The 72089-nt window shown below is 41.0% G+C and overlaps 2 long non-coding RNA genes across 2 annotated transcripts; one reads left to right on the forward strand and one right to left on the reverse strand.

Annotated features, from left to right (window-relative positions):
- The first annotated feature begins 41159 nt into the window (after window positions 1-41159).
- On the forward strand, window positions 41160-47527 carry LOC119727456. Its single transcript, XR_005270951.1, has 2 exons — window positions 41160-44322; window positions 45671-47527. It is a non-coding gene; the product is annotated as an uncharacterized LOC119727456 (long non-coding RNA).
- A 1610-nt stretch (window positions 47528-49137) lies between these two features.
- Window positions 49138-53353, reverse strand: LOC119729303. Its single transcript, XR_005271215.1, has 2 exons — window positions 50282-53353; window positions 49138-50190 (listed from the first exon to the last, which is right to left on the reverse strand). It is a non-coding gene; the product is annotated as an uncharacterized LOC119729303 (long non-coding RNA).
- Window positions 53354-72089: the final 18736 nt, after the last annotated feature.

The raw sequence follows: 72089 nt of genomic DNA on the forward strand, positions 1-72089 counted from the left end.
AGCAGACTTTCCTTTATATGCCCAACCAAAACGAACTTGAAGCCATGATGTAAACACTAAGTACAAGAAAACACAATGTTTGATTGTCTCAGGGATCCTGCCCCCCCCCCCCCCCCCAAAAATGTAGACTTAACCCTAATGGGGCCGGGGGCGGAATCCCCCACCCCCAACTTTTTCCGCGATAGCCTCAACAAACAAAATAGCGACCCGAGCTGTTCTGACTTTTTAGCCTCGAGCCTTGCACGAAATTTAATTTCCCCATATACATAGTGTATTACCATTTGTGCATATGAATAATTAATTAATTAGCCATAATTCCAAAACCCTTCGACCTACAGACATGAAATGTCCTGGGTATATTTATGATAAGTTGTTCTATGCATGTACCGAGAATCAACAATTTTCGTCACTCGATGGCCGAGATCTTAAGGGGGGAATACCCCCCCCCCGGCTGAGAGATGGTCAAAATAACCCAGCCCTTTTAGCCATAACCTATAAAAAGATTGAAGGCAGATGTGGATGTATTCAATCACAAGTAAAATTCGATTAATTTATGCAGCAATAAGCATGAGGTTCTGCACTTGTTTATTTATCCCATGCAAACAGTTTAAAACTGGTTTCAACTTTGGACTTCGATGCCAAAGGGGGGGGGGGGGCAAAGAAGGAGCGTTCTCGTCGCGGTCCCTGTCAGGTTTACACCTGCAAATCCTTCTACCGCGCTACACCTACACTTACTACTCACTTGAACTTGAACATGTCCAACCCAACCCAAGATGCTTGAGTGCCACAATGTCACAAGCCAGAGTCCTTCTTAAGACCGGCATTGACAGTCATTTCAGCCAACATAGCAGCCAAGCAACATCTTTTGGCTGATATTTGTTGAAGAAATAATTGTGATATACTCTGTCTGCAAGAAACACATCGAGGATTTGCAAGTATCCGCCCAAGGATCCCGGGTATGACTCTTGTAACTGAAAGACCACACGGAAAGTATGGAAGTGCAATCTTTGTCCGCAGTGGAGTAACTGTCGACAAGTCCACGATATTATCAGACCTTCACAACATAGAAGTCCTTAACATCCAGCTTATGGGGATTTCCATACTGGACGGTGTAAAGCCCTCATGCAGAAGCCGGGGGTACAATCATGATGGATTTTACCAATTGTGACTGCGGGGAGGCACCCCAAACTATGGAGAACCTCCTAAACTGCCCCCTCCTACCAAAGCCCTACAAACCAGAGGATCTCAAGGACCTCAACCCGTGTACCAGAACCTGTGTCATGCAGTGGCTAGGAAAAGTGTGGCGACACAAGACGACGACAAATTGGGACCTGTGGGTAGATTGCGAATTATTAATGATGTTAAGCAAAGTAAAACTCATCAGTCAGTGAAACATACAACAAACATTAATTAATATTTATATAAACATGTATTTCATAAATACTTACTCCCTGGGGACTTGTCCCCAGGAGCGGGGGACAAGTCCAACTGTGGGAACTACCGCGGCATCTCTCTTCTGGCTGTCGCTGGGAAGATTCTGGCCCTGGTTATGCTCTCCCGTCTCCTTTCCTCTGTCTCCAACGTTGTCCTCCCTGAATCACAGTGTGGCTTCCGTAAGGACATCACCACAGATATGTTATTCGTGGATTGTGAGCTGCAAGGGAAGTGCAGGGAGCAACACCGCGAATTCTATGCCGCCTATGACACCATCAACAGGAGCCTTCTCTGGACTATCCTCACCAAGTGTGGCTGTCCCCCAAGGTTTGTCAGGATCCTTCAGGAGTTCCACACAGGGATGTTAAATAGCATGCCTGTGTGGTGGTTGGGGGCCTGGAGTCTGAGCCCTTTGAGGTCAAAGCTGGAGTGAAGCAGGGCTGTGTCCTTGCGCCGGCCCTCTTCAACATATACCTAGTGGCCGTGTCTCTTCTTTCCAGACACCAGCTCCATCTGGATGACGGCATAAAATTTCGGTATCGGCTCGATGGCAGCTTCTTCAATTTGCGACGACTGCAAGCCAAGACTAAGACCAGGAATAAGACTATCTTCGATCTGCAGTATGCTGATGACGCCGCCTTTGTCAGCCATTCGGCAGCGGGCCTCCAAAGGATCCTCGACACCCTGGCCGACACCTACACCAGCGCCGGACTCGTCATCAACGCCAGGAAGACAGAAGTACTCCACCAGCGTATCCTACGATGACCAGCCTTCTGATTTGCCCTTTCATGTCGGGATGGAGGTCATCAGTCAAGTTCATAGCTTCGTCTACCTGGGCAGCATCCTGAGTATGTCCTGCAATGTCGACGAGGAGGTCCAAAATAGGATACGGAAAGCCTCCAGCGCCTTTGGCTGGCTGTCACACCGTGTGTTTTTCAACCGGGACATCTCTTTCTCCACTAAGGTCGCCGTCTATAAGGTCATCTGTATCTCCACCCTGCTGTATGGTTGTGAGGCCTGGACCATTTTAAGAGCCCATATTAGAAGCCTTGAGGCTTTCCACAATTGTGCCCCTCGCATGGAAAACTGGCCTTTAAAAATAATGGTGCCCCTCCTCATCACGCGAATAACATGGTCACTGAGCTGGCCATCAAAAGCAGCAGTGCCCATCTCGCGATAAAAACAAATGGTATCTCTTTATGCATGGGCAGACCCAGAGGGGCGGAGGGTGCATTGTGTGGTGTGCCGAAGTCCCGAGGGCAGATCCGGGGGGGGGGGGGGGGGCAACGGGGCCATCTCCCAGGCGAAAAAGTTACAAAATAGGCAGCCACTACACCACCATGCATCTTTTCTGTAAAAAGGTTAACATTGCCTCAGATCGCACCACACAGAGCATCAAGAGTCCATTTTCGGGCTCCTACTAGGTGGGCCCCGAAACCCACGCCGTGAATTTGTGGACCACCTTTTCGAGGACCCCCCCCCCCGCCGAAACGAATTGTGTTCTGGATCCGCCATTATGGAGGCCGAAGGACTTTTACATTCACATCGACGAGAGATACCCCTTATTCTGGATATGTGCCCCTTTTTGGTGCCCCCACCCTCAGATTGAAAAGCGTTCCGCCGCCCCTAGCCCTGGGCCATTTTTTTCCAGGAAAAGCTGGTGGTGTGTACGTAGTGGCTGCCTTTTCGTGAACTTTTTCGGGGGAGGCATGGCCCCGTTGCCCCCCCCCCCCGGAACCGCCCCCGGCAGTACCTCTCTGAAGTCTGCCGTGAATATGTAAAGCGACTATATTTTCTTTCTATCGCGAGAGTGGCACTACATGTAGTTGCTTTTGATGGCCAGCTCCGTGATATGACCATGTTATTCGCGTGAGGAGGAGAACTATGTTTAAAGGCCAGTTTCGTTGTCCATGCGAGGGGGAATTTTAATGTTGCGAGCGGGGCACTATAATCAAATTGAGCTTTTGAGGGGCAGTTTCACATCCTGAGAAGTCATCGCGAGAGGAGCACTTTTGTTCTTGGATGGCCCGATTTCCATTTCGAGCCTAAGGGCACAATTTTGTACTTTCGAGCAGTAGTTTTCTATCTGGAGAAGGTGCATAATCTTAATAATACGAGAGGGTATTTGCGTTTTTAGGGGCAGTTTTGCATTACATGTTCAAGAGAGGAGACAATTTTATTTGAAGTGCGATCATCATGTGCGCTTTATAGGGCAGTTTTGTTTTCATTTCGAGGGAGGCACAAGTTTTATAACCGCGAGGGGGCACTTAAATTTTTGGGCCTGGGAAAATATGTGGTGTGCAAGAGCCCCCCCCCCCCCCCCCACCTGGTGCCGCCACTTCCTGCCGCGTGGCCGCCCCTGCATCAGAGTCTATGATATAATATAATGATGAAGTTTCAGGTGGAATCTTCAATCTAATTTGCTCAACTTTATCAACGAAGAAGAACAAAAAGTATATATATTAGGGGGGGGGGTAAAGTCCAATGTCAAAATATGAAGACGCCCATCTGGGAAATGGTTAACACCATCAATACAAGACTTTTGACGTCAAAACTAATGCTGTAACTGTTAAATAACCCCCCACCTCTTGAAATTCAAAATTAACCCCAAAATAGCCTTTTTTTTCTGGCTATTTGAGTATTCTGCTGATCATACCCTGACTAGTCATGTTGTAGTAATGATGAATAAAGACGTATTATTTCAGAGGCCCCCCCCAACAATTGTTAAAGTGGGTGGGGATATCATATGTCCCCCCTACGTATACGTGGTACTTTTTTCGTCCCCGTATGAAAATTGTAGCCTCAAAAAGGCTCAGAAAGTAAGCTCAGAAAGGCTGATTCAATTACTTCAAACTCGAACAAATAATGTTTAAAAGATGACCTTTTGCTCACAAAAAAATTGTTTAAATTGTCAAAAATGCCTAAGATCGCAACACAGATCGTCTAGAATTCAAAAAGTTTCCCGGACCCCACACCGTTAGGGCTTCGCACTTTGCGATCGCATTCTGATCAAGGTATGTCCCCCCCCCCCCCCCACTTTTGAGAAGCGATTGGTGAGACATGGGAGCTAGGTGGATTTCAAAGCAGGTCTTTTGCACTTTTTTTAATTTTTTTATATAACATTCCTGTATTATTCGTGATTGCACTGATAAATAAGTAAGCTGATTCAGTGGATATATATGAAATTACTATGCCATCTTTAACCCTAAAGGGGCCGGGGGGCGGAATCCGCCCCCCTCAACATTTTCCGTGATAGCCTCTAAAAAAAAATTTTTCGCGACCCGAGCTGTTATGACTTTTTAGCCTCGAGCTTTGCACATCTTTTGATACCAAAAACATAAAAATCGGACCACGGGTTGCCGCGAAGCGAAAAATTTTCCGGCGCTATGCGCCGTGAAAACTGAATTTTCGCATATACGTCGTGTACACAGAGCAGAATTGCCATTCGTACATACAGTGACATATGAATAATTAATTAGCCATAATTCCAAAACCCTTTGACCTATAGTCATGAAATTTCTTGGGTATGTTTAGGAAGAGTTGCTCTATGCATGTGCCGAGTTTCAAAATTTTTTGTTACTCGATGGCCGAGATCTTAGGGGGGCGGGATCCGCCCCCCCCCCGGCTGAGAGATGGTCAAAATAACCCGGCCCCTTTAGGGTTAAGATGAAAAGACGGACATGGATGGACATTCTTAAATCATACTACTTTCATTCTTATGATTAATCCAGCTCTTGTTCCATTATTCAATGTAGAAATGGTATCATTCAACACTAAAGCAACCTATTTTATTGATGAAATTGAGATGCGACTTGATACATGTTCATAACAAGGACACAAATTTGTGATAAATTTCTGTTCCTGATATGAAAATGCATGAAGTCTTGAAGATGTACATCCCTGTAGTTCAAAAATACCTACCGGTATAGGTTTAATGTAAGATTGGCCAGTGGCAATCCATCAATGGATAGCTTTACTTTAGGAACAAATCTGGGATAATTCATTTCATTTATGTGCTCATCTATGAAAGTCTTACTGACTTCAGTGATGTGTTCAATATAAACTATGTCAAAGCGATTAAAATGGGGGGGGGGGGGGAGGCATTCATTTCGCAATAATACTCACTGTCCACTGTGCATGCAATGCATATTTAGTTTTTTTTGGGTGGGGTGTGTGTTTTTTTCATGCTAGATACCCACTTCCTATACAAAATATCCCCAAAATGACCCAATGAAGTGGGCGCAATCATATTCAAAAATTTAGATTTTCATCCCAATTATCAACCCCCGCTATATATATGTGCAAGTTTGGTTTCAGAGTCACAAACAATGGGGAGTCAGGTTGGCGTAGCTGTACTTTCCTCGCCTTCCACCGCTGTGACCCGGGCTCGAATCCCGCCCGGGCCAATATGTGCATTGAGTGTTCAGTCCCTACCTGACTCCGTGGGTTTCCTTGTCCTCTGGGCTTTTCCCCCACCTCTAAAACTATAATTTATTCGCATTGTCTTCTCTCTGCAGGGTTCGAGATGCCCACTCCCCGAGATGCTCTCTCCCTGATTGATTCCTGAAGCATGGGGAGTGAGCATCTGAGAACGTTTTGCTCTGCCAAGCGTCTATCAACCTCTCAGACGTGGAAATTGCTGAGAATTTTCCCGTCTTGTTCAGGGTGAATCAAAGAAAGCGGAACCCAAACCCCCCAAAAATATATTTCACATTTAAATAAAATATATAGCACCAACAATAATAATAAATGGGAAGGCCATTTCATAGGCTGCTTCGATGAACAAAAAAAATACTAACAACTGGGAAAGCAATTTCATAAGCTACTTCGATGAACAAAACAAAATACTGTAATCGCTCAATCCGTTCAAACAATATCACCATTGCGTTTAAATGGTGATACTCTTTGAACGGATTGGGCAATTTCAGCAGTTTTTTTCATCTAAAAGTAGCTCATGAAATTGGCTTTCCAGTCATTATTACTTTTGGTGCTACATATTTTTTTTTAAATATAAAATATATTGTTAGGGATTTGGGTTCCGCTTTTTATTTTGGCTCACCCTGTATTACTACTACTACGGCATCACTGATCCATCTGGACATTTTTGTTTGCACGTAATGTTCTCTCCTAAGGCGCTCACATACACCGTCGTGTGTATTTCCAGCAATGTGAAATTATTTGGGTGCAAGTACTCCTCCCCTAAAACCAAGACAAGTTGCTCTTTGGCGCCTGTAGTTACCTTTACTATTGGACGCGACGTGTTCTCTTTTCAGGTGCTGAATCCGACTGGGTTCCTAGGGCTCTGTCATTGGACCAGTTTTAGTCACTTGAATTTGTATACTGCCGAACTGCCGAACATAATCAAATCTCCGCTTCCTCAGTATGCAGACGATACTGTTTTGTGCCGACTTATTAGATGTGCAGACGACTGATTTTTACAGACGAGTTTCATTTTACAAGATGATCTTAATACTATTTCCACATGGTGCGACGTGAACAGAACGTTATGCCACTCAACCTTCAAATATGTAAAGACATGCATGTCACACGATCCAGGAAAGTCATCCCGACTTTTTAACCGTCTCCAAGATGCAGAACCCTTAGAAGTTGTAGAGGCATATAAGTACCTTGGTGTTATCTTATCGAAGGATTTACCTTGGTCCAAACACATTCAAATGGTTTGCTGGAAATTTTCTCGTTTATCTGGTTTCATCAGCCGTACAGTCATTCCCAACAATCCAGAAATCTCCGTGAATTTATCCTGTTCTGTCTGTATCTGCAGGCCAGTTCTTGAGTATGGTGCTCCCGTTTGGCTTCCCCATCAGAAAAACCATATCGAGAGCACTGAAGCCATAAAAAGACGTTTCACAATAAAGATCGTGTTTACTCATATATAACGTCTCTCTGAACTTCACTTACCCCTTCCCGACCGGCCTGAATGTCTGACATCCAGCTTCATTGCCAAATGTATTTACAGATTGAACATCATACATTCCTCCTCACTTCCAGTACCAAACTCTAGGAAAAATGACTCCCTTGTGTTTAGACATCAATACATGTGTAGAAGAACTAACTGTCTCAAATTCTGGTGGTTTATCCTAGCTTTCCCTACAGATTCTGGGACACGTTGCCCATACCTGAGTGCATTGCGTGACGTTATGTTCGCTCAAGATCCAGTATCTCACGCTTATTTTTTTTTTATAATACTCTTTTATTTATTTGCTTGATTAACGATTTCATTTTATACTCTTCTTATTGTCATATTTTGTCTGTAGAACTTTTACTTATGTATTTTATGTTTAAATCAAAATACACTCCAGTGGTCGAGAAACAGACGGTTATTCCGTGCTTTTACAGATGTCAGTTTCATTTGGCCCTTGTGCTCATAGCGGCAGTCAAACATCAGTCACGGTGGACAAAATAAAAAAGCCGCATTTTTTGAGTTGGCCTTGATGAACTCAAGAAATATTTTTCCCTTTGAAGGATTTTTTCGTAGTTTAACAGCTAAGGGAATTGATTTGTCAAGTATTTATGTAAGCTGTGAAACTACGACCAACTACTGCAGACAAGTTTGTCAATCATGTGCACATGTAACGGCTTCTGGTAAAAGGTTGAGGCTCTTGGTCGAGTGGTGGCGCTGTTCATGCTGTTAAACAAGATGGGCGTGCAGCATCCGGCCACAGACGTTCACGTACTCGTAGTTGCAAAAAGCTTGTTGTAAACTTCGGAATTATGTGGAATCTGAAATTGTGCAAAGAGTATTATATTTCTGGTTCATCAACAACAGGCATGCACACTCGTAGATATGTGTTGTTCGTAGATCGGCAGATACGTGCCACGGCAGGATTATGATACGCCTACGGCGCAGTGACATGGATGAAGAACACAAGCTATATACTGTTGTGTGCCTGTGTAAATGCTGCGTGCCGTTGATCAACGTATCGTGTATGTATACGACCGGTAGTAGGCCTACATTCATGACATTGTATTCGTCGCTTTGTTTGGCACATGCATCATGCATGCTCAGCCAAATCGGAAATACATGTACAACTTCCTGCTACACCCTGTGCTCCAGTTCAGTTTAAACTTTAAGTCTGAAACGTACGTTGGACAAATGTGGGACTCTGTGGTCCCACCATGGAGGAATAAGAACATGGTCCCACAGTCACAGTACACTAATATGACTAATGATGTAGATCAGTATTTTAGACATCTTACAATTGAATGAAGGTAGACCTAAGTTTTTGTAATTTTTTTGGCAGATAAATCTGAAAACTAGGCCTAGGCTAGTCCGAGTAACTTGGACCCAACTTATCGCCTTTTTTAACATTTGGACATGGTCTGGCAATAGTCGGGTCCAAGCTAATAGGCCTACCGCGACCTGGACAACACCGTCATTGACCATCCCAAAAACCAACATTTTCCAACAAAAAACATCAGATTTCACCTTCAAAACGGCCTCCAGATTACTAGATATGCCACCTGAGGTACAAGTAGACATCGATAATTAAGCTGGTTGTACTGAAGTTTACCTACGATCCGGAAAAAAAGTGAAATTTTCCGTTCATTTCGGAGAGCTCCCCTCGCGATCTTGAACTCGTTAAATTTCCGATCGTGTTTAATGTTTGAACGACGCGATTTCTTCTACATGCCCAGCGTACATTCGATGGTCCCTGTATCCCGAGAGCGATTCCGTTACCGAGCGCGCGCGATGCATCGATTATGATAATGAGTAGACTGGATCACGTTTGTAAACACATGTGCATTTCAAACGATAATAGGGAGTCGGGAACTAGCGCAGCTTTTATGGCGGATACCAGTTCAAGCTGGTTCCTGATTCCCTTTTACAGTTCGAAATGCACATGTATCAGGCATGCAACTTTTCCTCGGATCAGCTGATTTCCTCTTTTTTTCATTTCCCATGTGTGCCATTGAAAATAGAAAAACACTGTACAAAGTCTTGGAAAGATTTGAATTTCCTCTTTTTTTTGTGACTTTCCAGTTGCATGCCTGATGTATGCGTTTACAAACGTGACTCATTATCATAATCGATGCATCGCGCTCGCTCGGTAACGGAATCGCACTCGGGATACGGGGACCATCGAATGTACGCTGGGCATGCAGAAGAAATCGCGTCGTTCAAACATTAAACACGATCGGAAATTTAACGTGTTCAAGATCGCGAGGGGAGCTCTCCGAAATGAACGGAAAATTCCACTTTTTCCCGGATCGTAAGTAAACTTCAGAACAACCATCTTAATCATCGATGTCTACTTGTACCTCAGGTGGCATATCTAGTAATTTGGAGGCCGTTTTGAAGGTGAAATCTGATGTTTTTTGTTGGAAAATGTTGGTTTTTGGGACGGTGTTGACCAGCTCGCGGTATTAGCTTAGACCTTACTATTGCCAGACCATGTCCAAATGTTAAAAAAGGCGATAAGTTGGGTCCAAATTATTTGGACTAGATATGAGTCATTATGCTCATAGGCAGATAACCCCGCTAAACTGTTTGCTATACAACACACCTAAGTACAAAAACGTCCATCCCAACCATGGAGGAATAAGAACATTATTCCTCCATGTCCCAACCAAGCTTTTTCCGACCGAACCGCTGCACAGTTTGCTCCTATTAACTCCGTACAATACCTCATGACTAGCCCCACTAGTGCCGCGGTATGCTGCGCTGAACCTCTGGCCACACACCGTGGTACCGCACACTACTGAGGGCGTTTACATAAAAATTGCGGTCGTTTCTTACATACGGTTGTATTCTATGATGTCTCATCTATCACTTCTGAGATGCTTAGGTGTAATGATGTTCAATTTTCGAGATATTCTTGAATCTTTCTGGAGCCCATGCACTCGTGAAACGTCTGGTGATGGCAGCCATTTTGAATGTGACGAGAGATGACCTCAAGCTGTGACGTCGCGTTTATGCAAATTGCTTGTCGAGCGAGGGCGCGAGTTGCAAATGCGACGGCTGTTTCCTGTACTATGCATTTATCGTCCGGGGGCCACGTGCACTGATCTCTATTCAGGATCCACGGCACAGGAAACAGCCATCGCATTTGCAACTTGCGCCCTTGCTCGACAAGCAATTGCATTGCTTGACGCGACGTCACAGCTTGAGGTCATCTCTCGTCTCATTCAAAATGGCTGCCATCACCAGACTCACGAGTGCATATGGGCTCCAGAAAGATTCAAGAATATCTCGGAAAATTGAACATCATTACACCTAAGCATCTCAGAAGTGATAGATGAGACATCATAGAATACAACCATATGTAAGAAACGGACCGCAATTTTTATGAAAACGCCCTCAGTAGTGTGCGGTACCATGGTGTGTGGCCAGAGGTTCAGCGCAGCATACCGCGGCCACACTAGTGGGGCTACCTCATGACATACTCACGTTATGTGCACCTCACGTTATGTGCACGTTATGTGGATTCTGTCGGTTTTTCGGCAAAAATTTCCGCACTGAGCCAACCTGACACTTGAAACGTGCACGCGTGCAGAATGATCGCAGTCGTTTTCGGTTCGATCGCTCGGAGCGCGCCGCGGGGGGCATGGTATGTAGGAGCGGAACGATAATATGCGCATGCGTACAAGTGCAAGTACTTACCCCCCCACGGTGCGCTCCGAGCGATCGAACCGAAAATGACTGCGATCATTTTAACTAGAACTATGAGGCTCCACTACGCGGAGCCTCATAGTTCTAGGAGTAGCCTAGGCCTACATGTACATGAAAATTTGGTAGCAAACTTTTTGGCAATCTTGAAGTAGGGCCCCTGTTTTGATCAAAGGCGAAGAAAAAAAATAAACATGTTTCTCGTCCCTGCCCGCTTCCTTTTTGGAGGCCACCCGGATTTTTTTTATTATTTTTTATTTTGAAAAATGCAGTTACAAAAACTCGAAAAAGTCCACAAATTCATCGGAAAATAAATACTTGCGAAAAACAACCAGTACAACTCTATGTGTATATGACACTGTAAATATGTTAAGTTCTCTTGTCCAACTTGTCTGTACCGGTATCATAAAAAAAAGTGTCTATGAACAGTGAAAACACCAACAGCTGCAGGAAATTTCAAAATGGCCATCTAGAAGAATATAAAAAATAAAAAGCCCCTCTTCCTCCTTTTTTCCCGAAAACCTGGACGAGAAACATGTTTTTTTTTTATTCGGCCTTAAAAGTCAAAAATGTTTTTTATTGCTCAAGAATCACCTTTAATTGTACAGGTGATTTTTGAGCAAAAAAACCCTGCATTTTTGCACCACAACTTCAAGACAATGGTGCTCCATGACGCTTGACCCTGGAATGTAACCTAAGGTATCATTAAAAAGCGCACAGCTTCAGCTTTAAGATGATACCATGCTTCTTGCTTGTAAACAGATAGTCTGGCCATAGTAACCCTTTCAAGTTAAGTTACCTTTTTTTGAGACACCCTGTATATGTTTCATAGTGTTGTAGAACATTATTATTTTAACCCTTACTCTCTGAGGGTAGTTTACTGCATGTCAGTTGGTTATGCCAATGCCCTCCAGCTGCAGTTAATTGGAGGATAAACTATCTTGACTGTGAAGGCTCCAATTGGCAGGAGTTGGAGGCCCTGGAGGGTGCCTGATACTGACCAGCTGGGGGCACTCACTTTGTTATCAGAGGACTCTCATTGTTCTCTGTGGCATGTATTGGAGTGCCTGTCCAGTTACCCTTGAAATGACATGGCAGATATTGGAGGGCCATGCAAAAAACATAGGAGATTTTCTTGAGGCACATATTGGCATGCGTTGGAGGGTCTAGTAGGGTAAGGGTTAATGAATGATTATTATACTTTCTTGTAACAGATCAGGATCACGTGAAGAACAGTCATTGCTTCATGTTGCTGTATCCAAGTTTCTATTACTTCAATTGGTTCCTGTCGTCGCCAGTTCCCATCACTCTCAAGTTCCTGTGCCTATCCAGTTCCTGTGCCTGTCCAGTTCCTGTGCCTCACCAGTTCCGGTTCTGATATCTCCAGCCCATGCCTCTGTCTAGGTTTGACACATGTACCTCAATGTGCTCTGTGTTTCCTTTCTTTGCTTTAACTAAGGTAAGGTGTTTTTGTTTTCTCTGTCAACTTATTTACAGCATTTGACATACTTTTCGCCATCAAATTCTGAAAGATTTCTTCATTTTACGCTTCAGTTCCCAATATTTCCGACGGTCCTTTCTCCCTTTGTCTTGTTCATTCTCAGTTATACCTGACAATGTTCAAGTCCACTCTTTTTTCGCTTTTTGAGACAGTTGTTTCAATAGTGATCTTCACTGTACATTTTTCCTATGCTACATGAACGTGTACATTTGTACCTTCAAGGAAAATCTGCATTTGACTTAGCCCCATCAATATGGCCAATTTACTAGACTGCCCCTGTAAAAGGCCACACTTGGATCATGTACCGGAACATGAAGAACTTTGTCAAGTTTTTAGTCCCCCCTTTTTCAGACGTCTATGTTTGATGTAACTTCCAGGTTCGTTTGCATATGTTAGCATATAAAAACTCCAAAATGAAACTACACGAAAAACAGACGTCTAAAGGGGGGGGGGGAGGACTAATTTTCTATCACTATAAAGAGGGTGAGTGTGTTTCTAAAGCATAAATAAACTACAAAGTACAAACAAACTCAATTTGTGAAAATAAGATCTTGACAGAGTTCGGGTACATGATCCAAGTGTGGCAGCCTGTATTTACGGAGGTACATGTAGTCTAGTAAATTGGCCACATTTATGGGCTACATTTGACTTGGAAAGTCTTTTTACCCTTTAGATTTATTATTATTGCTGGGAATATTTTTCTTTACAGGTATCTCTTCAGGCAACTACAGTTTTAAGTGTATGGTGCATTATTCAGTTGCATTGTATTGAACAATACAACTGCAATACAACCACAAACCAGGTCAAGTGCATACTTTAGGAGAAACACTTGCATTGACTTTTAAGTTATAAAAACTCATGTTGACTTGGGCAATGCGAGCTGTGATGTGATGGGGAAACTTGATAGTTCACGATTCATGGCTGCTGTGATGAACAGGATATTAATATGGCTGGAAATACCACAGCCATGGCAAACAATCATGTATCTGATTACCAACATGTTCAGGGAAACCCCAGAAAACTTGGGAAATGGGCAGGATTCTTGCTTGTGTCCATTTTAAGCCTCGGCAACTCTCAGTCCTACAATTTGTCAAATATATTTAGAATCCTTTCGTCTAGTAACACAGCACCTTTTGTAGTAAAATTGAAAGAAATTCCTAAAAGCTTTCTGTCAAACCTTTAGCAATTGTTGTGTCTTGATATTTTGTCCAACATGTCCAAAGGTCAAAAATGGTAGTATCCAGTAATTGGGCACAAAATCAGCCGAGTGTTCCCCAATGTGGTGCAATTTTACAAATGGCAGATCCTTTGCTTGCCTTACAAATTATGCACTCTGCATCTGATGAATTTATTTTTGGCAAAATTGGTTTTTAACCTCTCCACTAGGTAATGATCCCGAGCGGACTATTTTTTTCAAATAGAGCAACCAATTTTTTTTTCTTTGGCCTTTTTAAAATATTTTCTTTTTACATTACATGTTCATGTACCGGTACCGGTATGTATCTTGTAATTTCCTTTTCCTCTCTTGTTTCCTTTGATGTACAAATGTATGGATGGAGTAACTGACTTGGTTAAATGAAATGGAAAGGCCATGTTGTCATTAACCAGTGCAAACCAAACCTTAACTTTCCTCACAGGTGAATATCTCTATCCCATGTTCAGGCATTTTCACGTTGGATTCTGCCAAGCAAAGGATTCCATTAGTTTTGGCAAACTTGTCATGTGCTCACCCGAATTGTCCATCAGTAGTTGAATTGCACTGATGGTGGCGTGCACAAATGTATCTACTTGAGTAAAGTGAACATACGTACAGGATGGATGCACTGTGCACTCAGTTTTATATGCGGAATTATGAAGGTAGGTTCTTAACTGAAAAATATCAGAGAAGGTCTTGTCGGGTGTGGAAGGACATCACTGATCATTATCAATGTTTCCACAAATTTGAAGGACTTCATAAAAGCTAGTATTCCTACTGCTTTGGGGTCATCTTCAGCTGCTTCATCTTCCATGCTGGTAAAGAGTGACAATAAACATCGTGTGACACTGTCTACCAGAGCAAAGTAAACATCAGCTTTCTTGAAGAGAGAAAAAAACACCTAATTTAAGAGGTTTAAAACATAAACAAATGGGATGGATGCACAGTAGTGCCCTCTGCTTTATATGCAGAAACAAAATCAGAGTAAATCTTGTCAGGTGCAGAAGGACGTCACTGAAGATTATCAATGTTGCCACAAATTTGAAAGACTTAATATCAGCGAGTATCCCTACTGCTTTTGGGTCAGGTACCGTACATGGTACATGTACGGTATCAGCAGCCTTCTTAACAGTGGATGAGCTTTCGAGAATGAAACATGATCTGCCCTTGTTACTCTACCTCTGAGTAATATGATCAGACCGATGACTACTTGAAAAACTTAGTTAGAATATGCATTTTATTTTTTTCTAAAAAAAGTTAAGGGTAGGTAGCATTGAAGTAATTGCAGGTATTTCGTGGTGAGTTTGTGAAGGTCTCTGAGTGTTTTTGCCAAAGTTGTTTAAATTTTACAATTTAGTTTCAACCAAGTGTTGAAGTTTGGTGAAATTACCTTCCCCCTTTTCTTGTCAAAGGTTTGAAATGATATTTCCAACCAGTGTCCAAAATTAACTGTATTTCTGAGAGCCTCTTTTTCAGTCATGTTATAAATTTTAGTATATGATTTTATACACCCCTCCAAATCGGATAAACTCCTTCCTATATCAACTGGGGTTCGCTAGGGATAACCCTATCATTACCTCGCTGTTGCCTTTTATAATTTTCTTTAATTTCATAATAAATTTCTTGTGGATCAACAGCCGTTTTTACTGTGTTGGGTTGATCCGCCTCCATCTCGTCTTTGTCATCGGTATACATTTTTAAAAGGTAATGGAGGCAGATTGACTAAATCGGGCTTATGTGATAAAACCTGTTTAAGTTCATCAAGCCGTCCAGTATCCAAAAGTGCCTCTGCATTCTCCAATTGCTGAGTCAGCTCTCCTAATTTGACCACGATCCATTCACCCACAAGGGCGGATCCAGAACACAATTTTTGGGGGGCCAAAAAAAAATTTGTTCCCCCCAAAAAGGGGGTCCAAAAAATTACGGCGTGGGGTTCGGGGCCCGCTTAAGGGCCCCGAAATTTTTTTTTGGATTCTAGATGCTCTGTGGGGCGATCTGAGGCAATTTCTGACCACTTTAACCAATGTTTTTTGAGGAAAAGATGGTGGTGTCCTCATTGCCTGCCTTTATTGCGATGTCACATTAAAAAAAAAAAATTGGTTTCGTTTTGGGGGGGGGGGGGGGCCATGGCCCCCTTTGGCCCCCCCCTGGATCGGCCCTTGTTCACCCACAGTGTTGATCAAGCTGTTTGCCAAGCTGACAGAATCTTGCCCGTATGTGACGTCTACAACATGAAATGGGAAGTTCATCTGAAGAAAAAAATTGGAAAATAGGCCAAAATAAGTACATTTTTGTTACACATCATACAGTATTGCATTGGGTACCTGATGTATAAAAAAAAGTACATGTAAAAAGCGTATTACCTCTGAAAGTTGGGTTTAGGATCACCCTCCAGCTCCCCGTTGCTTGCATGTACGTCCAACACGTCTGCCTCCCCCATGTCGACCATGCCCACAAGGACTCCCTGACAAAAGCGGTGGTGCCTCTCCCGTACATGTCGCGTCTGTAGAAACGAAAGCCGCATCCCTTGTCACATGGGTATGGACGGTCTGGATGGGGTACCTCGCAGGCCGTCCGTAGATGTCTTTTTAGGTGGCTTTTTCTGCCGAAAGTGTTCCCGCAGTTGCTTTGCCTCATAACTTTTTAAGATGTATTTTTCATTTCGGATCTTGTGTTAAAATATCTGTATAAATACGACTCGTACAAGTCTACTTCAACCTTGACTTGCAAAAATATGAAGTGAATTGACCAACCGACCTTGCGCGTAAAAAATACTCTACCTCTGAAAAGGTAGAGAGCTATTTTTATGCCCCGCGGCGAAGCCGAAGGGGCATACTGTTTCCGCCTTGTCCTTCCGTGGGTGGGTGGGTGGGTGGGTGGGTGGGTGTGTGGGTGGGTGGGTGGGTGTGTGGGTGGGTGTGTCCGGATAAATCGTGTCAGCGCGATAACTTGAGAAATACTTAACATATGAACTTCAAATTTGGTTTGTGGATTGTTCTTGGTAATCCTTAGAAGCCTATTGCATTTGGGGCCGAAAGGTCAAGGGTCAAGTTCACAGTGGCTAAAACAATAGAAATCTTGTCAGCGCGATAACTTGAGAAATACTTAACATATGAACTTCAAATTTGGTTTGTGGATTGTTCTTGGTAATCCTAAGAAGCCTATTGCATTTGGGGCCGAAAGGTCAAGGGTCAAGTTCACAGTGGCTAAAACAATAGAAATCTTGTCAGCGCGATAACTTGAGAAATACTTAACATATGAACTTCAAATTTGGTTTGTGGATTCCTCTTGGTAATCCTAAGAAGCCTATTGCATTTGGGGCCAAAAGGTCAAGGGTCAAGTTCACAGTGGCTAAAACAAAAGAAATTTTGTCAGCGCAATTACTTGAGAAATACTTTACATATGAACTTCAAATTTGGTTTGTGTATTGTTCTTGGTAATCCTAAGAAGCCTATTGCATTTGGGGCAGAAAGGTCAAGGGTCAAGGTCACCGTGGCTGAAACAATAGAAATTTTGTCAGCGTGATAACTTGAGATATACTTTACATATGAACTTCAAATTTGGTTTGTGGATTGTCCTTGGCAGTCCTAAGAAGCCTATTGCATTTGGGGCCGAAAGGTCAAGGGTCAAGGTCACAGTGGCTAAAACAATAGAAATCTTGTATTTATTCTGAGATCATAGGGATTAGGGATTAATTCATATAAAACCTACAGAAGACACTAATGCTGTCAATTAATGAACGTTCCATGTGACCAAGGTACATGTAAGTTGATGTTAAAAGGTGTTATGGGTTAGGTGTTATGTCATGGGAACAGTCACGGTTGCGGGGCATTTGTGTTTGTAAACACACCTGACTTGTTTTTATAATAAATGGAGAGTAATATGATCAGACCGATGACTACTTGAAAAACTTAGTTAGAATATGCATTTTATTTTTTTCTAAAAAAAGTTAAGGGTAGGTAGCATTAAAGTAATTGCAGGTATTTCGTGGTGAGTTTGTGAAGGTGTCTGAGTGTTTTTGCTAAAGTTTTTTAAATTTTACAATTGAGTTTCAACCAAGTGTTGAAGTTTGGTGAAATTACCTTCCCCCTTTTCTTATCAAAGGTTTGAAATGATATTTCCAACCAGTGTCCAAAATTAACTGTATTTCTGAGAGCCTCATTTTCAGTCATGTTATAAATTTTAGTATATGATTTTACACACCCCTCCAAATCGGATAAACTCCTTCCTATATCAACTGGGGTTCGCTAGGGATAACCCTATCATTACCTCGCTGTTGCCTTTTATAATTTTCTTTAATTTCATAATAAATTTCTTGTGGATCAACAGCCGTTTTTACTGTGTTGGGTTGATCCGCCTCCATCTCGTCTTTGTCATTGGTATCCATTTTTAAAATAGGTAATGGAGGCAGATTGACTAAATCGGGCTTATGTGATAAAACCTGTTTAAGTTCATCAAGCCGTCCAGTATCCAAAAGTGCCTCTGCATTCTCCAATTGCTGAGTCAGCTCTCCTAATTTGACCACGATCCATTCACCCACAGTGTTGATCAAGCTGTTTGCCAAGCTGACAGAATCTTGCCTGTATGTGACGTCTACAACATGAAATGGGAAGTTCATCTGAAGAAAAAAATTGGAAAATAGGCCAAAATAAGTACATTTTTGTTACACACATATCATACAGTATTGCATTGGGTACGTGATGTATAAAAAAAAGTACACGTAAAAAGCGTATTACCTCTGAAAGTTGGGTTTAGGATCACCCTCCAGCTCCCCGTCGCTTGCATGTACGTCCAGCACGTCTGCCTCCCCCATGTCAACCATGCCCACAAGGACTCCCTGACAAAAGCGGTGGTGCCTCTCCCGTACATGTCGCGTCTGTAGAAACGAACGCCGCATCCCTTGTCACATGGGTATGGACGGTCTGGATGGGGTACCTCGCAGGCCGTCCGTAGATGTCTTTTTAGGTTGCTTTTTCTGCCGAAAGTGTTCCCGCAGTTGCTTTGCCTCATAACTTTTTAAGATGTATTTTTCATTTGGGATCTTGTGTTAAAATATCTGTATAAATACGACTCGTACAAGTCTACTTCAACCTTGACTTGCAAAAATATGAAGTGAATTGACCAACCAACCTTGCGCGTAAAAAATACTCTACCTCTGAAAAGGTAGAGAGCTATTTTTTTTTATAATAAATGGAGAGTAATATGATCAGACCGATGACTACTTGAAAAACTTAGTTAGAATATGCATTTTATTTTTTTCTAAAAAAAGTTAAGGGTAGGTAGCATTAAAGTAATTGCAGGTATTTCGTGGTGAGTTTGTGAAGGTGTCTGAGTGTTTTTGCTAAAGTTTTTTAAATTTTACAATTGAGTTTCAACCAAGTGTTGAAGTTTGGTGAAATTACCTTCCCCCTTTTCTTATCAAAGGTTTGAAATGATATTTCCAACCAGTGTCCAAAATTAACTGTATTTCTGAGAGCCTCATTTTCAGTCATGTTATAAATTTTAGTATATGATTTTACACACCCCTCCAAATCGGATAAACTCCTTCCTATATCAAATGGGGTTCGCTAGGGATAACCCTATCATTACCTCGCTGTTGCCTTTTATAATTTTCTTTAATTTCATAATAAATTTCTTGTGGATCAACAGCCGTTTTTACTGTGTTGGGTTGATCCGCCTCCATCTCGTCTTTGTCATTGGTATACATTTTTAAAATAGGTAATGGAGGCAGATTGACTAAATCGGGCTTATGTGATAAAACCTGTTTAAGTTCATCAAGCCGTCCAGTATCCAAAAGTGCCTCTGCATTCTCCAATTGCTGAGTCAGCTCTCCTAATTTGACCAAGATCCATTCACCCACAGTGTTGATCAAGCTGTTTGCCAAGCTGACAGAATCTTGCCTGTATGTGACGTCTACAACATGAAATGGGAAGTTCATCTGAAGAAAAAAATTGGAAAATAGGCCAAAATAAGTACATTTTTGTTACACACATATCATACAGTATTGCATTGGGTACGTGATGTATAAAAAATAGTACACGTAAAAAGCGTATTACCTCTGAAAGTTGGGTTTAGGATCACCCTCCAGCTCCCCATCGCTTGCATGTACGTCCAGCACGTCTGCCTCCCCCATGTCAACCATGCCCACAAGGACTCCCTGACAAAAGCGGTGGTGCCTCTCCCGTACATGTCGCGTCTGTAGAAACGAAAGCCACATCCCTTGTCACATGGGTATGGACGGTCTGGATGGGGTACCTCGCAGGCCGTCCGTAGATGTCTTTTTATGTGGCTTTTTCTGCCGAAAGTGTTCCCGCAGTTGCTTTGCCTCATAACTTTTTAAGATGTATTTTTCATTTCGGATCTTGTGTTAAAATATCTGTATAAATACGACTCGTACAAGTTTACTTCAACCTTGACTTGCAAAAATATGAAGTGAATTGACCAACCGACCTTGCGCGTAAAAAATACTCTACCTCTGAAAAGGTAGAGAGCTATTTTTTTAATAATAAATGGAGAGTAATATGATCAGACCGATGACTACTTGAAAAACTTTGTTAGAATATGCATTTTATTTTTTTCTAAAAAAAGTTAAGGGTAGGTAGCATTGAAGTACTTGCAGGTATTTCGTGGTGAGTTTGTGAAGGTGTCTGAGTGTTTTTGCCAAAGTTTTTTAAATTTTACAATTGAGTTTCAACCAAGTGTTGAAGTTTGGTGAAATTACCTTCCCCCTTTTCTTATCAAAGGTTTGAAATGATATTTCCAACCAGTGTCCAAAATTAACTGTATTTCTGAGAGCCTCATTTTCAGTCATGTTATAAATTTTAGTATATGATTTTACACACCCCTCCAAATCGGATAAACTCCTTCCTATATCAACTGGGGTTCGCTAGGGATTACCCTATCATTACCTCGCTGTTGCCTTTTATAATTTTCTTTAATTTCATAAAAAATTTCTTGTGGATCAACAGCCGTTTTTACTGTGTTGGGTTGATCCGCCTCCATCTCGTCTTTGTCATTGGTATCCATTTTTAAAATAGGTAATGGAGGCAGATTGACTAAATCGGGCTTATGTGATAAAACCTGTTGAAGTTCATCAAGCCGTCCAGTATCCAAAAGTGCCTCTGCATTCTCCAATTGCTGAGTCAGCTCTCCTAATTTGACCACGATCCATTCACCCACAGTGTTGATCAAGCTGTTTGCCAAGCTGACAGAATCTTGCCCGTATGTGACATCTACAACATGAAATGGGAAGTTCATCTGAAGAAAAAAATTGGAAAATAAGCCAAAATAAGTACATTTTTGTTACACACATATCATACAGTATTGCATTGGGTACGTGATGTATAAAAAAAAGTACACGTAAAAAGCGTATTACCTCTGAAAGTTGGGTTTAGGATCACCCTCCAGCTCCCCGTCGCTTGCATGTACGTCCAACACGTCTGCCTCCCCCATGTCGACCATGCCCACAAGGACTCCCTGACAAAAGGGGTGGTGCCTCTCCCGTACATGAACGCCGCATCCCTTGTCACATGAGTATAGACGGTCTGGATGGGGTACCACGCAGGCCGTCCGTAGATGTCTTTTTAGGTTGCTTTTTCTGTCGAAAGTGTTCCCGCAGTTGGGGTAAACCACCGGGGCCATCCTGCAAGGAGAAAGAGAGAGCGGAGAGTCAGTTAGTGGCAAGCAATAAGGGCTTTGCCGAACAATTTTTTGCCCACCCCGGGTGACTGTACTAGGGACTGGCTTTAACGATGGGGAAGGTGCCCGCTCATTCCTTCCCTCCCCGGTCTTACTGGCCACTGCCGGAATCTTGCTCCTGTATCAATCCGCTCACAAGGGGCAGCTGTCGTTGTCTCTAGCAGTGATGCCTCCAGCCCTTTCCAAGCCGGAGGTGGGTCCTCTTTAGTACACTGGTCACCCCCGGTGGCAGTAGTGGCTGTTGGTAGTCCTGCCTCTAGGGTTTGATCCTTTTCTCCCAGAGGTCTCTGAGCTGCGCATCTCCACCAATCTACCTTGGCATTGCCCAGGTATGGCTTTAGTCGGTTGTAGTGCACCACTTTCGCTTTGGCCCGTGGAGACCTCTGTATCTGGTACGTGACGTCATTGATTCTCCTCAACACCACGAAGGGACCCTCCCACCAGCACTGCACTGTGCGACCCACCTTCTTCATGGGGGTGTACAACCACACCGGCTGCCCGGCTCATAACCGGCTCCTTGCTCCCGTCGATTGTACTGCCGCTTTTGGTACTCTTGACTCTTCTGCAGGTGGCGCCGGGCAAATTTGCGGGCACGGTCCATCTTCGCCCTCAATTCGGATACATGTACATATACCACCGCTGCCACCAATGTAACGTTGACGGAATCCTGGGTTGTCACACGACGGGCAAAGGAATACACAGGCACTATTTCTCAGGGTTTTTCTGACTCAAGGTGTTTTTTTTACACTAGTTTGATATGAGACTCTTTTCGTTTTACAACTCTCCCACAACAACGTGATTACATGGAAAAACCCTACTGTGTCGACGCCGCCCGGCATCAGGTCTCCCTGATGGGTGTGACTTCTTTCGAAGAACCATGGAACATTCCTCTTGCCAAGCTTTGTTTGAGGGTGGTGGTTCATCCAGACAGAGGTCAAGGGAATGTAAGGAGCTGTATTGTACATGTAAGTTTGTGGCCTCATAGCTCCAACACCTCATAAGTCTGAAATTTCGTAATTATGAGGCATCCGATTAATGAGGCGTCGGACTTATGGGCCTTTACTTGGTTGGGGGATGAGATTTTGTCGGACTTATGAGGCGTCGGACCTATGAGGCGTTGGACTTATGAGCGGACCTCAAATGTAAAGCATACAGTTGTCTCCTGCCTACATCTACAATGTCCTTGAACCAAGTGCATCCTTAAATTATGTAGGGAGGCCACCCTCAGGGACTGCATCCAGTCCAAATCACTGTAAACTCACACACGAATGGAGTTGAGACATCTGTATGCAGGATCATCTCCAAGCTCCTTCATCCCCTTAGTGAGGTGATTCCCACCAATCGTGTAAAACTGGGTTGGTTCTGGTGCTGCCCTGTTGAAGTCATGCCCAATGAGTAATACGGGAAGCAGTGTGGAACATGCCGCCGTCTCCTTCAATCTTTCCTTTATCTTGCCCTTGTGCTGGGCACTAATTATACAAATTAGCAGACTGTGCTGTGGGTGCTCTTGTAGGCAGTCCGGAGGCAAATCATACGCCCCTGTATGAAAAAAAGTTCAATTGAAATGAAAAAAAAAAGTGCTTCAAATAGAAGTAAAAGGTCCATATTTTACATTCTAATAGGCCTACCTTCATAATGATGTTATGCTCTCTACGCCACCTGCACCGATGGGCATTCTGTCCCAGCATCTTCGCCGAGTATTGCCCTACATGTACTGTACATCATTGTACAGGCTGGAACGGCACGAGAGCCAGTACGGGTAGCTTGTCGAGGGGACAACACCTCTTGCATATCCTTCAATCAGGCCTACTTCATGCGAGTTGTGTCACTGCAAACAGAGAAGTAGATCTGTATGCCAATTCTGAGAAGTCCAACAGTGTGCCACATTTTGGCACATTCAGGGACATGACATGTGAGAAGATGCAATTTTGGTGGAATCCACTGAACTGGAAAATTCAACGGAAACCATCTTCCCAGGTCCCAGCATTTCTCACAGAGACTTTCCACTTAAACGTTTATTAAAAACGTTCCCTTGGTGAATCTGAATATGTCTCTTGATCTGGTGGATAATTTGCTGTAAAGTGGCTTTTCTTCATGTCCCTCGGGCACCATTATCAGTGTTTCAGAGGTTTCTAGGATCGTTTTGCAATGGTTTCCTACAAAACATTTGGAATGGCGTGCTTGCTTTTTCCTCCTCCAATGCTCTTCTTGGCCCCTTTTTGAGTGGTCCCATTTCAGCATTCACTTTCGTAAATACCGGGTATTTTATGTTGTTGACTTTTGTCATGTCCCGTTTCTTTTTCGCCAACATGTCTTTGTGTTCCTGTACTATTGCCTGCTGCTTATTTACGACATCGTTTACATTTTCTACATCACCTGAACACACAGGACATTCATACCTGACGTTAAAGTCTTTGGTATTTTCCCCAACACACATAGTGTGGTACAATCCACTCTCTGCATCGAGCCCTTTAAATGCACTATTGTACCCAATCAGTTTCCCCCTGTACAACATCATTCATGGCTGTGACTTCACAGGTTGGGTATGCACATGAATCTTCAGAACCCTTATTCCTCTTTCCACTTTTCACTCTTGAGAAAGCCACCAACCTCGTGTTTCTGTGCACTTGCAGCCTCCTCATACCCAGGGGAACTCTCCGCTGCATTTATTGAAACTTCCTGCCACTCATTGTACAAAGCCCCATCCTCCTCACTCAAATTCCCTCTATCTTTTTCTTTACAGAGATCTTCAACATTCTTATTATAGCTTACCACCAGTCCTAGCATGATGTGTACACTGTAGGATTGGTGGCAGAACGTGAGTCAAGTCATGTACCATTGGTATTATTGGTTCATGAGTGATAGAATGGTGGTTATGCCCGTTAGCCTTGGTGCTACCGCCATTCCTGGGATCGCTTCTATTGTGAGCCAGATCCTGCACTACCAGGTTCCCGGTCCACGCTGCCTGCCCATCCGATGCAGATATCAGTGAACCTAAAAAGAACAATGTGCAAAAAATGATCAGGAAAACTGCGTAACACAAACACACCTTTTAAAACTTCAGTATATTACAAGTCGGTAACAAATTTCAAAATCTTCCTATGTTGCTTTGCATTTTTATTTTGAACCCTAAATTGCAAGATGGTGTAATTAAAAATCAGAAAAAAAGGTTGTGTACAAAGTCTATGGAGAGTCCAGAATTTTAAAAGTATTTCCTAACAAATTTGGTAATGTTTCTGAGTCCCAAATTCATGTCTTTTCAACATTTTTGCAAGGACTGAACTTTATTGAGATAATATATGAAGAAAAAAGTGGCGTCGGGCTGCAACATTTGTTTCCCAAGAATCAAACAAGATCTCACATTTCTTTCCATTTAATTATACCTAACGTTACGTGTACCTGAAGTCCGCTACCGCCTGCACCATGATGCTGTGAAATCCCTTTCAATTGTAGTAGTGTTGGCATGGTCTGTCGGTGCCAAAATGGGATGTGAGTTCCGTCAATAGCCCCGGCCACCTGAGGAAAGCCCCATCTAAGTTCAAATCCTTGTATAACTCTCTTTAGTTCATCTCCTTGTGGAAATGTCAGAAACCGTTGCTGAAGGGAGGCAATTGCCCTGGTCACTTCATGAACTATTTCACAGGCAGTAATTCTCGCTACACCGAAGACAGTACCAATTGTCCGAAATTCTACATTTGTCGCCAGTCTCCACAGGGCAATTGCCACACGTTTCTCGACTGATATTGACTGCCGATATCGTGTGTCTAGTTTTCTGAGGATCGGTCGTACAAGATTGCATACGTAATCGAATGTGTCCCTTCGCATTCTAAAATGTTTTTTCCACTCATTTTTGTTCAAATGTCATCACCATTTCATCCCACACTGCACCAGTTCTGGGCCTCACCCATATATTTCGCCGAACACGATGTTGTTGTTCGTTCAGCGCTTCGGCCAACATCAACGCAAACGTAATGTACCGTCTCCTCACCGCTTGTGCCCGCTGCAGGAGCCGTGCACGTTACCGCCGATAGTGCCGGATTCTTAGGGGCAACAACATGATTAACATGGCAGCGAAATCATCCATCTTGATGTATCGTAATGAAAGCGCAAAATTGTAACCAAAGTGCAAAAAAAGGACAAGCATACATGTACAGTTTGTACATATACTGTACACAGTCAATACGTGCTTTGTTGTTGAATGTTAGCACGCGAAAAAATGACCTGAAGGTCGGCTACTGCGCACATTCAAGGACCTTCCTTCTGCTGTATTGGGGGATCGAAGCCGGATCGGGATCCAGTGTAACTGCGGCACAGTTCCTTTGCGGTTAGCTTCCCTGTGGTTTTAAGCCCCCATAAAATCCGATCCACCTTTGCCGGATCCAGTAAAAACGCAGTCTAAGTGCTACCGTCATTCCTGGGATCGCTCCTACATGTATTGTGAGCCAGATCCTGCACTTCACTGTATATCACCAGTTTCCCGTTTTTTATACCACTCAGGGTAATCACAAACACACCATCCTCCATAATCATTGGGCTGTGGGTGGGTACATCTGGTGACAAGGTTTTGAGTGGCAGGTATCCGTAGCACCACAGGCACGTGAAGGACTGAGCCCTATATGGCCCATAACTTTGGTCAAAAATTCATAGTCCCCAGCCAGGAAGAGCCTACAAATTTTTATATCATCCCCAACTTTGATCATTGATTTGGCTTGCATGTTTAGTACCTGGTATTTGAACGGTTTGAATACTTTGCACATGTTTTCGTATGAATCTGTGGCCTGGTACCGGTACATTGCAACCAGATCTGTCTTGTCAGCAGAGCTGCTGTGGTGTCAGCAGAGCTGCTGTGGTGTCAGCAGAGCTGCGGTTGGTGAAGCTGCAGATCTGCACTGACAGTTTTGTTGTACCACCCTTGTCCCCTGTTTAAAAACAAAGCACAATTTGTTTGTTTACAAAATGTATACGTACATACACAAACATTGTACATGTACACCCCAATTTCTGCTGATTTTTTTTTTTATAAACATGCTTCAGCAGTACATTTATAAATTGTTTTTGGCTCTTAACATATCCAGCATTTCATGTACACAATATGACTTTAATTATACACTGCTCTTCCAAAAGTCAATTCATAATGCATGCATCTTCTTGTATCTTGAACTATTCCTTAGTACATGCTTAGTTTGTAGCAAGGTGATGGCACATACCGGAAGTATGAATTGCCTTTTCCCTTTGTCTGTGGGGAAACACGTGGCCTAGGCCCTGGGCCCTACATGTACATAACATTAAAGCCACAACACTATACTCTTTGCTCTAGAATTTAAAAAAATGTGGATTTACGGGCACCGCATGAGGCAGGATCAAAGGGCACAATTCCTTCCAGTTTGGCAATTAAGTAACTTTTAAAGCATCTTGAATGTACATGTAATTTTGTGAAAATAGTATGCCAGCAACATGGCTGGTGCAGATTTTTTTCCCCCTTCTTCAAGTGTTTTTGGCATGCTGACCATCTTCAAGGGTTAAACTCTGTATACACTTCTTTACCGGGAGTACATCCCACGACTGTTCATTGACCCATTTAACCAAAACAAACCCGCTGCTGCCGGTGTTGGTGACATTTGTCATTATAACAGAACATGACTGTCCTGATAAAGTATTACATTTTTTTTTAAATAAAGGCAAATTTACCACCGAGTTGTAGCAATAGAGCAATACTGGGCACTTTCTGATGAAGCTAGCTAGTGTTGAGGTGACATCACTATTTGACTCATCTCTTGAGAAAAATATCTCCAATAGGCCTATGGTGTATAAAGGTACAAAAAAAATCATAAATAGCAGTTTCTATACACACTGTTTCAACGAAGTTGGAAATCCTAACACAATCAACAAGTCAACAACTCACCCTGGGGTTTGTGCTTGGGCCACCGTGGGTAGGAATCCATCCGAGTGCGTTGCATAACTTCTGGCAAGGAAACAAACACGAAAAAGTTCCAATGATAAAAGTTTGACGTCTACACCGCGCGAGTCAGAAAAACATGATGGCTGACTGAGTGTCGTTAATTTGCATAGGGCAGAGTTCACTACAAACTGTATCAAATCCAACCTACAGTGTTACATGTATATCCCTAAATTAGAGATGTATGGGTTTTGGAGAACATCTCTTGTTGCATTATTTAGAAGTTATTCAGTCTTACTTTCTGTACTGAACTAAGTTCAATGAGAAAAAGCTTTGAATGGTTGAACCTATTTGTTTTGCAGAGTATTGCACTTTCATTCAGACGTGAATTGCCATTTTCTGAGTGTGTTTAATTTTTGTTTCACTTAGGCTTACAGGATTCCATAATATGGAAAACGATTCATTTTTTATCTAGCGTGTCTTGGATCACGATTCCAATCAGAATAAATTTCAAACTACCCCCTCACAAAAAAGAAGAAGAAACGTGATGCGATAAAGCTAAATGAGTCGTTTGTCGACCCTGGTCAAATGTTTTTTATTGCAGATTTGAAAAGAGCACAATCTCAGCATTACTGATGTGAAAACTGCATGCTGATACCATCTTTAGTCAAAAATTATGGAATCGGAACACCAAGAGATGTGAGGAATTGATGCGATGAATTGGCCCGACTTTGGCCTGAACTCAAATGAAAGTTCCAGACAAACGACTCATTTAGCTTGATCGTATCACATAAGTGAAAAATAATACTCTAAGTTACCATAATCACAAAATGCAAGGTGATAATTTAATTTGTCTCTTGAACATTAACATTTAATTGATAACATTTGCTTTTAACTATCTGGAATCTTCTCTGTGGGGAACTGATATTGGCTTCATTAGCTGATTGCACCTAGTCTGGCATTGCACATGTAGTTGTCAGTACTGTAGTCGAGTCCATAGCAAGTCCCTGCAAGTCCCTACTGGTGCCAGTCTCCATACAAATCAGAAGCTGTTGAACTGTTATGCTAGCATTCCTTAGTCGTTGTTCGTTGTGTGTTTTTTTGTGACTGGAAAGAACTTGTGATGGACTCAACTACGGTGCAGCACATAATTAATAAAATAAATTGAAAAAGAAATTGTATATCAACTTAAACTTGTATTAAATTTGCCAATCTTTGTTGGAGGTCTGCTTGATTATTTACAAAATGTAGTCTGCTTGTGTCAAGCAACAGGTCACAGTTCCAGAAAAAAAAAATTGGGGGGTGGGGTGGGAGAGGGGGTTATGATAACTTATTTTGGGGATGAAACAAATGGCTTTGCTTTTAACTTCATACATGTTGCTTAATGGAAAAGAAGGTAAAAAGCCTTTAATGATTTCAATATTAGGAGCAACTTTTTACAAATCTTAATAAATTTAAAACTTGATACTATTTACAGTAGTGTACAATCAAGATCTTAATGTACAAATACCAGTAGATCCTTTGAAAGAAACCTTACTTTTCTGGAGTGTTCAAAGTATATGTTGATATAAGAAAGTGGCCTTCTAGTTACAGTTTTGCAAAGAGGCAACAATCCACCAGTTGGAAATGAAGGCCTGTGACATTCAATCACAGTGACGATCCTCTTCTTAGTTGCAAATGGTGATCCATGACAGATCATCACAATGAGGTCTCTTTACTTAGTACATGGAATAGACGTGACAGTCTATCACATAGATGATTTTCAACTGGTAGGGAGTAGAAGCCTGTGACAGATCATCTCCATTAGGCCTCTTCACCAAGTTCATGTACCTGCGACAGTTTATCATGGTGACGTTTTTGGAGATCCCTGACAAATCATCACAATGGAGGTGTCTTTACCAAGTGTACGGTATACATGCGACAGTTCATCACAGTGACAATTCTCCACACAGTTTGCAATAGAGACCTGTGACACATCACAATGTCCCTCCACTTAGTGCCAAATGGAGATGCAGAGGACATCTGTCGCTGACGGATACCTGACATTCCATTACAAACATGAGTGTGCTCAATGATTTATCATATTGATGTCTCACCACCAACTGGAGATGTAAATGACACCCAGTATCAGTGAAGACCCGGGTAATCTTACACAGCAACATACAGGTAAATGCAAGTTATCAACCTGTTGCATCCTTCATTATGATGTTTCTCCTCTCAACAGCTACCAGCTTATCACAAGTTCTAATTGAGGACCTACATGTAGCCCAATGTCTCTCCACTGTACAGCAAATGTACTAAGTTTTGTAGCATCTACTATCTCCCATTGGCACCAAATGGGTCTCTGACATGTACGTTGGTTTCCATCAACCTGCAACTGCAGTCCTCTGTCTGTAACATGTACGGTATATGAGTCTCCACCGACCAACAACTGAAGTCTTATTGCAGATCACCATTTGGCATTTTATCCACCAAGCTTCAGTTTTATACGTGCAACATCCCTCATCATGTCTTCTGGCAGTAAATGGAGACAGTTCTGTGTATGGACTTCATACAGAAATTCTGCATCTCAAAGGTTTACAGTTGGTGGGAGAGCTGGAGGAGGCCCTTGGAAGGGTAATTGGAATGTACCGGTACTGCTGGTGACGCCTTTCATACACTCGTGTGTACATTCTGTGAGTTTGTGCGCAACTTACAACAGATTCTGCCTTTCCTACTAATTGAGTCACATCTGTCAACCAGTACGTGTATGTGGGGTGTTTTCTGCCAGGGATCTCAAAATGGCCATATGCATGGAGTCCATAAGTATCAAGTGCCCTCCAAATTTATTGGCATTAACCACAAATCACTTTTTGAAAAACTCCCTGGAAAAGTATGGTTTCTTAAATGTTTATGAAGGTGAGAATTTTTGAGGTTGGATTAGACATTCAAGGAAGTGGATATACATGTATGTAGAAAATGTTTGAAGGGGTCTAGAACAAGAAGGGATGGGATTTGGGCTGGATGAAAGAAGTGAAAAAAGTGTGCACTGGCTCCCTGGAATGGCCTCACATCAGGGTGTTAGTTGGGGAGTAATCCTTGATTGACGGAGACAGTGTACCGTTACATAATCCAATGGCACATAATTTATGGTTATACGTGTACTGTTCTTGTACTTTCCTCAGTTACTTGGAGCAAAAAACTGTGTGCTGCACAACATTTTTTGTTGAAGCCCTTCAAGTAAATATGTATTAACATTATGTAAATTTGATTAGAGTATATTGTCTTGTTTATCATGTGTATGTACTGGTATGTAGTCTTTAGTTGAAAAAAAGCTGCAATATTGACAAAATTTAAAATGCCATCGAATAGGGAAAAATAATCGAATCAGAAAGTCAGACTGAATTTTTCTATGCAACAAAACTTTAAAGAAAACCTGATAGTTGAACCCAACTGCCCACTGCGTAAAGATGCTTATTAAGCCATTGAGACCGATGACAGAAAGTGGACAACAATTTATCCTGATTCCAATTATTTCGTAAATACACGCTGTGTACACCTTTCATTTCCCGTTTCCCCGAAGTTTTCCTACTTCGCTTCTCGACTTCTATCGACATTTTTCCAGCCTTCATTTTTCTCAGGTTGCAATTTCCTTTAACATTCTCGCTCTCTTCAGCCCTAACTAATCACAAAATGAAGGCTGGAATACATCTTCATCAAAATGTGGTTTCAAGTTTAATAACGAGAGGGTAAAACAAAATGCATGGGGTGTTAATCCACATGCCTGAATTTAGGCATAGTTTGGGTAACCACTGAGTACTTATTCCACCATGTGTGATCAGGTTGTGACCAATAAAAGAACATTTAAAGAAGTAAAAAGTATATTTTCTCATTGCATAGTAGTTACAATTTATAAACAACACTTATGGTGATAAATTAATAAAGTCTCAACCATGATGCTTTTTTGTGTGTTAATCTTTAAAACCTGCAAACAGCTCCCAGATTAAATAATGTATCACCTAATTTCTTACTCCTTGCCAGCCTCTTTACCAATGCAGCTTGGTCAGGAGTTGTGTCAGAGATGAAGTCATGACAAATTTCACAAGCTTCCGTCAGTTTTAATGCATGTACAGTGTACATGCATGTGCTTGAGTCTTTACCGGTAAACATTTGTATTACAATGTACATGTACATTGCACATATAGACGCCAAGCTTTATCAACTCTGGCTTCCTCTGTTTTCATGAAGATGGTAATTTGTCAACTTGGTACCTCATGAATCGCTCCAATATCTCCTGCTCTTCTTTTTCATCATACCTGCACATGCCAAACCCATCACATAATTGTTGCACAACAAAAGTCTGCCATATTGTACATGAATGTACCGGTAGAAGTTGTTTTACATCTTTCGATGTGAATCCAGATGTCTCAATCTGGGCATAGTTTGGGTGACCACTGAGTACTTATTCGACCATGTGTGATCTGGTTGTGACCAAGGAAGGAACATGTAAGAAGTAAAAAGTTTGATATTTTCTCAGTGCAAAGTGATAATATATACAACACTTACGGTAATAAATTGATTTAGTAATAAAGAACATTAAACCTGAGGATGTGGTCTCAACCACGATGCCTTAAAAAAAAAAAAAATCCTGCCTGCAAGCAGCTTCCAGATGATACCTCCTAATTTCTTGCTCCTTGCCATCCACTTAGCCAAAGTAGCTTGTCCAGGAGTTGTGTCTGAGATGAAGTCATGACAAATTCCGCAGGCTTCATTGAGCTCTTGTGCTATCCCTTTTTGTCTGTCAAGGGCTGGATGTCTATTTCCACACATCTTTCATTCTGTGTTGCCAGTGACAGGAACAAAACCTCAGATACATGTATTGCATAGCAATTTGAGCACGTGTCGACCTCTTAAAACTTATTACTAGTGATCTTTTACGGGTCGTGCCACATACTTTGGAGACTACTGAGGCACCAAATGAGGCACTGTCTCATCCAGTGCATATTCTGTGATTGATGGTGCAGATGATGACGGCAGGTGGCGTGGACATGTGACTTGTATGCCACTTAGTCCATCTCTGACTGCTTGTCCAAGCTGGTCAGCTAGTCCTGCATATTTCTTACAATTCCTACACAATGAACAGAATGCCTTGAACGAAATATGTAATTGAATGAGATCCTCTAAAGATGCCTGCAACATTTCATAGCCTGATGAGGAGAATAAAAAAGAAGACAAAATAGGAAATAAAATACCGGTAACAGCCGTCCTGTCGCAACTTTTACAATAATTTTCATATAGTGAAAACATGGTATGCCATATATTTGTTAGTATTGTTATACTGGAAATTAATCAGCATTCTCCCCTTCAGACGATCTCTTCACTCTGTTGCAAATTGAGGATGTGTGCCAAGGTTCTCATTTTTGTGGTGTAAATCCAGATGTCTCAATCTGGACGTAGTTTGGGTAATCACCGAGTACCGATTCTTCTTCAACCATGAGCGGTCGCATTTTCTTTAATCTGGGCATAGTTTGGGTTACCCCTGAGCACATATTCCACCATGTGTGATCGAGTTGTGACCAACGAAAGAACATTTAAAAAAGTAAAAAGTATTTTTTCTCAGTGCAGAGTGAAAACATGAACAATACTTATGGTATTCTCCTATTAAATGAATAAAGTAATAAAGAACACCAACTTGACGGTGTGGCCTCAACCAGGTTGCCTTCTTTGTTATATTGCCGGCAAGCAGCTTCCTGATTATACTGTACCTCCCGTTTTCTTGCTCCTTGCCATCTCCTTCACCAAAGCATCTTGGTCAGGAGTTGTGCCGGAGCTGAAGGAGACGTGAAGAAATTTCGCGAAATTCCTTGAGCTCTTGTGCCATCCATTTTTTCCCCTGTCAACTGGATGTCTTTTTAAACCCATTTTTCATTTTTTCCGTTTCCACTGACAGATAATTAGAACATAAAACCTCAGGTACATCTATTGCAAAGTAATTTGTGCAAATGTGTTGACTTCCTGAAGCTTATTACCAGTTATCTTTTATGGGTTGTGCCACACACTATGGAGACTACTGAGGCATCAAAATGAGGCACTCTCAGTCCGGGAAATGTACGAATTCGACAACGTTGTCATATTTAACAACCATTGTCGTATTCGACAACTTCCGGTATACATGTACATCACTATTCTGCAAGACTGGATTGGAAAATGAACGCGGTACAGAGATGCAAAGACATGTTACAATCCTTTCATTGTTGATTATAGTTTTATTGATTTACAAAACGATTTAAAAAAAATAAATAGGTACATGTACTTTTAATATAGATTTATGGATATACTTTTGTCATAATTTAAGAAATTTGAAAGGATTTTGACTGATTTATTTCATGCCAAAACCATCACTTCAGTAACATATAGGATTCCTGATTTTACAATATACTTTTGTCATAATTTAAGAAATTTGAAAAGATTTCGACTGATTAATGGCATGCCAAAACAATCATTTCAGTAACATATAGGTTTCCTGATTTTACAATATAATTAAAGTAAAATCACAGTTTTCTAAATTAAAAATAAAATCACATTTTTTTGGTGAAGTACTATGCAGCATAAATAAATAATGTACTGAAAATAGGCTAAAACTACGAAAACAACAGAAACTCTTGATGTCTAGATGACTGGGTAGTAGGGCCGGCGTTCCTCAGTAGATCCACAGCCTGTCTTTGTCTGTGAGGTGTGGACGGATGCTGTCCGCAATCTCCACTGCATCTTGCTGGCGCACCACCTCCAGGTGGTAGACGGCCACCAGCTTTGGGCCACCTCCGGAGGCAGCGCCGCCGTGTTGGAACTCCCCCGTGAACACACACACGGCCCTTGCGATGGACAAATCCTTGGCAAGGCCAGCGGCCAGCACGTTGCATATTTTGGGGGGCACGTGACCGATGACCTTGCCGGCAACATCAGCTACGGTGGTGCGATTAGGACCAGCTCTGGTTTCGATCCCCTGGACAGCCTCATCAACATCTTCCAGCTGTGGAGCCTTGACCACACATCCCTACTGGTCGTATTTGCTGGATTGGTGAGAACACTGCATGACAAACTGTCACCCCTGCAGAGGACGGTTGTGGTAGGCATGGTACCTGCAATCATGGAGGAATAAAAATCAGTGACAAAACCCAAGGTTCAGAGAAATTCATCAATTGTGAGACGTTAAATAAGGTAAAAACTGAATGTACATTTATGAATGTAACCAATACCCATTGATCGTTGACACAAATGTTAATGCAACTGTCCCTTCTCGATGCCACCCCTTCTCTTGACGGAGACATTTCATTTCCTGCAGATAGTCCATTGCAAGGAAATTCAACGTTGAACTTCAGTCTCAGTATACTATTTAAGTCGTGGGAAAGATTTGCAAGATGTGCGCTGTGTGGTGACCCAAAAGCAAGTGTGATACTAACAGCATGCATGGGCAGTGTTGCCGCGTCTTTGTAAAAACAAGATGACGTCATATCCGCATATTTGGTCATGCAAGACGGCAAACTTTTTGTACTATTCTAGAAACTTGTGTTAAAGGGAGCATACACCAATTGCAGAAACTCAAAATCGGAACTGTCGAATATCACGATGTATAATACTTGAAAGTAAGTAAATAATGGTACCATGGTTGGAGATTTTGGCATTGCCAATGATTATGAGTAACGTGACCAATCTTGGTCAGGAGTTGTGCCGGAGCTGAAGGAGACGTGAACATTTTCGCGAAATTCCTTCCATTTTTTTTCCCTGTCAACTGGATGTCTTTTTAAACCCATTTTTAATTTCTTCTGTTTCCACTGACAGATAATTAGAGCATAAAACCTCAGATACATCTATTACAAAGCAAGTTGAGCATATGTGTCGACTTCCTGAAGCTTATTACCAGTGATCTTTTGCGGGTTGTGTCACATACTATGGAGACTGCTGAGGCATTAGAATGAGGCACTGTCTCATCCAGTGCAGATTCTGTGATTGATGGTGCAGATGATGACGGCAGATAATGCGAACGTGTGACTTGTATGCCACTTAGTCCATCTCTGTTTGCTTGTCCAAGCTGGTCAGCCAGTCCTGCATATTTCTTACAATTCCTACACAATGAACAGAATGCCTTGAACGAAATATGTAATTGAATGAGATCCTCTAAAGATGCCTGCAACATTTCGTAGCCTGATGAGGAGAATAAAAAAGAAGACAAAATAGGAAATAAAATACTGGTAACAGCCATCCTGTCACAAATTTTACAATAATTTTAATATAGTGAAAACATGGTATGCCATATATTTGTTAGTATTGTTATACCGTAAATTAATCAGCATTCTCCTCTTCAGACGATCTCTTCACTCTGTTGGAAATTATTGAGGATGTTTGCCAAGGTTCTCTTTTTTGTGGTGTAAATCCAGATGTCTAAATATGGGCGTAGTTTGAGTAATCACTGAGTACCTATACAATGTACTTCTTCAACCATGAGCGGTCACGTTTTTCCTTAATCTGGGCATAGTTTGGGTAACCCCTGAGCACATATTCCACCATGTGTGATCGAGTTGTGACCAACGAAAAACAATTTCGCAAAGTTCTTTGAGCTCTTGTGCCATCCATTATTGTCTGTCAATTGGATGTCTTTTTAAACCCATTTTTAATTTTTTTCTGTTTCCAATGACAGATAATTAGAGCATAAAACCTCAGATACATCTATTACAAAGCAATTTGAGCATATGTGTCGACCTCCTGAAGCTTATTACCAGTGATCTATTGCGGGTTGTGTCACATACTACGGAGACTGCTGAGGCATTAGAATGAGGCACTGTCTCATCCAGTGCAGATTCTGTGATTGATGGTGCAGATGATGACGGCAGGTAATGCGAACGTGTGACTTGTATGCCACTTAATACATGTAGTGCATTTCTGTTTGCTTGTCCAAGCTGGTTAGCTTGGCCTACATATTCCTTACAATTACTGCACAATGAACAAAATATAATTGAATGAGATGCCTGCAACATTGTGTACTGGCACATACCCAGTACATGTACATGTATTAAGTTGAGGTAGGAGAACTGTCATGCAACAGAACTCTGCCATATTATAATTCCAAGAGGCATTGTTAGACTGGGCTTTTGTTCGGCTTTGATTGGCACTTGCATATTGTTCTCCCATGGTTCCTTTACAGCCGGTGGTTTCTTTTCACCGTTATCATTGGAATGCATTGTGCTTAGAATGTGGGCAGGTAATGGCGGAGCTTTTTCTCCGATGGCTTTGAGAGTGGCATCTATCATTGTATCTCCAGTGCTTGGAATTTCTTTTGCTCCCCGTTAGCTGAGAGTTCCTTTCCCTGGGTTTGGTTTATTTTGAGCTCTAGATTTGATATTTTGGAAGAGTTTGCTTTCATTGCTGCACAATTTGCTTCCATTGCTTTGACCATCGTTTCCATATGTTTTGTGAGCAAGTTGACAGCATGCGACAGTTGTGCAATATCTGTCTGGGCATGTTGGTCAGCTGAGGGTGTTTCGACATATTCTATAATTATTAGTTGCTTTTCTGCGAGTTCGTTTAGCTTTGTTTGCAGGGTGGGGTTGTCATGAAAATGATCGATTGTTACCGATGAACCTACCAGTAGCTCTTCTCTTTTAGCAACTATGTTTTGGGCAAACTTAGTTCCTATCCCTGGTAATGTAGTTAATTCTTTTACGGACGCCTTATTGATATTTATGGCCATGGTTTGAGTACGGTTCCCCAAAAGTGTGATTGACAGTACATGTAATGATAAGTAACAATTAAATACTTATTAAAAGAATCTGCTACAAAGTCTTTAATTCTAGACAGTCACTTGCTTTAACTGTTACGCCTTCTGCTGTCATTGACGCACAGCAGTTTGTCCAGATAACAGTTAGAATATATTTTGGTGCCGCAAAAAAATGAACATTATAGTTCTTTTGCTTCTTGTAAACAGCGGACCCACGCAATGCGATAAGTAGCAGATTCCTGATCAATACAAATAACAAAATACAAAGCTCAAGAATATCACAATATTATCTTCTTTAACTCTAGGAAACTCTTAATAAATGCTCTTAAAATGGTCTTGGTTTTAGTGTCGACAAATTCAACGAACGCCGAGAATGTCGACGAAATGTCATTGACAATGTCAACCACGCCTACAATGTGTGTAAAAACAGTCTAGGGGAATTGTCACTGTTGATGGTTGATTTTAGAGCAACTTTAGAACAAACGCTGATTAATCAACTAACGCCGATTAAGTCGACGCGAATCAGTAGAAAGTATCAGCCGAATGAAAATTTTCACAGAGACAATTACTCTTCTAATTGAAAAAGGTGATAGCTTTTTCTTTCCTTTCGTAACTTAAATCCTAAACCCTATTATCTTAGCGTAACTGTTGGTCTGCAGTACCACTGCAGTAGGAATTTACCTCGTCGCCAATGTGGTATTTGGCGAGAACGGCGCCAAAGAGCCGGAGTCCAACAGCAACGGAGGAAGGAGACGCAAGTCAGGTTTGTTTCGGTGCATGGATCAGACTGACGTCTCGTGGCCAGCCCGCTCGAGCTGGCCACTCACGCCGTCAAGCCCGACTGACTTTATTCAATACGCATTCACTACACATGTAGATGTTGTTTTACATCTGGATTCACATCTTGCGGTGTGAATCCAGATGTCTCAATCTGGGCATAGTTTGGGTAACCACTGAGTACAAATTCCACCATGTGTGATCGGGTTGTGACCAATGAAAAAAACATGTTAGTAAAAAGTATCTTCTCTGTGCAGAGTGAACACATGAACAACATTCATGGTAATAAATTAATAAAGAACATTAACTTGAGGGTGTGACCTCAACCAAGATGCATTCTCTTTTTTTTTATAGCTTGCCTGCAAGCATCTTCCATATTATACAATGCACCTCCTGATTTCTTGCTCGTTGCCATTCCCTTTACCAAAGCAGCTTGTCCAGGAGTGTCTTAATCTGAGCATAGTTAGGGTAAGCAGCGAGTACTGATACTTCTTCAACAATGTGCGGTCGCTTTTCCTTTAATCTTGGCTCAGTTTGGGTAACCCCTGAGCACATATTCCACCATGTGTGATCGAGTTGTGACCAATGAAAGAACATTTTAAAAAGTAAAAAGTATATTTTCTCAGTGCAGAGTGAAAACATGAACAATACTTATGGTATTCGCCTATTAAATTAATAAAGTAAGAAAGAACATTAACTTGACGGTGTGGCCTCAACCCCGATGCCTTCTTTGTATATTGCCGACAGGCAGCTTCCAGATTCTACCTCCTGATATCTTGCTCCTTGCCTTCTCCTTCACCAAAGCATCTTGGTCAGGAGCTGTTTCAGAGCTGAAGATGTGACAAATTTCACAAAATTCCTTGAGCTCTTGTGCCATCCATTTTTGTCTGTCAACTGGATGCCCTTTTTCACCCTTTTTTCATTTCTTCTGCGTCCAGTGACAGATAATTAAAGCATAAAACCTCAGATACCGGTACATCTTTTACAAAGCAATTTGAGCAAATGTGTCGACCTCTTGAAGCATACCGGTATTACTGGCAGTGATCAAAGCCAAATAATGCATATGATTTGACCATTGAGTACTGTTTCCATAAGTTTTTTTTTACAGTAGGCCTACTTCTTTTGGTGTGAATCCAAATGTTTAAACACGATCATACTTTGGGTAACCTCTGAGTATGTATTCAGTCATGTGTGCTCGGGTTATGACCAATTAAAGCACATGGAAAAAATAAAGAGTATGGAATGTATTATTCTCTCACTGCTGTACATGTACATGCAACATTTTCTACCTAGAAACTGTGCTTCCTGGTATGTAGTACAAGTCTCTATCTTTAGCCATGCAAACCTTCAAAAGAGTTCCGTTTCAAAAGAGTTCCGTTACAAAAGAGTTTCAAAATGTTTAAACACGAGCATACGTTGGGTAACCTCTGAGTACGTATTCAGTCATGTGTGCTCGGGTAATGACCAATTAAAGCACATGGAAAAAATAAAGAGTATGGAATGTATTATTCTCTCACTGCAGTACATGTACATGCAACATTTTCTACCTACATTGTAGAAACTGTGCTTCCTGGTATGTACAATGTATGACAAGTCTCTATCTTTAGCCCTGCAAACCTTCAAAAGAGTTCTGTTTCAAAAGAGTTCCGTTACAAAAGAGTTCCGTTACAAAAGAGTTTCAAAATGTTTAAACACGAGCATACTTTGGGTAACCTCTGAGTACGTATTCAGTCATGTGTGCTCGGGTTATGACCAATTAAAGCACATGGAAAAAAAAAAAGAGTAAAGAATATATTATTCTTTTACTGCAGTACATGTACATGTATAGTGCAACATTTTCTATGTAGAAACTGTGCTTCCTGGTAGGTTTGACTAGTCTCTATCTTTAGAAAAAATAAAGAGTATAGACTGTATTCTTCTCTCACTCCAGTACCAGTACATGTGCATGTATGTGCAACATTTTCTACCTAGAAACTGTGCTTCCTACATGTAGTAGGTTTGACAGGTCTCTGTCTTTAGCCATGTTAATCTTCAAAAGAGTTCCGTTTCAAAAGAGTTCCATTTCAAAACAGTTCCGTTTCAAGAGTTCCATTCAAAAGAGTTCCATTGCAAAACTGTTCCTTTCAGCTTTGTGAAAAACATGTTTGGAAATTACACATGTCAATGTTAGATTCTCAATTTTGAACTCTCCGATGAAGATATCTTGATTAATGTGATTATGGGTAAATTATTATAATAAGCAAAGATAAACATGGCGAATAAGGCAGATTGGTTAGCAAGTAAATGCAAATCTGACTCTAGAACTTACATCATTTTCTCTGCGTTGAAGACTTCCTTTGTTTTGGTACCGTACACAAAGTGGGGGTAGGTTTCACTGGCCATCATCTTATTGTAGATACATGTATGCCCACTGTGTCATATGTACATGTAGGTGATGATTTACAAACTAGTCCAACAACTCCCCATCCCAGCAAAGATTTCTGCCCAGAAGAAGCCTTGCGACAGTGTAGCCTCCATATTTCAACAGCTCCCCTGGTAGGCAGTCTGTTCCAGCAGCCTTATTATTCGTAATGCCAAGACACGCCTCGTGGACTTCCGAAAACGTTGTTGTCTGATCAAGATCTTGAATAGGTGGCAAAGTGGGTAGGCTGTTAAAGATACTGAGGTCCGCAGGGTTGGTACAGTTCAGCAGCTTGCAGAGATGCTCAACCAGCGTGAAAGAATACCCTGAGACCTTTGATAAGAGGGGTACCGTCAGCAGAACACAAGGGGATGCATGTGCTGCATAAAAGTTTTGAGCAAAACCAAATCTCAGTGGCCTTTTCGCTCCACCAGTCATTCTGCATTCGACGTAGGGACAACTGGGCCTCAGATCGAAGTTGAGCATACTTGACAGGGAAACTCATCAACAATTGCATGCTCATTAACAACAAGTGCCTCCTAGAAGGCATTCTTTTATGCAGGCATTGTGCTGCAGAGCTTCAGACCTTTTTTTTTTTCTTAGCCCAGGAGATGCCTCTTATTTCTTGTTTTGGCACACAGCACTGTGCATATAGTTTTGGTGACAACTGAGTACAGTTGCTTTGATTTTGTTTTACTCCTTTGGTAGATCCCAATGTGTGAACCCGAGCACAGTTTGGGTAATCGCTGAGTGCACTGTTTTATGTGTTATCATCAGTTATGATTATGTTATCATAAGTTACTTGTACATGTACCTTTAACTTTTAAACTGTCAAGTGTATTTGATACCCCCCCCCCAAAAAAAAAAGAAAGAAAGAAAGAAAATTGACAAATTGAATGGAGTGTGACTACCGGTACTTTTAGTAATCTAGGAAATTGAACTAGATGGAATACACTGGTCTTGTAGGATCTCAGCTGATCATACTTCATAGGGATTCTTGGTGTGCACCTCTTCATGCCTCGAGGCACTCATCAATGTCACACATTGATCAAAACGTGTCTGTGTACTACACTGCAGGAAGTATTACTTATTGTCAGGCAAAGAGAGCAACACAAACATAATTAAGCTGACTTAGACTTATAAGTAATGATTTAAACATTTCTGTTTGTACAATCTACCTGTATTCACCACACCAAGGTGGTTCCATCTTGCCAGCTTTTTAACCATAATTTTGTGGAGTTTCATCAGAGAGCTTTGTTGCCAACACCCAGGTGGACTGTTGTCACACCTTGGCTTTTCCTGAGTTGGAAGGCCATCTTATGGGTCCTTTTCTGGTGTGCATCCAGATGTCTTAACCTGAGCAAAGTTTGGGTGACCACTGAGTACAGTTTCTATGATATTGTTCTTTGTCTTGTGGTGTGAAGCCAGATGTATCAACCTGAGCATAGTTTTGCTGACCACTGAGAATAGTTTCTATGATTTTCTTTTACTTCTTGTGGTGCAAATCCAGATGTCTCAACCTGTGCATAGTTTTGGTGACCACTGAGTACAGTTTCTATGATATTGTTTCTTATCTTCTGATGTGAAGCCAGATTTCTTAACCTGAGCATAGTTTGTGTGACGGTAAGTACAGTTTCTATGATTTTGTTTTACTTCTTGTGGTGCGAATCCAGATGTCTCAACATGTGCATAGTTTTGGAGACCACTGAGTACAGTTTCTATGATTTTGTTTTACTTCTTCTGGTGTGAATCAAGATGTGTTAACCGTAGTTTTGGTGACCACTTAATTGGTGAACTGTTTCTATGATATTGTTTTTTGTCTTCTGGTGTGAATCCAGATGTCTTAACGTGAGCATAGTTTTGGTGACCACTGGGTAAAATTTCTATGATTTTGTTTTCTGAAAACTCTCAGCCCTGATATAGGCCTACCGGTACATGGTTTTCAACCTTCATCAAAGTCTGATGTCTCATGATGAGATAGGCAGTTTCATTTACTATGTTATGGCAACTTGAGCATTTACATACCGTAGCTCTGTGCATCGCATTCCAAGTTTGCTGTACAGCATGATGCTCGCAAAGGTGTTTGCACTTCCAAGTTTGGCTCAATGTCTGCAAATGCCGTTCTTGCAGCTGCAGTTGGTGAGTTCCAAAATGTCATGTGGAGCTGGTAGAGCCAAATGTTAATATCTCTTTACCTTGAAGTACATGTAGTCTCTTGTTTTCGGTATCTTCACAGAACTGCATGAATAGTTTCATGTACCCACTTTGGATTTCTGTTAATGGCTTACTTGTCTTACTAAGGAACCTTGTATAGTCCTAGTTATAACAATCCCTGTGATTTTGAAGCTCACGACCAACCGAGTCCTCATCCTGTATCTGCTCCAGAATTTCAATGTGTTCTTTTCTTTGTGCTGCCTCTAACAGTTGTCCACCACTAAGTTCATATTTCGTCACTCTTGTAAGAGCTCTTTTACCCGCAAGGAGGAAAAAAGAAAAAAAGAAAGAAGAAAACTAGATGCGGTAATAACTAAACAAAACAGAGCTGTTCCCGACATGTTTTTGATTGTTTATCATGTCTGTTGGATGGTAGAAAACAAATTATGATTTTTTCAAAAATCTGTGACTTTTAAAATTGAAATTGTAATCTCAAATAATTGCACTCCAGCTTGTAGAACATAAAGCCTAGCACAGCTGATTGTGTGAACGTCAGGATTTTTCAAAGGCCTTAGAAGGACAGCTATATGCTGCATTTACTCACCGGCCGGGAAGGGGCCAGGAATCACCTCAGATTGCACCACAGAGCATCTACCGGTAAAATCCTAAATTCTCGGGGCCCTTAAGTGGGCCCTGGACAGCTCTCTAGATGCAGGGCATTAGTCCTCAGATCAAATGCCCCTTTGCATCTTTGCAACTGATTACTGAGTAAATACAATCATTTTTCAAAATTGTAATGCAAGAAAATATGCAGATGAAACATATGGTTAACTCAACATTGAAGTTCACAAGTATTACAAACTTGTAAAAGCAAAAGAATATTTTAAACCAGTGAAAACAGAAATCCTTATAATTCTAAAAACGTTTGCTCGCGTTTGGGGTAAGTGGCCAGGAATCACCTAAGATTGCACCACAGATCATCTACAATTCAACATGTCCGTGTCATCCCAGGGAGCTTGACAGACAACAGCTGCCATTTTTCTTGGGGCCATGGATGGATGTTTGAATCAAGCCTCTTTGCTCCATGCTCATGGTAGAGGACCTTCTCCCAAGCTGGCCACCATCTGGGATGAGAGGAAATTGTCAAGGCTTCGTGCAGATTCTGTGTCACCCTGTTGTTTGATTGGTGCTACTGGTATTCATTAATAAATTCAGTGGTTACAGATCATACATGTAAATCCAATAGAAACCCCCCACAGCCCAGTACGTTGCTAATACTGGGATTTTTTATTTCCATCCCAACAGATTCTTCGGAAGCTGCTCAGGGACTTTCTGGTCTGTGCCGTCCGTGCCACACCATGAGGAGGGGGTGCCCTGGCTGCATCACTTACACCTGAGGGGGGTGACGTAACCCACAGACTGTCGGCTAGAAAGTTTTCAGATCTTTCCCTCTTGCTGGGATACCTCCAGGGAATCTCCCGAAATGTTAAGGGGTCGAACGCCAGTTTCGTAAACAAACACAAATGGGCAACAACTCTACTGGTATGCTCAATGAACCACTGTGCCCACTGTTGTGCCCACAAATACCCGCGGTAATTTTCAAGCATCGGGCACGTCTTCCGTCATGGTGCTGGTTGATACAACCAGTTTGTCTGGAAGAGAATGTTCCAGGCTTCCAGCTCATCGTTCCATCTGTTTCAGACTAAGAAGAGGCTTTTCATTCAGCAGCCTTTCTAACGCATTTTGTAATTCTTGATTTTTTGTAGCGCTGTGTATTCCTCCTGAGTGATGACCTGTTCACAAGTGCGTGGCCATGACTGATCTTGCAGTAAATCTCTTGATAGCCAGTGAGTCTGCTACTTGGAAGTAGTCTGCATAAAGGCTTTAGTAAGTTTCAATTAGCCTCTTCCTTTATCTATGTTGCTCACTGTTCTGCTTGGATCATGGGCTATATGTCTCTAACACTAGCCCTCCTCAATCCTCCAAAATCCTCATTGCAGTTTTGAAGGATATTTGAGGATTGAGGATGAATGGCAAAAAGTGCCAGTGGATTTTGGAGGATGCAATTGGTCGAAGTTGTAGGCTGTACCCAGCATTCCTTATGCTCAGCCATGCATAATGGAACCCTGCATTAGGCCAAAAAAAAAATATTCAGTCTCTGGTCAGACCAATGTTCCGGAATTGACGCGGGGACGCAGCTTTTTTTTTTTTTTTTCAAGCTTGGATTGTACAGACAAGGTGGGGTACTATTTTGCTTTTTTGGTGTCCTCATGTACATTGGTGTCCTCCATAATTATCCTTGGTGCTTTCGATCATTTGCCTTGGTGCCATTTCCCATTCCTTGGTGCTATTTGGTAAAAAAAAAAATGAGGAGGTGCGGCAATGGAGGGCGCTGTTGGAGCTACCGCGGAACCTTTTTTGAAAAAAAAAAGACTGACGCGCATGATTAAAATCGACGCGCGCGCTGACCAGAGACCGACTTATTTTTTTTTGGCCTTATGCTCGATATCATCTGCACTGCTTCTAAATGTCATCGGTACTGACTCGACCCATAGCAGTGAATGGAGGAGGATTGTGGAGGATTGAGGCAATGGTCACCCCTCCACTGAAGAAATTAAAGAAATAACGGATGATTTTGGAGGATTGAGGATGAATCCAATTTTTACATTGGCAATTGGAGGATTTTGCAGGATTGAGGATGGTTCCTAGCCAAAATGGCCTAGGGGGTTAGGGTTAATACAATAAGAAAGTGAACGACACAGAAACAAATTGGAATGCAGACATTTGAAAACTGTTTGCCAATCAAATAAACTTAAATTATCAATCAACCACTTTCTGGGGCTTTCAAGGAATTAGATTAAACGAAACAACTATTTGAATCTGAAGAAAGAATGCTCAATCAGACAATATTGTGGATTTTTGGGTGTTTGAAAGCTGAAATAAGGAAATGTTCATTTTAACAAAAAAATTGAATGGGCTTTGTGTTAAATTGAACAATATTTTGACGGTATTGGCCAGGAAAGCCAATGCATTAATGTTGTTATTCATATGGTGCATCTTATCAGAACTTCTCTGTAGTCCCACTCCTTATCTACATGTATGTGAAGCCTCAACAATTACAAAAGCTTCCAAATTAATTAAGACGGCAGTCATTATTGCGTATAAGTATGCTATGTTGGGTTTAAAAAAAATTATTTTGATAATTTGTTTGCTTTTATTTTTGTTTTGCTTTCAGGTTTTTATGCTCTCTCAAGTAGACGGAATGCTGGAATGCCCTGAAACTATGTCACTTTGTGAAGACCTTCATCAGAGAAACAACTCCATCAAAGATGCCTTGGGCTTATGTAGAATGTACGAGGTTATTGTTTTGTTGTTATAATGTGCAACTGATACTGAATAAACGGTTGACTCCCATTCATAAAATATTGGTTGTCGTGACAGTAAAAACAATAATGTCTGTCCTGAAATCTCACCTATTTGAGATATGGTAGACACAAGAGGGCGCTATTTGGTTAGGGTGAATACACCACAATCTACTCAAATCAAACAGTGTGCCCTTATATTATGTCTGCCATATCAGACCCTCACAAATAATTTCATTATGTTCTACAAACACGCACATGAATTCAAAATGTCTGCAGAATGACGAGTTAGCGCTCTAGTAATTTAATATAGCTCTATGATTTTCTGGTTGTCTGTAAAAGTGACCAGGGCTTTCTATTGTATTTCTGAGTGCCTGTGTACCTACTTTGAGTGAACATGTTCCGGTAGGTCCTAATAATACATGGTTTACTGTACTAAAAAAAAATGGAACAGTGAAATCAATGGAGAAAATTAGATGAAAATACATACTTACGGAGATCGAAAACCAGACAAATGAAGATACACAGATTGAAGACATTAACTCTACTTTATTAAATTCGAAAAAAATAAACTCAAGCGGACGTAGGATGGTGAAGGAAACCCGACATATTTCCGCGGGTGAAAAAAAGGAAAGATTTTCACCATCCGACGCCAAGAGAAAAGAGGTAGCTAAGATGAGGGTCAGGCCGTGGGCAAGGTGGGTAGCCTATTGTGTGAACTCTTATAGCAGATGTATTGCACCCTCTAGGGAAATATGCATAGGTAGTGGTCTTATGGGTATTAGATGAGCGCTGTACACTTTAAATTTAACAAGCCGGTGAATGATTGAGGTTTTTGTGCATGCATCAGTGAATATTTAGAGTTTGTTCATAAAATCACATGAGGCTCTGTAAATGTAGGAGTTCAGGTTGGCATGTATGCTTTGGTTAAAGGGAATAAACAACATTTGCTAAAATAAGGAACCAAAGCTACCAGATTATCAGGAAATACCGTACTGGACTGTTAGTGAATGCCAGTCTACAGCATCCTGTAAAATCATGGCACCTGGTGTGCTGACATTTTCAAGAGAGATTTGTATCAATTTCCAACACTGGTTGTTCGTCCAGCATTGGAACAAAACTTGACTTAGCAATTGAGTACGTGTATTTTCAATGCACACGTATACATGTATGTGTAACCTACTTTGTAACCATGTGGCGTTTGATTTTAGTGCAGTTCCAGAACTTATTGTGAAATCTGTTTTCACTCTGTATTTGAATCGATGTGTTTTTCTACATGAAGTGGAAAATAAAAAAAAAATCATAATTTTGAAAGAAATTTTACATGACACTGTAGGTCAAGTCACTGGCAGTTCAGGCCCAAGGCAAAAGCCAGAGAGCCCACTTGAAACTATCAATTCAATATTCAAGCAAAAGTATGTCATGTTAATACAGCAAGACAATAACAGTACCTTGGCCTTGTCCAATATTTTTTAGTAAACATAAAATCTTGAGCATTGATAAATTTGGATCTTTCTAACTACTTTTCTTTGCTGTCAAAGGTCTAGCATTTTTTTAGTACAGTTTAATTTTTTTAAAATTTTACCCCAAGCATGCCAAGGAAAATGTGTAGAACATGTGTTTATTGAAATATGTTAGCATATTGACTATTTTTGTGCGACCTACAATAGAAAGTTTGTTCAATAAATGTCTTTAAATTGGATGAACTAGAAATTTGTGTTTCTTTTGAATATTCAGTTTCCTGGTGTAAATTATTCAAATGTCGCTATGGAGCTCTACATATTTTTTAATAGTGCAAATTCAAACCTTTTAGCTATAAATTCCGAGCACATATTTTGCCAATGAGCCTGTGGCCTGGTGGTCTAGCTCGCTGACCGCAAGGTCTGGGTCCGTGGTTCGATCCCAGCCGGGGATTCGGGAGATTTTTTGTTCACTGGTGGACAAGTTTTAAAAGTAATAAAATAGTAGCATAGGGTGGGGTTGAACCAGGTTCCTCTTGCATTTTCCACTATGCATTAGCACTTTCTTGCAAAACGCCGGTTTTCATAATAAAAAACCTTACGGTTTTTTACACTTCAATTGTTTTTGCCCTTGCCAAAATTTGAGGAGGTAAGGGGTACCCCTGGCATTTGTGAGGGTCTGAGGCTGGAGGGTTGTTGGAGAGGGACTTGGACTACTAGTAAAGCCTTGAGCTGGTTAGTTCTGCAAGTTGATAGGACTGCAAGTTTACGGGTCTGGGGGCTTGTTGGAGTTAACGGGCTAGACTAAGGTTTGGGGATTGCTATACAAATCGTTTCTGAGGTGGCAAGCACACACGAATTAATGTGAGGTACAGGCACAGTCCTCCCTTCAGTCGTTTTGTGCCTAGAGCGACCTCTATGGTTCCTTTTTCTGAATTTTCATACAAAGGCCGACTAAATCTGTGCTGCAAGTGGGGGGGGGGGGAGATAGGGGATGACCAAAATCCTAAAATTGCCCGGCCGTGGAAATTTCAAAAAAAGGGGGGGGGGGGAGGGAGGCTGGACACACCACATTATATTAGGGTCGCTCTTCAGGATAAATTTATCATCCCAAAAAAGTGGGGGGAATGATACAATAGCCCATCCCCAACCCCCTGACTCGCGAAAATAAAGCAGACACAGGAGACTTCTTTGACTTCTTCTTTGGTCTCACCTATGTGCGAAGAAGTGAGATTTATTCTCTCTCACTCTGCATTTTATAGGCCAACATGATCCCTATACAATAAATGCACATCATAACCCAAGTACAGAGGATACAATAACTAATGAAAATGCAGTATATGCTCAGTAGATGACTTAAGCCATGCCTATAGTGTTGTCCAGTAGGATTCTGATATTTATGACCTACCGAGGCAAAATGAGGAATGTCCCCCAAAGCCTTGTTTTGAGTAATTGACGCCTGAAGTCGGATATACTCTAAAAAAACATGTGAAAATTGGTTTTGATTGTTTGTATTTTTGAGTAGCCAAGGTATCTAAGAATCACACTATTCCTTTTTGTTGGGAAAAAGGGCTCAATGCGTGTCTTTTTTTTTCAAAGCCATTTTTCTCGAAATGAGGTTCGAGAAACCTGGCAGGACGCTGTTGAAGTTCCTGCATCTTATGTTTGGAACAAAATAAGCTACAGAAATAAGTTTGGTATCATTGGAAAAGCCAATGATTTGCACTTTAACATGATGTACATAACATCAAATCAAAGGTGGGGGTTATTTCTCATTATGCTACGGCAGGTCACATTTTAGCATGAGTGACTTGGCACTAACAAATGTCACTTCACAGTTCACCTTGATGTATAAAACCTGTACCTCATGACTCATCACAATACTATCAACGAATCAATTTATTTCACCTTATTCATTTACATTTATCAATCAACAAATCTGTCGGATTACCTTGCACAATAGTCATCGTCTTTCTTATCTCATACTTGTTCAAATACTTGCGCTCCAAATTTTGGAATTTTATGAATTTCATTTTTTTGCAATAGCACAATACTTGCTCTCGAAAGAGACACCAGCCAAGAATGTTTATGATTGATGGTAATATGGTTTATAGTTTTCTTTTTTTATATAACACAAAAGAATCTATATAAAGAATGACATAAATGATAGGAGTACAAGACCTGGAACCTGTAATTACAAATTAAACTAACATATTAATATGTACTGGGTTTGAAAACCATGGCCGGGTTATGGCCGCAACCTGGCTTGATCTGCGTCGGCGTTTTATCGACGTGCACAGCATGAATTTGTGAAAAAAATTATCAAGCCCAGGTTATATCTGCATCCTGTTGTCAGATCTTTCAGACTGTTGCAACTGCCCCCGACTTGGGACGGGCGGTAGTGGGTTGAGCGCTTTGGTCCTGGGAACCTTCCCCTTCCAGAAGCAGCAACTGTCATGACACTAGGCTGAATTAAATCAGGTGAATAAGTGTATGCTTATTAAATTGAAAAGAAATTAAATAGCAAAATATTCAAATTTGTATGAATATACTTTTTATCCAGTCATTACAAGGAAAGAAATCAATTAAATAACATGTTTGTGCGAGGGTTTGGCACTGGCAGGTGCTCGTTTTCCACAATCAGGAGAGTGATGCCTCGTCGGCAAGTGCGCCTTGGTTGTGGTGCATGCACCTGGGGCTGGACATCATCTTGTACGTCGTCAAGGTTCCATTCGCCGACGTTCTCCGGCAGGTTGTTCTCTGGCTGCTCCTCCTTGGGGCTGGTTCTGGCTATGTGGCTACCGCCACTCTCTCCATGTAGTCAGTTGGAACTTTCCACATCCCGAATAGTGAGTAGTAGAGATCGTCTCAGGTACTGTTGACCACCAGGTGTTCCATTTCCATCCTGGTACATAGTCTGTGTAAATCGACACCTGTAACATGCAATAACATGTAAGAACAGAAATGCAAGTTATTCCGTCAGCGAACCAGAAAGTAAAAAGAGCCAATGAGAATGATATTTACCCAGGCGGCACTCGAACTCTCTCCAGTCCATCCATGGGTGTCAATTATCGGTTTTGCGTCGTCGTTGTTGCTCCATAACAACCAGCAGACACGGGAGGTCCAGGACGTCGAGGTCCCGTCTGAGTAGGCGACATCTGTGGTGGATCTGATCAGTGAGTTCTAAAACAGCCCTTGATGTTTGATGCGATTCCTTGGTGTGGGTGATAGTAGGAATGTCGACTATTGTCATGCGGCATGAGGTGAGGCATCCCAGCCCATACGATTCGCCTACTGATGACGTTTACGTCCACCAGCATGAACTTGTTGGCCCGCATTTGTGTCATAATTACAGGCGTCATGTAGGGCCACGTTCCTATCTCTTTCTGTTGGATGAAGGACCTTGCAAGGATTTCTGGTCTGTAAGAAAAATAAAGAAAAATGGTTGAATATGTCATTTCAGCTCAACATGTACACACAACTGTTTTTTTTTAAGGAAAATGCATGATTTTCGGCGTCCTCAGTTCATTCGAGCATGTTCTTGAAGGTTGAGCTCATCATGGCAGGATACCCCCTTTGCTTGCGTTGTGCAGTCAACATCTGGGCCATTTGTACCGCGTCTATCCCCACCTGAAGCTCGCTTCTGAATCTGTGCCACGCCGACATGAAGACGCCCTGTACAAACTTCATCCATGCCAGGACAAGCATGCGTTATGATTGGGATGTGTCGTCGTCGACTGTGCATGTGGGGCAGACTAGAAAAAAAGAACAAGTGTGATATTGGAAATTAATGAAGGTATGTAACTTGTTTTGCGGATGATTCGTGAAATAGTTGTGATCGCCGTAGCCATGCGCGTCGGCAAAATAAAAAAAAGAATTTTTTCAATGTATTTCAACCCCCAAACTCACTGGTATGACTGAAATCCTGTTGTTGCCCAATTTTTAACGTTTTTTTAGATGGGGTTATGATTGAGTATAAGCTTTATGTGGCCTCTCTGGGCTCCCATATATTTTGCACTTAATTTAGTCGGACACTATTTTCAGTCATCAGCCGACATTTGAAGAAAAAAATAGTAAAATCTATGATCAGATTTCTGTGACAAATGATACTGAACTGTTTTGGTCAAACACACTGTTGAATTGCATTTATTTACGCTTTGCGAGGCCAACGTTTACATAAGAATTGTTTCTAGAGGAAATTTTACAATAATTAATTATAAATACTCAGCTGCGGAATTTGTGTGCTGCCTGTGGTTGATCAGCGGTTTGGATCCGCTTCCCCTAGGCGAAATGACTTGAAGGAGCTGCTGTGAAGCTTGTAGGTGATGGAAGCCGGGACTGTCCAGGGAATGGATGCAAAAAGGACCCGCTCATCTTGTCGGATGCCTAACAGAAGCTTTTTCCAGAGTTGCTTTCTGGCCATCGCCATTCTGACAAAGTTTGTCACATCATCTGAAATGAAGATGTTTGAGCCCCCATGGGTTTTATATATGTTCGGTTTATTTTTACTCTTTCTTTTGCGGTTTTTACATGAGTGAATCACTGACTTAAATAGGGAACCATGAACAGTGAATGACTGTTGTTGAACAACGAATAAACAGACTAAAGTGAATTACATGAAACTTCAAAACCATCACAACAGACTACATGCCATACGACAGAACCTTTATCAGGGCTACAAGTTTAGGTTCATCTAAACTTTCAGGTGGCAACTTGTAATAAGTCAACTTTACTAATTCGATAGTGCTGACTCTGAATCTGATTATTCACAGTGGCCCAGAATGCACATTATTAACCTTATGAAAAAATGTTATCAATTCAAATACTTTTAAACTTGACACCGCAAACACCTACTCCAGTTGCACCCAGAATGTGTAGATGCTGTTATTGAGCAGGATAACAATGATGGTGATGGCATTAACGCATACGAGTCAGACATTGAAATTGGAAATGAAACCCCAGATTAGCAAAATGACGGTGTTGATTCCTCCATGGTTGATGCAACAGAGTGGTCAGTACATGATGAGCACGGCGTCTGTAAACCAGCAGCTGCATTTATAGCCAAACTGCGAGCCAGTGGGTCGATGACTATGCATAACGCAGACATGGTTGTAGAGAACTCTTCCAGTATTGTAAAAGATATTGTGGAACATCTACACAAATTCACTCAAATGAAATTGAAAAGTGTTGCTGAGAATCCAGAGGACCTGAACAACATTCTAGATGAGGTAAAGTCCAAGTTTGAGCTCCATGAACAACCATTCCATGGTCTTACATCTCAGTACATGGAGAACAAATACTTTGTGAGAGAAGGGTCTCTCATAATGCCACAAGAAATAGTACTCGGTCACAGAATTGAGCAGCAGAACCATAGGATCTCAGGAGTTACAACTGAGGTTGTGAAGTGTAACACAATGTCATATGTGCCTTTGCAGGCAGTATTGAAAAACTTCTTGGAACTGCCTGGTGTATGGGGGGCTATCCAACAGGAAAAGTCAAAGAATGATGGTGTACTCAGAGATTTCCATGATGGCCAGTACTACAAAAGCAGTGCTTTACTGTCTCAACCTAACTGCATTTCACTAGGTCTGTTCAACGATGATCTGGAAACAACAAATCCTCTCGGCACTCACACAGGGGTCCACAAGCTTGGCTTCTTTTACTACATTGTGAAAGAGCTGCCTGCTGCATACAACTCCTTGCTGGTCAATTGCCACCTTCTGCAGATATACTATTCGGCAGACAGGAAAAAGTATGGATTCTCCAGAATTCTAGAGAATATCGTGGATGAACTGAAGCATTTGCACAAGGAAGGAATGGAAATATTCATAAACAATACAAATATACACAATGCAGTAGCATTGGGCCAAGTTTCTGGCGACAATTTGGGGATGCACGGCCTCTTTTGCTTCACAGAAAGCATTGCAGCAAACCATCCATGTAGGTTCTGCATCATTCATAAAGAAATGATGCAGACTACCTACTTTGAAGAGAGAGGACTTTTGCGAGATAGGGCTTCTCATGAACAGCATGTTTAGGATGTGGCACAGGATCCCACTTTTGTATCTGAAACCGGGGTTGTTGGCCCATCAAAACTTAATGACCTCAAGTACTTCCATCACACAGAAAATTATAGGTCTCTGAGAACAAGCTTAATTCAATTCTTGACTAATCCTCCCAATGCCCATTTCATACAAGAGGGAAAGGTTAGAATCAAATTCAGCGGTGACGGTACAATCTGCTGATTCAGACATGCACATCATAGTTTGTTAATTTAATAAGGTCATCGTTGTATTTAACTGCTGAACCTGGTACATGTGTTAAAAAAATTAAGAAGAAAACCCCTATTTTCAATCTTGGTAGTAATTACCTCGTTTAAGGAGGTTCTGTTTTCACCGACGTTAGTGTGTTTGTTTGTTGGTTGGTTGGTTGGTTGGTTGGTTGGTTGATTGATTGGTTTGTCTATGAACAAAATAACTCAAAAAGTTATGGACAGATTTGCATGAAACTGTGTGCCTTAGTACAAGTAGGAATCGCGATTATATTTTGGAACTGATGGGGATGTGCATCTGGATGCGGGATTTTTTACCCATATTTTAACCAAAACTGGGACCACATGGCCGTGTGCACAACATATTGTGAATGCGTTGCACTGACACCCCCTCCCCCCGCGACGGGCCTGGTCAGTATATACAGGCATTTCTATGTATCAAAGACTTCTCGTTACCAGACCCTGTTGACTATGAATTCATGAATTGACTGTCATCCCGCTCATCCGTGCTATCATTTGCTTTTGTATTTAAATATGGTTCGACTGACTTCTGGTGAAATTGATTACTGACTTAGCGGGTTTTTTTTCCATTGCAGTCCCAAGTCAGAGGACAAACGCAGGATGGCAGAAAAAATCATACAAACTCTCCCCAATCTGAGGTGTGATTCTGTCAGTGGTTATGTGAGTAAATATTTTGAAGCTTTGTTTAGGGAGGAGATCAAAAGGATTTTTCCCGTTCCGACGCGAGTGCACGGGAGGAGTGGGCCTATTGTTCCTAATCCCACGGGCGCCCGCATTCGCCTGGGCCCCGTTCCGACTGCGGGATCACGCCCGAAATTGCCTAACAATAGCACAATGAAATGGTCACGCTGAGTGCCCACAGCGCGGTACAATACAATAGAACAATAGTACAATAGAACTGTGCGGTGACGACGGTGGATAGTGGAACTGCACAAAAAAATATCCAAAGAATCATCAACCACAATGAAATTGACAAGGAGACTTTGGAAATACGTGTAATGGTTGCGATAAAATAATTTTTGTTGCTTTCTTATCTCTTGCAGGCGATGTATAGTTGAAGATGGATAGCGAGTTATTTAGCCCTAGCCGTCCCAGAACCCACTACCCAGCCCCCGCACGAAGCCCCAGTCGTCACAGAGCCCACCACCCAGCCCCCGGACGAGACAGCAAACGACTCGTCACTGCTGCTCGATCTGTCATTCATGGGAGATCATCAGTTGCAGCAAAGCATCATCACTCAGAATGCTTTGATTCTATCAAAACTGGACAGCCTTACACGGGTTGTGGTGGAGCTACGAGCGGAAGTCCAGGAGCTCAAGGAGGAGAAACGGGGATCTCGCCCGCTCAGCGGTCGAGAGGACGAACGGGTGCTGGTAGGGTCTAAGTTTGACGACGTATTCGCGAAGGTGAACAATGCCAAGGGCCTCATCGTAAAACTGGTAGGGAGACTCATCTGGCTGGATGAGCTGGCACGCTCCAACTTCCACGATGGAAATGTATTCAACGGGAAGAGTTGGGTTCGGGAAGAGTTGGGTTCGGAAAGAGGCTCTCCGAAAACATCCCACCTTCAAGGCCATCTTAGCACAGGCCAAACTCGACTTCCAGCGGGGCTTTGATGAGGCCGGTCTCAACAAGATCAGAGACAGCCTGAATGAAAAGTGTAGGAAGGTCGCTGCTTCCTTACGCGTGTAGCGTATTTTGACAGTTAAGGTCAGCCCTGCGACAGCTAAATTTATGCTGGGCCACAATTACATGTATTTTGAAATTTGTAAACTTATTATTCTATTTCTAACGTTGGTGAGATTTTTTTTGTTCAATGTGTCGTAACCCAAAACCATTTTCGGAGTGAATAATGATAAGCCACCGTATTAAGAAGGCGCACATTAGTACATTTTGACGGCCGAAATATAGTTCTCTGCTAGTTTTATTTTCGTAGTATGATCATACCTTCACCATTATGTTATTTTGGTGACTTTTGTAACTTAGTATTCTAACGTTGTTGGGAGTTTTTTTGTTCGATGTGTCGTAACCCAAAACCATTTTTGGAGTGAATAATGAAAAGCCACCGTAATAAAAAAGGCGCACATTGGTACATTCTGAGGGCCGAAATATATCAATATAATAATAATTATCGCGTTTTTATACATGTTTAACGATCACTATTGCTATTATCTGCTTTCAGTACACTATTTTATACAACTCCATGAAAAGATCAGCCCTGCGCCAGCTAAATTTATGTTGAGCCACATGTACATAATGTATTTTGAAATTTGTAAGCTTATTATTCTAACATTGGTGAGTTTTTTTTTCGTTCGATGTATCGTAACCCAAAACCCTTTTCGGAGTGAATAATGATAAGCCACAAAGAAGGCGCACATTAGTACATTTTGACGGCCAAAATAGTTCTCTGCTAGTTTTATTTTTGTAGTATGATCATACCTTCACTATTATGTTATTTTGGTATGAGAGACTTTTAGTGTAAATACATGTTCATAGTTCTCAGCTAGTTTAATTTTTCTTTATATGATCTTATCTTAGCTATTGTGTTATTTTGGTATAAAGTCGAGAGGGACTTTTGTGTATAAAATACATATATTTTTAAAAATAAATCACTCAATTTTCTCACATCACAACTCAATCGCCTGATCTCATGGTTGATTTATAAACTGTTTCGACCCATCATTTCAAGTGGAACAAGTTTACAGTTGGGCCCAACAGTACAACTATCAACTACCCAACATAGAAGTTTATATTTCACGTCCGTTTGCATTGACCATTCATTATTGGGCCATCTAAAATATTCTTCCGACGTAGATCCGCCGTGAAGAATTGCTGTCTCACCGTCCGACTCCCACTTACCTGTATTCTGTTCATGTGTTTACATCACCGTTTTTCACATACCTCTGCCATTGCTGGCAGCCGTGCGCGCGGGAGAACAGGACATTAACATAACAAAGGACGCACACAATGAGACTTTTAATGAGCTCGGGTTCTTCGCTGGGCGCCTGGTAAGCCGGGCGTTCTGCCCCGGGAGAACGGGCCTATTGTTGGGTTGAGTTAATCCCCGTTCAGAACGGGAGGAACGCGGGCGCTCGCGTCGGAACGAGACTAATCCTTTTGATCTCCTCCCTTAAAGGGAATATACAACATTTGCAAACATCAAAAAATAAAACTACCAAGTTTTTACAAAATACCTTAGTAGGATGTTGGTAATTGACAGTCTAAAGCATCCTGTAAAATTATGGCACCTGGTGTGAAGTCAGTTTCAAGAAAATTGTATTTTTGGATACATTTCCAACGGTGCTCCAAATTCACCATTTTTTTCAGTCCAATTTTGTTTGCTATTGGTTACATGTTCATGAACGGGTGCAGGCCAGCTAGACTGGTTCCCTTACCTTACAATTTTCTGGCATCTAGAAATTGATCTATTTTATCTTTAGTGGAGTCAGGGAGCCAGACTACTCCACCATTTGTGTTTTTCTTGGTTTTTCCAGCATTTCCGAACGCAAAACTTCAAACATTTTAGTGAAACAATATTTGATCTGTTATATGGTAACCCCTCAAATAGTTCATTTCTGAAAATTACAGCAAAAGCCAATGATGTACATTCCCATTGTAATAGGATCCAGACAGGCCTAATAATCACATTCATACATAGATTGTAATTAAGCCTGCCCCAAATTGGTTTAGCTGCTTAGCTGTGATGACGTGGCTTAAAGCTTGGTTGTATGTTAAGACCTCACAGTTCACATACTGGCTACTATACATGTTTGTGGCAAATGTTCTGGTAAATTTCTTGCACACTGTAATTGTATGTCCCTAGGACCACTTCTACACACCTGGGAAGGGGAAAGTGCCTGCAACAGGTTACATTGAAGAGAGGCTCAGGAATATTCAAAGGAAGTTGAGCAAGCAGAATGGTGGGAGGGCTGCGAAATGTAGAAGCACGGGACCAACTGCAGCTTCACCCTCCAGACGTGGCATAGCTGTCACAGGTGAGATTGGCTCCACGTACACTATCCCCTGACAACCTGTACTTGTATCTCAACATTGCCATTCGTACCGTGTGTAGATTAAACTGTGCATAACACAATCATTATTGGGTTTTGTTTCGTCAATGTAATTATTAGCACCAGAGGATGCAGGAGCTACTCTTTCAGAAAAACGGAATTGGCTGAAACACAATGCTGAGCCAAGACACATGGTCCGGACATACATGGCTGACACAAGGCAGGCTAGAATCCACTGGATCCATGGGGAAGATCAGCCATCAATCGTGATATATTGCAAGCCTACCCGAGATATGCAGATCCAGGTTCTTATGTATGGGTAAGTAAAACAAATTATAACAGAGATGGTAGGAGTTGCAAAATACTAAAGTCGGGTTAGCAACAACTGATGGATGCATTTTAATCTACATAGGTTTCATTGTTCCATTTTAATTATTATGAAAATGCCCAAAAATGTCATTTCACGTAATTTCAGTTTGTCATTGCTCGCCTCATATTGAGCATGAGCGCTTTGGCTTTATAAACATGACGTAAACAATTGAAAAATGACCGGGTATGTTTGCTGCCACCATCGTCTCAAAAGCCTCCCATTAAGGTACATCAACAAACTTTATGGTTGATGCGATTATGCTCCCATAACAAATTTTTTACAGCTACATATTTTGTAATCTTCAGTGCATATATTTTCAGCGTTTTTGTTTATTTTATAATGCATGTGTATCTCAGATTGATGAGGACTTCCAGCTTCTCTTCAAGGAGCAGGCTGGCAATTTCACAGCAAAGTGGGAGATGGTGGCACCAAAGCTATTGAAACAAATACAGCTAGACTGCTGTGATGACACAGCTGTGCGCCGTGTAGCAGAGCTGAATAATTCAAAGCTTATATCTGGCCAAATTGATGATGATGAAGAGGATGCCGACTACTCCCCAGCCCCAGGTTAGTTTCACCCTCTTTATTCTAATGCTGTTTTTGGCATAATGTTTGACACATTACGGGGGTGGTTCAATATTTTAAAGAAATGTTGCAGTCCACCGTACACCTACTGTATGTGACCGCCCTAGCGCCAGTCATGAGTTGGCTCATGGGATAGCCTGTTTAGAGTGGCTATTACTAAAAAAAGACTGATCGAGTAGCCCAGGTTATGTTTATATAAGACTGGAACTTCCCCTTGTCAGATGGGCATCTTGAGAGGGACTACAGCAGTATATATTTTGCTAGAAATCGCTTGAAGAAAGTTTGTCAATTTTTGTGGTATCCGCCATCTATGTAGCAATGTTATTAAAGCATTTATCTATGCACTCGATGCTGCCGATGCTGCTAACACCAAGAACAGTGGCTACTGTGAAGGGGAAAAAGTGGAAGCCAAGCATAGCTGAGGGACGGAGAGCCTTCATTGATCTGAAGAAGGTATGGTACCATTGAAGACAAAATTGTTTTATTTGGCTTCGGATAGAATGTATGCGACATGTTAAATACCACCATGTAGCATGGACAGGGTAACCAATAACAAACATCAAGCTGCATGGAATTGAAAACTTGCGGTACTTTAACTGCTAGTCCAATGCTTCTACAATGTACATGTATACATGTATGTGAAGCTTGCTGACTGAAAACTTCCACCTATTTCAACAGTTTTAAGTTTCAAATGTGATAATATAATGAACCTTGCTTTTCAGTGTGGAACAGACCTTGCTGGCTACATCCAGAAGAGGGATGAGGAGTGCCGAAAGAGGGGAGTTACCAGGCAGCCACAGGTCCTGATTCTTGGCAACACAATACTTGATGCCAAGGAGTTTTTTGTGCTTTACAATGATGTTTTCTATGAGGTGGAATCCCTTGTGAAGGCAGTGAATATTTGTTTCAAGGTATTCTTTGTGTTCAACGCGCAGTACCCCTCAGAGGCTACCGATATACGGACTTTCGTTCAGAGAGGCATATTTGATATCCAGACTTCCTATGATGTCGTGACTCCACGGGTCAGGGAGCTTTTGGGACAAATCTCAACTGCCATCACAAGGGATGCCACCTCTAGTAACTCTTAAAGGAAACATGCAACAGGAATTTTCTGACTTTAATACACGTATATCAAAAACTATAACTTTCCACCTCCTTCGTAGCAGTAAAAGTGAGAAATTTCAATATTTCAACACATATTTTTTTCAAACTTTTCCTTCATTTTCTTGGAGTAAATTCCACCTTTTACTTGGTTTATCATTAAACAGCTTGTTTGGACAAAAGTAATGGCCAATATTTTTCAAAACCTTTTTCTGGGTAATTTTGAAGGACTAATTTTTGTGTTCAATGCACTTTTGAAAAGGAGTACCCTATGTGACAAAGGAGTACCCTGGAGTACTGAGCATACAGACGTGCTGTGCTGTGAAGAACAAGAACAATGCCAACTTATGGAACAAATACAAAGAATTACGATCGCTGGTTAATCGATTGACAAGGAATTCCTACAATGATTATGTTCATAGTTTAGCTCTAGATTGTAAAGACAACCCCAAGCGTTTTTGGTCTTTTGTAAATGGTAAGAGGAAGCACCAATCAAATACAACTTTTAACTGCAACAACCAAACCTTCTGTGATCCAAGTGCAATTGCTAATGCTTTCAATGTGAATTTCCAAAGTAACTTTTCTCCACAGCAATCTTCCTACCATCTTCCAGACGTCGAATCCTGCGCTGCCCATCCTGGTATTAGCCCTCTCCATAATTTTCATGTTTCTCAAGCAGATGTTATGAAGGCCATCGATAAACTTAATCCATCCAAACCCCCTGGCTTGGATGGCATATCTCCAAAAAATCTGAAACTAGCCGGCACTTCAATCGTTCCAACATTAACTGACATATTTAATCTTAGTCTTTCAACAAGTGTAGTTCCCCAAACATGGAAACAGGCGAATGTTGTTCCTTTGTTTAAACATGGTGACAAATCTCACATTGTTAATTATAGACCTATTCCCCTTACTGCAGTTCCATGTAAAATGCTTGAAGGTTTTATAAGCAAGAAACTACTTGACCATTCTTCTCAGCATCATATCATCCCCGACTCCCAACATGGATTTTAACCCAGACATTCCTGTACTACATGTACTCAGTTAACCACCCTCTTTGACACTTGGTCCCGAGCTCTTGATGTTTCCAATCCTCCTCGAATAGATGCAATTTTTCTTGACTGGTCTAAAGCCTTCGACAAGTGCGACCATTCAATCCTCCTTCATAAGTTACACCAATATGGAATTTGCGGTAACACACTTTCATGGATCAGTAATTTTCTTTCCAACAGAGAACAGCGAGTCATCTTTTCAGGCGCTAGATCTGACTGGATACCAGTAACTTCAGGAGTTCCCCAAGGCTCAGTCCTTGGTCCTATATTATTTCATTTCTTCACAGCTGACTTACCAAACCATGTTCAATCTTCTCTTCCTCAATATGCTGATGACACCGTTTTGTACAGGATTATTAGAAGTAATGATGACAGTGCCATTGTGCAGAATGACCTCAACTCTATTTCTAGATGGTGTTCTGATAATCGGATGCAACTGAACTCCACCAAGTGCAAAGTTATGCATGTCACCCGCTCCAGAAAGCAATTGCTAACCCCTTACTTTTTTGCAGATTCCGATGAACCTCTTGATGTTGTCACGTCTTATAAATATCTTGGTGTTATTCTTTCGAACGACCTAACCTGGACCAAACATGTAAAAAGTGTTCTAGACTTGCTGGCTTCATACGGCGCACTGTAAAATAAAAAAATGCTGAAGTTCTTCTCAAATTATATCGTTCTCTCTGCAGGCCCATCTTGGAATACGCCGCGCCGGTTTGGCTACCTCACGAGAAGAACCACATCCAATGCCTTGAGGCAATTCAACGTCGCTTCACTAAATCTTGCTTCCATTACAATGTTGCTATTTCTCTTTCCTATGAACAACGCCTGTCCAAACTTCACTTGCCTCCCCTCTACAACAGACTTGTATACCTCAGTGCTTCCTTTGTCATTAAATGTCTCTACAATCAATTTCTGTTTCTTCACATTTTCTTCCACAGGTCAACACTAGGAAAACCCACACCCTGCTCTTCAAACATCAGTACAGCCGGACAAACTGTGTCAAATTTTCTTTGTTCACCCTCTTTCCCTGGTTTTTTAATTCACTTTCCACCGATGTTCGAGACCTTTGCCTAGAACGTTCCCCAAACCTCAATTCTTTACGTGATCATCTGTTCAGTCTAGACCCCATCTCTCATGCATTCTAGAGCTTTCCTCCCAAGATATTTTTATCCTGACTTCATGTTTTCACAAATCAAATTTCTCCGGCTCAACAAACTCCCTTTCACTGCATATTATTATTAATTATTATTGTAATAATGATTTGGACATTTTATTTAATTTCATCTTATTTTATTTCATTTCATTTTATTTTACATGTATTTTTATTTTATTTTAGTTTATTCTATTTATTTCACTTTATTTTAGTTTATTTCATTTATATTCTATTTAATTTATTTATATATTTGTTTATTTATTTATTTATTTACTTATTTATTTTATTTATTTATTTACTCTTATTGTAATTTTTAATTGTATTTTTAATTGTATTTTGCATAACTGCTTAATTTTATAAACATTTTATTTAATGAATTTTGTATTAATCACTGTTATCCAATTAGTTTGGAGAGCCCCTCGACAGAAACTTGTTTCTTTTGGGTAATCCTGGGGGAGCTTTTTGGGTGTTGTTTTCTGTTATGTTTTCTGTTATGTTTACTACTCAGTGTTATATGTACATGTAATTGTTTTGTCTATGATTCACTGTTTGTAATATCCCGGAAAATGAAATAAATCAATAAATAAATAAAAGGATTTGCTAATAATTAAACAGCTACCACTTTCTTGTCACTTCCAATGAAAACATGTAACAAGATGAACTGATTTTTCTCTGCATGTTTCCTTTAAGACATACCGTGTACTTTTTCTTTAATGGGGTGACAGTGACAAAGCTGTTTCAAGATGACCATTTGTGGTATAAAAAATATTTAAGGATTTCTGAAAATTTTGGAAGGTCATTTTTCACAATGAGCGGATAACAAAAAGATATGATAGGCCTATAACAATAACTTAAAAGGAATTTACAACATTTGCCTTTGCTGCAATTGTCTCACGTTTTGGGCTTGTACCGGTACATGCTGGAAAAACCACGAAAACCAATCATGTTTTTGTAGTCTGGTTCCCTGACCCCCTTAAGAATAAAATAGAGCAATTAATAGACTTTTGAAAATTCTAAGGTATAGAGAATCAGTCAAGAAGACTTTAAGCCCTTCATATGTGTGACTGTGTAATCAATTGCAAAGAAAGTGCGGAATAACTATAAATATGAAAAAGTGCATGGGAGCAGTTTTTGAAAAAAGCCAGTTTTTTTCCAACGCTTGTCGGCCGACCAGCATTGGAAAAATACTATTTTTCTTGAAGATGTCAGCATACTGGGAGCCACGATTTTACAGAATGCTTTAGACTGTCATTCCCTAACAATCCATTGAGATATTCCTTGGTAATTTGATCATTTTGTTGTTTATGTTGGCAAATGTTGTGTCTATTGTATATGTGCGTACATGCATGTACTGATATTCTTTGAAATAAAACCTACAAGCACAGGATGAATCACAGCAATCATGTTGGTCTATTAAATCTTTTTGTTCTGTAAACAAATTAAACCACTTGGCAACTTTAACCAATAAGAGTGGTCACTCCGACGAACAATGTAATTGGTCGAACTTAACCCTTAACATTGGTTATTCTTACCAATGTAATTGGTCAAACCTAAACAATAATATTGGTCATTCCAAACAATGTAATTGGTCAAACTTTACCAATAATATTGGTCATTCCAACCAATGTACTTGGTCAAACTTAACCAATAATATTGGTCATTTCAACCAATGTAGTGGGTAAAACTTAACCAATAATATGGGTCATTTCCAACCAATGTAATTGGTCAAACTTAAACAATAATATTGGTCATTTCAACCAATGTAATTGGTAAAACTTAACCAATAATATGGGTCATTTCCAACCAATGTAATTGGTCAAACTTAATCAATAATATTGGTCATTCCAACCAATGTAATTGGTAAAACTTAACTAATAAGATTGGTCATTTCAACCAATATAATTGGTTATCTTTACCCAATGATATTGGTTGTTTTGACCAATATGTGATGGTTAGTATTCTAACCAATGTCGGTTGGTTGGAAAATTAACCAATCAAGTGGGGAAGAGGATATGGATGCATTTAATTTAACAAAAGAGGAAAGCATTTTTTTTGGCTTTAGAGACAGGTAGATCTATCAATGGTATCAAGGGTGTTAGCATCTTTTCTTTTTTGACGTATTTCATTACGGTATCATCTCCAGCATTGTTCCCAACTACATGCATGCAGTCTGTTTGGGAACTGTGCGGAGGTTTGTTACATTGTGGACTACGGTAATCCAGCAAACAGGGTGAAAGCCTGGTATATTGGCAATCGTGGCAAAGAGCTTTGCGAGTGACTGAAATTTGTTCAAGTAACAAAAGAAATAACAAGACTGCCAAATACTTAAACTGAACTTAAATTCGAAAAGCTAATGAATGGAGGACAAACATGTATTGTATTAAATAGTATTTACCCAACAAATATTTGGCCCACTGGGCAACGATTGTTGGTGGAATTTTTCAGGTAAATTTCACAAAAAATAGCAAGAAGAACTCGTACCGACTGTTGCTTATTACTTGGTAAATTTGTACTCTACCTTGAACCTCTGTACGGGAAGCATGAGGCAACATTTATTGTTCTTTTTTATGGGGAACCACTGTGGGGAACCTAGCTGCATTTATCTTGGAGTCATATTTTCTGGCACAAGATATTTACCTCAACACATAAGATATGCACCTTACATTCATTCTCAGGAGGCAGCACTTTATGTTTCACATATGATTAATGCCTGGTAAGCAGCTTCTTAAAAACGTTCATAAATTTGTGAGTGACAGTACTATTAGTAGTATGTCTTGGTAGGCGAAACTTACTCAATTTAACACATCTGCATAAAACTCCAATAGTATATTTATTAGGTCAACATTTACTTAATGACACTGTAGATAGTTTTGATATATTTGTTATAAAGCATACCTCTTGTCATCAAGAACCTACTTGCAGATATTTAGATGTAACAATGACTTGCACTTACATACCTGCCAAGGCTGTACCTGTGCTTCATCCTAAGAACACAGAACAGATACGAAACAAAGTGTTGGGTCACGTCCACATAGTAACTCTAAAGTTAAACCCAGGCGCTCGGTATTCATGCATGCGCTTTTCAGTTCTCTGCTTTTGTTTTGTGTAATAACCCTTCTTCCCACATGCCCAGCAGGTTTGACTTGTATACTTGGCATGGCGACGGGTGAAGATAAGTTGTTTAGTGATGGCGAAGCGGCCATGTCCACACCATCCAAGGGTGCACAAGCTAAGCCTACCTTCTTGCTGCTGCCTAGCCAGAACAAGTTTCCTACTTTTTCTGGGCTGGCAGAGGGCAGATTGGAAGATTGGATTGGTGACATGCAGTCGGCGGTAGAAGCGCGACCTCTTTCAGAGCAAGAGAAGGTGGAGTTTGTCTACCAACACTTGAGCAGACCAGCAAAGGATGAAGTAAGATATCGGGAGCGAGATTCACTGTATAAGATCTTTTCTATTCTCAGAGACGTTTTATGAGAACAGGAATCTACTGTACAACTCCAAAGTGCCTTCTTTGAGAGGAAACAAAAGGATGGAGAGAAGTTGAGGGATTTTTCACATGGCTTGCTAGATTTGTTTGAGAGGGCGAAGCGCAAGTCTCTGGACAACAAAGAACACCTCTTAAACGACCAGATTGCCGATGGTGTATCGGATAGTATTCTCTGTAAACTCTTGAAGAAGTGCATATGAGAAGACTCTGACATCGACTTCTTTACCCTGCGCTCTCAGGCAATAGAATGGGCGGAGGAATCTCTCTTGCATTTCGACACCCAGCCTAAGGTTGCCATACAGGCTTCCCAAGCCAAAGTAGACACTGCTGCCATCATTGAAGTCTTGAATAAACAGCAAAAGCAGATAGATGAGCTGACCAAGACGGTGCAAGAATCTCTTTTAGTAGCTAAGGCTCCCAAGACGGGCAGGTATAGGGCGAAAGGTAATATTCCTAAGTGTACTTTCTGTATGAGGGACGGTCTATCTGTTCTTAGGGAAATAGGCATGAAATCTGGAACACAAGAACCTCAAAAAATCTATCAAACAATGGCTTGCACTTTTACCTGCCAAGGCTTTACCTGTGCTTCATCGAAAGAACACAGAACAGATACAAAACAAAGTTTGAGAAAGGGAAAACACATATTTCACACGAAAATCTGTACAATGTGTACGAACTAAACGAGCACTTGGGGGTTATTTTCTTATTTTTCCCTTCTTCCTGTTTTTTTGCCTTTGTTGGGGTTTACCATCATTGTTGGAGGTGATGAACCGGCTGTGTTTGTCTGCAAACAATGTCGTTCTTTTTTATGATACGACATTCAACTTGGGGGATTTTTATCTGTCGTCTTTGATAGTAAGGCAGGGCAGTTTTGCAGGTGATCCAGTGTTCCCCATTGCATTGATGCTTCATGACAAGAAACTTCAGAGGCACCATCAGGACTTTTTCTGAGCTGTCAAGACCACGTGTCCATGTTTGGAAAGAAAGGACCAGTGATAATCACCGATCGTGAGGAAGGTATAACAAATGCTATCAACATGGAGTGGCCATTCGCAAAAAGAGTGTCGTGCTGGAACCACATTCTGAGCGTTGGCAAGTTGTGGGTTCCAAAAACATGCAGGCCATTGAAGCAGCTCCTAACAACATGCAAAACCCCAAATGTGTGTTAACATATTAAGGAATTTTGTCCTGACAATCCAACCAATCTTGGTTACAATCATAGTTCAGTCATGGGGCCAATTTCATAGAGCTGCTTAAGCACAAAATTGGTAAGAGCACAAAAACCCCTTGCTTAATATAATCAGGATACCGGCCAAAATGCTGTGAGATATACATTGCTTGTGACACAAACAAAGACCTGTATTGATAAAAGTTGTATGTCCTGGCATTCGATGATGTTCACACACTTGAAAATGGTAGGCAGAATTAAATATGCCTAGGAAAAAATTACATAATATTTACCTGAAAGAAAAGGCATTCTCAGCTACTCAACCTGATAGGACCAAGCTGATGGTTGAACTGTTTCATGCCAGTTTGCCACCGCAGGATCGTGAACACATTCTGAATGAGTTCAGTGAGCCAGATGCAGAGATCAGACTATTCCTAGCAACTTCAGCATTCGGAATGGGGATCGACATCAAAGACATCAAGTATGTAGTTCTCTGGGGAGCACCCGCCAGTGCGTCAGAGTAGTGGCAAGAGGGGGGTGGGGCAGGAAAGGATGGCAACCCCTCACAGCACGACTACTGACTAGTATGGCATCATCCAACATGCAATCATCCCTATTAAAAACAATTAGTTTTGGAGTATCCTGCCACTTGTATCTGAAAGTTGTTACTGAGCGGTGTCTTCTACAAGAACGTAGATTCACCCGTCCACCACCACGAAAATAGCTGAACGATCACTGGAAAGTAACTGAAGAGTTCAGTTCACTGGATTTGCTGGCCTACATGGAAATTTCTACATTTGCATTTAACATTTGCCAAGTGTAATGCTTTGAGCACAAAATCTTGTTTTTTTTCTAAATGTGTTTTTAGAGAAAAAGCAAAATCTGTTCCAACTTGCCTCATGTTCATGACACAACACTAACAGATTCATTCCCATTATGTTAATGCAAAAGGATAGATGAACTTACAGACTGACACTGTGACAGGCAGAGTATTGTTTATGTACTTGAGTCAACATTTCTTTGATTGAAGATAGTAAAACTCATGATTCGAATGTTTATATTATGTTTTTATTTTCAGTTTCATGTTTAAAGGAGAATGCAAAGCTTATCTTCATTTCACCAGATGCGCTTGAAGTGTGGATGGACGATAGCAACAAAGAATGGTAGTCATAGTTAAACATTCCTATAAATAATATTTTTCTTTTGTGAAATTACATAATATTTACAAGAAAAGGCATTTCCCGCTAATCAACCTGACAGGACCAAGCTTATGGTTGAACTGTTCCACGCCAGTTTGCCACCACAGGATCATGAATGCATTCTGAATGAGTTCAGTGAGCCAGATGCAGAAATCATACTACTCCTAGCAACTTCAGCATTCGGAATGGGTATTGACATCAAAGACATCAAGTACAGTATGTACTGGTACAGGTACTTCTCTGAGGAGGACCCTCAAGTGTGTCCGAGTTGTGGCAAGAACGGGGTAGGGCAGGGAGGGATGGTAATCCCTTGGTAGCAAGACTACTGTTTGCTCCCCAGAGTACAGCATCACCCAACATGCAACTGAACCTAAAACAATTAGTTAAGGAGTCTCCTACATGTGATTTTGTACCACTTGTATCCGAAAGTTGTTACTGAGCAGTGTTTTCTACAAGAACATAGATTCACAAGTCAGGTTTCAGTCCAGCGTAATGAAAATTGCTGCACCATCATTGGAAAGTAAACTGAAGAGTTCAGTACGTTGGATTCAGTACGTTGGATTTACTATGGAAATTTCTACATTGCATCTCACATTTGGCAAGTGTTATGAGGAAATGTGAGATTATTCATGAACATTATTTCAATAACCAAATACAATCGCCAGACCATGTCCGATTGTTAAAAATGGCGACTTGTCTTCCTCCTTCGCTGTCCATCACTTTAAGTCTAATCACACTGCAAACCTACATTCATGACTTAAACCTAATAATCATATTACACTCAAACGTGTCAAAAGCCTCATGAAATGGTGAAGATTGGGGAACAGAGTGCTTGTATAGAATGCTGCACAAGTACGAAAGTGAAATGAATACGCGGGTTGGATGTGTTGCAGCATCAGTGGTACCAAGACAGTTGTACAAATGTATTAGCATTCAAGAATGTAGCTAAGTACATGGTACTAAAACATGTACTGCTTTGTTGATGCTGCATGTACATGTAAAAATAAATGTGGCGAGTTGTGTGTAGATTAATTTAATGCTGAAGAAAGTCCTACAGGTGTCAGATATCTCATTAAAAGGCAGTAGCAAGTTGTGTACCTGAATTATCATTTGTACCTAGATGCATACTTCAATGAGGACCAAAGACAACCCTGTTACCCAGTAGATTGCTTGAAGTTACTTTTTAAGAACAATGCAGATTCTGGCACAGCAGTTTGGGCAGTTTGCAACTGATATTCTACAGACCGGTATGGATTGTAAATCTGTGTGTGTTATAAGATGGAATTGTAAATCTGTGTGCGTATATGAATGACACTGTAATGGACTAAGACAACCCGGGGCACTGTGCATAGTTACAAGCTGACAGTGCGAGGCCTATTTATTTTCTGAAGCAAAATTAATGTAATTCAATGTGTTCAAATTTGGTGCGCGGTGTAAACACTGCACTATTTTAGTCAGACCACATCTTGGTCTTGGGAGAACAAAAGCTGTTGAGACTTCCAAACTAAATGCCGGGCTATTTATCATAATTTGTGAACTGATTTGGACAATTGTGAGTATATGTGTGAATGATTTGTTATGGAAATGTGATTATTAAAACATCAGAGAGTGCCAAGACGATATATTTCAATTTCTGTATTCTTCTTTTATTTCATCTTTGCTTCCCCAAATTTGCTGTTACACCCATCACTGGCCCGTTCTTTTGATTTATTAAATTCTGTCCCATGAACTGAAGCCATCGCACTTATTTTATGTCAAAGCTTTGTTACAATACCAAGGAGCTAAGATGCCCATACTGCTTGAACATGAGGGAAATCTGTGTAAATCTGCAAATGCCGAAAGATTTGACTCTTCATGTATACATGCCAAAAAATAGCAGCCTCAGCTTTCTTCCCAAGAATGCTCTACATAGTCCGTGGGGCATTCTAGAATGCATGCAGGTGTCTTCATAACTTCGCTGTGCATGAATTGTATTCCGTCATGCATCGGGCCAATGGGATCACAAAAATGGGTTCAACCATGGAAAAAAGTACCATACTACTGGTACATGTAGCTGCAGTATGTGCAGTGATAAGAAATTAAAATTAATTGTGTTGGAGATATCAAGGTCAATAGTGATTAAACAAAATATTGTGTTGTGTGATATTTCCACTGACATGTCTTGTTGCATTTGCATTTGCATAACTAAAACTTAATCTCATTTTTTTTAAGCCAGTCATGTTCACCTACTGGCACATGTACGGTACATGTACCGGTACATGCGTATTGAAGTGCAAGATTAATGCAGACGATGAAGTTGTGTTTATAAGGGTGTAAGTATAGTGCCTCAAAAAGCAAAAAAGCCCATTCTTTGTGTGTGTAATTAAAGCTTAGAATTCTCTTAACACAATTATTCATCAACCCACTTTTATTTCCAATTTTCATGATTGCTTTACTCATCAGTAATTTACCACAAACAATTTATTAGTTTTATACAATCTGATTCTCATTATAGTTAAACAACGTAATTAATCATGGCAATGGAACCAGTCGATGGGCGTTATTCATGAGTTGGCCATTTTTGTCGAGTTTCCTAAACTTATCATTAAGTGTTAACTGTTCAATGGGATAGAGCCAGACTATTTATGTAGGCACAATGCTGCCTTTTTTCCCTGGCTTTAAACATGAGGGAATTTTTAATTACAAATTTTAAAATAATTCATTGAAGCAGACTGGAACTAATTAGGAATTAACTTGCCTTCATTTCTCTTATCAAGTTCCAAAAATTAAGATTTTACCTCCATTTCAATTCAATATGGCCAACTCATGAATAAAGCCCATCTCAGGCACTATCTGAGATTAATTCTTTGTATAAACTTAGAATTGGCCTCAAGCCTTTAATCTCTGCCCTCTAGTTTGTCACCCCCCACTTCCAATCACTCCTATGTGTTTTCTCCTTTATTTTTAACCCTGCATGTTTAGGTACAATGTACATGCCCCCACATGCTTGATTCTTGTTCTTCTGTCATTTACCTCTGAAAAAGACCTTGCTAAGGTCTAATTTGCTAAAAAAAAATTATATTTTGTGTATTCCTGGTTAACCCAATCAGTGGGCAGTTTGCAGCAGTTTTATTCTTTTCAAGCACAGGGGATATTTTTGAAATGCAAAGTCATCATTCCAATTCTAAGTTCGGAAAAAAAAAGTAAGGTAGAGTTACCCAAGCTTATTTACCCAAGCTCACTTTAAAATTAGTGCACTGGAGAATAGCACTACAAGTAATGGAATTCGCATATCAACCCCTTCAAATATGTGTTTGGTGTTGGGGGGGGGGGGGGGCGGGAGGGGTGTCACAATATGAATGTACACTGTCTCCGTCAGCTAAGAGTTATCTCCCAACCAACACCCTGATGTGAGGTCATTCCAGGGAGCCAGTGCAGACCTTCATATGTCGTAACAACCATAAACCTGATCTCCTCGTCCCCTACCCCTGAGTATTCTCCTCTGTCTTTTCCTCACCATCTCTTTAACTAATCACCCATAAGCTTGGACCCCAACCCATTTAAAAAGGTCAAAGTATGGATCTGACCTCTTAAAGTATATTATCTTCAGAGTGCCTACATACATGTACCTTTGTTAGCCATTAAAGAAACCATATTTTCCTGAAGTAAATTTCTAAAGTAACTGCTGCAACCAGATGAACTGTCAGACTTTACAGTGTCTGCAGGAAACATTTTCACAGGTCTCCAGTTGGAACTCAGTAGATTATGCCATAAGATGAACTGTCACAGGTCTTCATTTGTTGCTGGATGAAGGAAGGATGAAGGAAGGATGAAGGTGGTCCCTGTACAGGTACCGTAGCTCTCATACGTTTCTCATTGCAAAGTAGAGACAATTGCAGGAATTCATCAGCTTGGTGGATGATGACAATTACAGGAATCCATCTGCTGCTTGGAGGAGAGACCTTATTGTGTTGAACTGTCACCATCGCCATCATATACCAAGTCAAAGGATGTCCATGGATGTGTAGAAGTATCATGGGTGAAATGATGAAGTTGACAATGACAAATTGTCACAAATCTTGGTTTTATGGAAAGTTGACAAATCACATAGCAGTATCTGTATGCACGACCAGTCTTTTGCTGCTTGATGGAAAGAGCTCATCCAGATTTGCTTTGGGTAGTCAGTATTCTTTTGAAGGTCTGTTACAGGTTTACTCTTTGAAAAAAGTTAACCAAAGGAACTTACTGGAGCGGGGTTTGAGCCTGCAAAGTGTAGATTGCCATTCAACACTCTACAAACTGAGCTATCCAAACTAATGTTGGCAATTCTTCACTTCCTTAGTAACTTTTTTTGCGCCATTCTTCATCAGCTGCTGGATGGACAGATGTCATTACGATTTCTATCAACGAATTCCATTGGCAGCTAATGAGAG

Source organism: Patiria miniata, unplaced genomic scaffold (genome assembly GCF_015706575.1).
Source record: "Patiria miniata isolate m_02_andy unplaced genomic scaffold, ASM1570657v1 HiC_scaffold_20, whole genome shotgun sequence".
NCBI lineage: Eukaryota > Metazoa > Echinodermata > Asteroidea > Valvatida > Asterinidae > Patiria > Patiria miniata.